Here is a 72089-nt window from a genome sequence, read left to right as displayed (position 1 = left end):
CTTGGATCTATGGGTTTATAGTTGTAATCAAATTTGGAAAACGTTTTGCTATTTCTGCAAATATTTTTTCTGACCTCCTTTTCTTCTGAGACTCCAATTACATGTACGTTAATTCGCCTGATATTTTTCCACAGCTCACTGTGGGACAGCTTTTTTCCCCATTTTTCTCATTCTGCTTCAATTTAGGTAGTTTCTATTTTCATGTCTTCAAATTCACTGATATTTTCTTCTGTAATATCTAATCTGCTGTTTGTCCCATCTAGTGAGTATTTCATTATAGATATATTTTTGATCTCTAAAAGTTCCATTTGTGTCTATTTTCTCTCTTTTACTCCTCACCATATTCAAGCTTTCAAAAATTTTATATTATTGAACATATTTAGAAGATTTATAACGGCTGTTGTCTACTAATTTCATCATCCCCTGATTTGGGGGATATGTTCTATTGATTGATTTACTTTTCCTGGCTATTGGTCATATATTTATGTTTCTTTATACCTAGTAATTTTTAATTGGATGCTAGACATTGTGACTTACATCGTTGAGTTCTGGGGTTTTTTTTTTTAATTACCATTCCTTTAAATACTGCTGAATTTTCTTTTGGTCTTTGTATTAGTTTTCTATTGGTGCTGTATCAAATCACCACAAATTTTATGGCTAAAACAATAAAATGTTATTCTTTCATGGTCCTGGAGGTCAAAGTACAAAATAAGTCTTACAAGGCTAAAGTCAAGATGTCAGCAAGCCTGGTTCCTTCTGGAGAAACCAGATGAGAGTTCGTTCCTTACCTCTTCTAGCCTCTGATGGCTGCCAGAATTCCTTGGCTTGTGGCCACATCAGTACAATCTCTACTTCATCAGTATGTTGCCTTCTCCTCTTCTACAGTAAAATATTCCTCTTAGGCATCACCCAAATAATCCAGAATAATTTTCCTATCTCACATTCCTTTACATAATCACATCTTCAAAGTCTCTTTTTTAACATAAAGTAATATTCAGTTTCCAAAGATGAGGACATGGATACATTTGGGAGCCTTTATTCAACCTACCACAGCACCCAACCTAAGTAACTTGGAGAGGAAATTTAATCATACAATGTTTGCCTTTAAGTTTTGTTATGTCAGGTCCAGACCAGCCTTTATTCTGGGGCTAACTTAACTACACTATTAAGGTATGACCTTTCTGAAGACTCTACCACATGCCCTAGAATAATAAGTTATGACTTGTGGAAATACAAATTACTCTCAACCCCATATGACTTTCAGAAATTTTTCAGCCAATCAGTTTCCAGTGGTTCATTTTTTTTTTGTCTCAGGCATTTTCCTCCCATACATGCACATATTAGTATTCAGTCAAACTAGAGGAGCCACTTTGTAGGTCTCAGGTTCTCTCTCTCTTTCTCTCTACACCCTACCCTCCCTCCCTCCTCTCCAGTACTCTGCCCCTCAAATTCTAGCTACCTCTTTAACTCTGAACAACAACCTTTGTCTCCTCAACTCAGTAAGGCCACTGATCCTGTTTCAATTTTTCCTTTTAAAGAGTAAACTGAGACAATCATAGGGCTTACCGTGTCTATTTCCCTTCTCCTATGCATCACAGTCTTGTATTGCCTATTGTCCAATGCCTGGCAATTATTAGTCCATATACTTTTCTCAGTTACATCTGGTTATGGCATGAGGGAAATTTCTGTAGCAGTTTATCCTTCATGAGGAGAAACAGAAAACTCTAGGAGTTGAGTTCTAAACAGTCAATAAGAAGAAAGGAAAATATATCAAGTGATGTAAGAGTATCAACCAGCACCTTCCAAGCTTACAACTGGCTGAAACACTGTGACCAAAGGTGGCAGGTAATCATTTACATGATTAGGTAAACACCTTTAGCCCAATATTATTTCAATTTAATACCTTAATATTTAACTCATGCCCTTTTGCCCATGATATAAAAATAAAGTACTACCAAGACTGATAACAATATTTTCTTTTGAATTAACTAATTTTGGGAAGCAGACTTTAGTACACAATCTAGAGGAATTTTTTAAATTTTAATAAATATAATCTGCATACAGAAAGGTGCACATCACATTTGTACAGCTTAATATATTTCCAAAAACTGACCACACATGTTGCCAGCACCAGGTTGAGAAACAGTACGTTATGTGCATCCCAGAAGCCCCCATTCATTAACCTTTCCCACTTTTTCATCTCCTCCCACAGCAGTATCCATAATCGTGACTTCCAATAATATAGACTAGTTTTTCCTGATTTTGCATTTTCTAAATTCATAAGGATGTATTCTTTTCTCTTTGCTGTGGGTAGTTGCAGATCCAACATCCTCATTGCTGAATAATTTTCCACGGTGAGAATGCAACACAAATTTATTTATTCATTCTACTCTTGGTGGCAATGTAGGTATTATCCAATTGAGAGTTATTACAAATAATGCTGCTATAAACATTCTTGTGTGTATCTTTTGATGTACATATATATGCATTTCTGCTGGGCATTTATCTAAGTGTGGAATTACTAGTCCTAAGTTATTCACATTTTCAGCTGTAGGAGATATCGCCACCTGATTTTACCAAGATGCTTATTGTATAGGCCACTTTTAAAACCCAGCAGTATGTTTTAAACAGCAGAGGAGCAACTTAAGGCCAGTATCCCTGGGATGTAACAGATCAGTGTCAACAAGTAAAATCAAACTTCTATTTCCAAAGCTCAAGTCCAGGTATTATTTCCTTTAGGTCATTTAAAACCCATGATGAGAATTAGTAATTATATAAGTTTAAAATTTTTTTTTAAATCTAAAACAGTACAATTTATTAAAGGTTGTTCTATCTTTCTTTGTAGTCACTAAATCGTTTTAATCTAAGTTTTTTTTTGTGCAAACCTTTTACATATAAAACCTATAAAAGCTGGGGAGCTCTGGAGACAGCAATTTTTGGAACCACAGGGCTCTGAAGAACTCAGCTTGAAAACACTGCTATGGTCTATTTTCTTCTGTTTCAAATGAGAGAACTCTGGCCCAAGGAGGAAAAAAGAAATGCCTTCATGAGGGTCACACAGTAAGATAGTGAAAAGGGAAAGGATTAGATTCCAACGTCCCCCATCCTCCTGTTCAGCAAACTTGCCTTATCCTGTTCAACTGGATCCTAATTTGGACTCAACCACTGAGATAATCAGGTTCTTGCCGAATTCAAAACAAGTATAAATAGATTTTCCGAGGCTCATTTCTACTTGACAACCTTCAATTGGCTATTTTCTCTCAAAGTTGCTTAACATACATAGAGCAATGTATTTTCCTACTAAGAAAATGAACCCACTCCACCCGTGAGAAAGAGGAATCACAAAAGCTACAACATGCCACTGCTGGTTCAAAGCAAAACTTGTTTATTAAATACTGAATAAAAATGGTTATGAACAAAATTTATGACCTCCTAACATCTACCAGAAAATAAGCAATGTGTAAATACACTCTCCCAGTGTGTCAATCTGCTGCCAACTAGCAGTAGAAGAAGATTGAACTTTTGAATCTTACTCAAATTTTTTTTTCAAAGTGTTGAGAAAATGCAGTTTGAACTTCATCCAAACAATTGACTTTAGGTCTGATTTCTGAAGACCTAGAAATCTTGCACATCAAATAACACTTTTAAAATTTTGCAAAGACTCAAATGAAGCTGAATTCAATTTTTCCCTAAAGAACATATGGACTTTCAAAAAGGCAAGGGAGGAGGTGGTTGGCAAAATATGTTTTCAGTTTTAACACTTTTTTTAAAACAAAATAAAATAAAAATCATTGCTGGATTGCCCCAGCCCCATTCCCCAAAGTTACCATTTTTCCTGTCATTGACCTACGACTGTTAAAGATATTCTGATTATTTTACATAAAATAATCATTCTTTATGCTAACAGTGCTTGAGCAGTTGCAAGGAGTTGGCAGGCAAGGCAAGTGTCAGTTTTGAACAAACCCATGAAGTCAACAGTTCCTTGTAAATCAGCTGAAATAAAGACTATCTCCAGAAACCAATGGGGATAATTGTGGGTTAAACATCGATATTTCAATTCCAAACCTCATTAGACAACGTGGATTTAATGAAAAGACAAAAATGGAAGAAGAAAGACAGAAAAAAACAAAGGAAAAGGAAGTGGAAGCAGAGAAGAAATTTTAGAACTATTACATCAAAAATCAGTGCATTATTGAGTAGAATATTGGTTCTTCAGGCTCCAGCATGAGAAAGATTCAGTTTTGTTTTTGAACAAAGTATACTGACATGTTTTACTGAGCGTATATACACACGGAACTCAAGTGACCCAATCCCTTGGGTCAAGTGAACCAGAATTTCATTTTCCAGAGTTTTTAAAATAATTCTGTCTCTGTCATAAGCTTAACACATTTAGCACAATCTCATCAGTGTTTTGGAGAAAAGAATTAGATCACTAGATCAGTATCCTACCCCCAGGTACCTAACAGGGTATTATGCACGTGACAGAAAATTGAAGGTGTCTAAGTAAGTTAGAGAAGGAGGAAGGCAAGTCCTTTTACCTCAGCTGGAATGAGGGAGGTGAGACCAAGGCTGCCTCATTATTAAGGGGGCTTATAATTTTTTTGTGACCCAGCCCCCACCTTACTCTCTAGTCCCACATTTATCCTAGCTGTACCCCTTCACTGGTCCCCACTCTACCTAACTGAAATCCAGACACACAGAACCCCTTTTGTCTCCCTAAACACGTTGTGCTCTTTTACACACCTGATTCTGGGAGATGTCATTTCCTATCCCTGTTCCTTTTTCCTAGACTGAAGATATCAACTTCTCCAGTGCTGTCCTAGACAAAATTCCTCCCTCATGACACTAATAAAAATGCTAGACAATATTTATTTATCTGTTTGTGAGACAGGGTCTCACTCTGTTATCCCAGGCTGGAGTGCAGGGGCACAAACATGGCTCACTGCAGCCTTGATCTCCCAGGCTCAAGCAATTCTCCCACCTTGGCGTCCCAAATAGCTGGGTCTTCCAGTTAGCCTAAGCATAAATTAATTTAGTAAAATATACGTATGACTTATAGAATCTCTGTGAAGCCCAAATTACCACATTTATGGTACACAATCCAGGATAGATTGAGCTAGGTAAAAAATGCACCCAGAAGATACATTCAAGTCTACCATGGAACCATCCTAGAGGAACCATCATTGCTAGTACTGCATGTGTAACACCCTGTACCAGATGCTAGCAATACCACCATGGCTGCTTTAGACACCATCCCCACTACTCTTGCTAGAAATGTCAGTATCTCCATGTCAGATACTCCTTTGTTTATCTTCACCTCCAAAGTCTTCTGATAGGCAGATCCTAGATCATGTATCTGTACCCTAGCTACAAAGCAGTTAGAGCAATGTCAGTTTTAGCCTTCCAGTCTCTATAATAAAGGAAAGCAACTTCCATGTGGATTGGAATGAGTGTTGAAGCAACAAACACACAACCCTCGATCTTGAGTAGTTATCAAATAAAGAGAGATAAAAATTTAGGATACCTGGAATAGGGGCTTGACTGGTTTCTAAGATAGGTGGAAGTGGATGCAAGGAAAAGGTCCCCAGAAAGAGGAGAGAGAGAGAGAGATTAAAGATGGTGCTATTCAAGAAAAACTAACAAGGTCATTCTCCTGGTTGCAGCCTGCCTGGGAGAAGAGGGGTTGAACTGACTTGAAGAAAAGATGGAGTGACAGCAGCTACTTCTAGGCAGTGTATCTATTCTGCTTAATTTATATTCATTTTACACTGGAGCTGCCTAGCTTGCATCTCCACAAATTATTTCAAACCGTCCATAGATAAGCTGAAGCAAAATAGAAAAATTGAATAATGCAAAGATGTAAACTGAAAGAAGAGGGAGGAAGCTGTAGACTGGATAGAAAATGCTTTGGAAACCAGAAACCCACCCAACTATTTATAATATTCATGACATTGGTGGCATGCATAACAGCTAAGGGTCACAATATTCAGAAAATTGTCATTCTAAAAACATATTGCACATTAGGTGATCTTGGAGAAACACGAAATACTATAAAACTATAGACAGTTGATTAAAACAAGTTTTTGACAAATTGATGTATCAATACTTTGGTCATTTAAACAATTGGTATTTGTCAAGTTGTTTTTAGGAAACTGCTGTTATGTGAATTGACCTAGAAGACTTAGTCCAGTGACTCTTCCTCCAAGAAGATTCCCCAGGTTGGCCACTCTGTAACAACCCCTTTCCAGTCCTCATTCACATAACCATTGAATCTACTTTATGGCCCTTATCTCTCTCTCAAATTATTTTGTGAATTTATTTGTTTGGGGCATATTGTCTAAAACATATTGTCTGTTACATTTCAACAGAAAGTAGGTTCCATAAAAATCACGACAATGTTTTATCTTGTTTCCTTATCCCCATTGCCTAGAACAATCTCTGGTACATAGTTGGTGCTCAAAGAAGGTTGTTTGTTTCCTAACAATTATAAGTAGTAATGCTTTCCTCATAGAGTTGTTAGGAAGATTAAATTTATCAGTATGTGTAAACCACTTAGAAGAGTACTTGGCCCATAATAAAATGTACTAAATGCTGTTATTATCATTTATTTTGGAACAAGGCTTATATTTTTGTATATAATGCTAGTAAGAAATATTCCTTTTAAAGACTTTCAACTAAGCTACCTGGATTCTAAATCTGGCATTTAAAAATGGAGGATCAGCGGTGGTTTCCCTACATCTCCATGTGGTCCACAGAATGGTCTTTGCAACATTAATATTTAACACAGTGTAATAATATACATTAACATCTGCTACAGATTAATAATTTACATGTGATATTTAATATGAACCAGAATTCAAATCCTTAGTGCACCTTCAAAAGTGTTGCCATCTGGCTCCCAAGTCCTGGGGAATATTTTGTGGTAAGAAACCAGAAGTGGAAGGCTTATGGTCCAAGGGGTTTCTCTGCTTCTCTTCCCCCTCCCACTAACAGAACTGGCCTTGGGAAACAAATAATTAATAAAGGTTTAAGACTCCAGGAGAATATGGAACTGACCCCCTAGATGACTTCGCAAACTTATAATTAAAGACTGTTTTGTATGTTTGTCCACAGAATGTTGCAACCCTGGGATACTGGCACTGGAAGAAACTCTAGAAATTACCTGGACGTAGTCCTTCATTTTATGGAAATGGAGGCTCAGAGAAATAAACTGAATTGGTCAAAGACACACAGACAATTTTTGGAAGAGCTGGTCCTAGAACTTGGGTTACTTCTATGATGATATGATTTCTAGTTTTCCTAAGTTTCTCCTTGGGTAGGTGTACCTGGGTTTTCAGAGACATGATGAATGAAATCATTAAAAAAATACAGCATTTTTACTCCTTGTAATCTCAGGGAATGATTATCCCATCTATGAATAACTGTCCCATCTTTGTCCATTTCTTCTACCTAGCCCTTTGCCCTCTTGTGCTTTGCTTTTTGCTTTGGGGGCAAAAAGCCCCCACCTATGAATGATTGTCCCATCTATGAATGATTGTCCCATATTTGTCCATTTCTTCAACTTAGCTCTTTGGCTGTTGTGCTGTGCTTTTTGCTTTGGGGGCTTTTGTTCATTTGGTTTTGGATTTTTTATATTTTGTTTGATCACACCATTATTCAAACCCAAAGACACGTTCAGGGAGTAGGAAAGAAAACTCAACCCACACAGTGCTGGGTCCATCACAGAGGTGTATTAAATATTTATGGACTTCAACCAAACAATATCTTTACTGGTCAGTATTTAAGAGCAAGATGAGGAATAAGGTTGAAATTATTTCCTAAGAAGAGGGGGTTTATGTTTTAGTTATCCATTCTGTTCACACATGTGAGGAAGACGGGATACTGTAGTAGTTAAAAGGGCAGCTTGCTTCAAAGCTAGCCAAAGCTGAGTCTGAATTCCTGCTCCACTGTGAGTACCAGTGGAAGTCGCTAGGAGTTTTGAGAAATGACCTGTTTCCAGACAGCAACTGGAAGCTGTGTAGGGAAAGGATCAGAGAAACAGACTGAAGACAAAGAAACAGGCAGAGACCCTGGCAAAAGGCAGGTTGAGGGATGATAATCAAGCATATTGTTCTTTCTTGTTAGCAAGAACCACCAAAAATTGGCGATAATCGCCACGCCAAATTATTTCCACCTGGTGAAGGTTACAATTGTAAATTAGTTCAAACATTGTGGAAGACAGTATGGTGATTCCTCAAGGATCTGAAACCAGAGATCCCATTTGACCCAGCAATCCCATTACTGGGTATATACCCAAAGGATTATAAATCATTCTACTATAAAGACACATGCACATGTATGTTTATTGCAGCACTATTCACAATAGCAAAGATTTGGAACCAACCCAAATGCCCATCAATGATAGACTGGATAAACAAATGTGGCACATATACACCAGGGAATACTATGCAGCCATAAAAAGAATGAGTTCATGTCCTTTGCAGGGACATGGATGAAGCTGGAAATCATCATTCTCAGCAAACTAACACAAGAACAGAAAACCAAACACTGCATGTTCTCACTCATAAGTGGGAGTTGAACAATGGGAACACATGGACACAGGGAGGGAAACATTACACACCGGGGCCTATCGGGGGTGGCGGATAGGGGAGGGATAGCATTAGGAGAAATAGCTAATGTAGGTGATGAGTTGATGGGTGCAGCAAACCACCATGGCACGTGTAAACCTATGTAATAAACCTGCATGTTCTGCACATATATCCCAGAACTTAAAGTAAGAAAACAAAACAAACAAACAAAAAAACATAGGGGAGAGAGAGGGAGAGAAGAAAAACATAGAAACGGAGAAGAACGAAGAGTCGGTATGGGAAAGGAAGAAGGGAAGGAAGGAGAAAGAATTCTTGATTTTTCCCATCACCCCAATGCGTTTTTTCCCAATGGATTTTTATAAATCAGTGGTTCTCCCTACTAGCAACATAAGCATTATCTGGGAGCTTGTTAGAAAGGCAAATTCTTGGGTCCCACCCAGGTCAATTAAATCAGAAGCTATTGGGTGGGACCCAGCCATCTGTGCTCTAACAAACTATGTAGGTAATTTTGATGCATACCCAAGTTTGAGAATTACTGTTGTCTGCAGGTGTCTGTGTGTGTGCATGCACATCCTAGAAATATGAGGCATACAGAAAGTTTTTGTTCAGTTTGAATCATAAATAAATCATGTCTGTGTAATATATAAAGCAATTTGCAAAATACAACAAAACGGTAATTATTCAAGATTTAAATAAACTATTAATATTAATGGTTTGTTTTAATATCTTTATTCTACTTTCCAGGGAATACACCCTATCCATAATAACAGCTATATCTAAAGGTATGTAAGATTATGGTAGACTTATTGAATGTTAACATTTCAATATTTCAAATCCGAGTAAATCCTCTCTCTGTCACATTTTGCAGTTTGTGTATATCATATGTGGAAGAAAATTTATTACAAATTCAAATTGCACAAGAACTTTATGGACATTCTCATATTCTGATTCATAGACAGGGAGTCCTGGAACTACTAGCAGTATCCAAGACTACTATGCCTTCTAGGACTATGAGACTGCAGCTACTTAACATACATCAGGAGCTGGACTTCAGCCCAAATAGCAGGCAGGGGACAACAATGATACTCTCCTAGAATCCACAAAAGTGAAATGAACAGAACACAAAGCATAAGCAGAAACCAACAAAATAGAATAGGCAGAGGCGGAAAAATATTTTAAGGGGGTGCTTGAAAATACTAGAGTCCAGCACAAATCAGTTGTTTTAGAAGCAAGCAAGTGAACAGTGTAAAACGTGTATACATAGGAAGTACTAGAAGGGAATTGCAAAAAGAAAAATATTATTCTATGGTGATGACTTTATGGTAATGTTTTTTCTTTAATCAAATTTTCATTTTTAAAAATGTGATTAAGAAAATGGTTTTTATATTAGTTTGCTAGGGTTGTTGTCTTAGTCCATTTTCCGTTTCTATAACTGAATATCTGAGACTGGGTAATTTATAAAGAAAAGAAATTTATTTCATTCAGTCCTGAAGGCTGGAAAGTCAAAGGTCTGGGAGTCTCATATGGTGAGGGCATTCTTGCCAGCAGGGACTCTGCAGGGTCCTGAGATGGCACAGGGCATCACATGCCAAGGGGGCTCACAAAAGGCTAGCCAATTGTTTTTTACAACAGACCCACTTTCATGATAACAAACACACTCCCTCAATAGCCCATTAATCCATTAGTCAATCAATGGATTGATCTTCTCATAAGAACAGAACCCTCATGATCCAATCACTTCTCAAAGGTCCTACCTCTCAACAGTCCTGCATTGGAGACCAAGTTTCCAACACATGCATTCTGGGGGACATATTCAAGGCAAAGTAGTTGACACGAAGAAATACCACAGGCTGGGTGGTTTATACAACAGAAATTTATTTCTCACAGTTCTGAAAGCTGTAAGTCCGAGGTCAGGTTGTCTGCAGATTTGGTTTGTCCTGAGGTCTCTCTCCTTGGCTTGCAGATGACCATCTTCTGTCTGTGTCCTCACATGGCCTTGATCTGTGCACATACATCCCTGATGTTTCACCTTATTCTTGTAAAGGAATCAGTCATATTAAATTAGGGACCCTTCTTGTGACCTCATTTAACCTTTGTTACTTCCTTTAAGGCCCTTTCTGTAAATATGGTCACATTTGGAAGTAAGATTTCAATATATAAATTTAAATTCAACATATAAATGTGTCCAAATATATGGACAATTCAGTCCAAAACAGTTTCTAAAAGTTAGAAACAAATGTATACCAAAAATTAATAACTGAGCTATGTAATATAAAGTACCATATTTCTATGATTGTGACATGGGGGAAAGTTCATGAACAGAGGAATGGGAGACTGGGGCCTCGTCTTGTCTTTGCTTTTCTCTGTGACCTTGAGCAACTCACTTTCCTCATCACTGAAGAGAAGCCTTTGTACATGAGGATTTCTCAGATTCCTTATGTTTAAAATCATGATTATTTCAAAAAAATTGTTGCTAAAAACACAGAAATGATTAGAAAGGTTGAAGTCATTAGAGTGGAAAAAATCAAAAACTGTAACAGAAATGAAGAATGTCTTTGATGAGCTCAATAATGGACTGGACACAGCCAAGGAAACAAATAAGTGAACTTGAAGACACATCAACAGAAACTTCTTATGCTAAAATACATAGAGAACAAAAAATTTAAAAAAACAAAAAAAGGAACATCTAAGAACTGTAGGAAAGTTTCAAAAGATATAACATATCCAAAACTGAAATACCAGAAGAGAGAATGGAGCGGAAAAAATATTTAATGTAATAATGGCCAAAAACTTTCCAAAATCAATGACAGATATCAAATCAGATCCAGGAACTCAGAGAACAAGCAGGATATATATATACTGCTCCCACTCTCGCCCTTCAGGTAGTCCACAGTGTCTATTTCTATCTTCTTTATGTCCATGAGTATCCAATGTTTAGCTCTCACAAATGAGAATATGCAGTATTTTGTTTTCTGCTCCTGTGTGAATTTGCTTAGAATAGTAGCCTCCAGCTCCATCCATGTTAACTGCAATGGACATGATTTTGCTCTTTTAGATAGCTGTGTAGTATTTCATGGGGCATATGTACCACATTTTTTTATCCTGTTCACCACTGATGAGCAACTAGGTTGGTTCCATGTCATTTTCTATTGTGAACAGTGCTACAAGGAGCATAAGCGTATGTATCTTTTGATAGAATAATTTATTTTCTTTTGGATATATACCCAGTAATGGGATTGCTGAGTTAAATGGTAGTTCTGTTTTAAATTCATTGAGAAATCTCTAAACTTCTTCCCACAGTGGCTGAACTAATTTACTTTCCCACCAATAGTGTGTAAGCATTTCCTTTTCTCTGCAACCTCACAAGTGTCTATTGTTTTCTGACTTTTTAATGATAGCCATTCTGACTGGTGTTAGATGCTATCTTATTGTGGTTTTGATTTGCATTTCTCTGATGACTGGTGATGATGATTTTCACATGTTTATTGACTGCTCATATGTCTACTTTTAAGGAGTGTCTGTTCATATCTTTTGCCCATTTTTTAATGGGGGTATTTGCTTTTTGCTTGTTGAATTAAGTTCCTTATGAATTCCGAATAGTAGACCTTTCTTGGATGCATAGTTTACAAATATTTTCTCTCATTCTGTAGATTGTCTTTTTACTCTGTTCATAGTTTCTTTTTCTGTGTAGAAACTTTAGTTTCATTAGGTCCCCCTTTTCAATTTTTTTTTTTTTGCAATTGCTTTTGAGGACTTAGTCATAAATTCCTTCCCAATGCCGATATTCATATGAGTATTTCCTAGGTTTTCTTCCAGAATTCTTATCGTTTGAGGTCTTACATTTAAACCTTTAATCCACATTGAGTTAATTTTTGTATATGGTGAAATGTAGTGGTCCAGTTTCATTCTTCTGCATATGGCTAGCTAGTTATCTCAGCACTATTTATTGAATAATGAATCCTTTTTCCATTGCTTATTTTTGTTGACTTTGTTGAAGATCAGATGGCTGTAAGTTTGTAGCTTTATTTCTGGGTTCTTTGTTCTGTTCCATTGGTTTATATGTCTGTTTTTGTACCAGTATCATGCTGTTTTGATTACTGTAGCTTAATTATATAGTTTGAAGATGGGTAACATGATGCCTTCAGCTATGCTCTTTTTGCCTAGGATTGCTTTGACTATTCAGGCTCTTTTGGGGTTCCATATGAATTTTAGAATTTTTTTTCTAGTTCTGTGAGAGAAATGATGTTGGTAGTTTGATAGGAACAGTGTTGAATCTGTAGATTGCTCTGGGCAGTACGGCAATTTTAATGATATTGATTTTCCAATCCATGGGCATGGAATGTTTTATCCATTTGTTTTTCTCATCTATGATTTCCTTCGCAGTGTTTTATAGCCCTCCTTGTATAAAGTTTTTACCTCCTTTGTTAGATGTATTCCTAGGTATTTTTAGTGGGGTATGGCTATTGTAAATGGAATTGCATTTTTTATTTTGCTCTACTCTTGAACATTATTCATGTATAGAAATGTTGCTGAATTGTGTACATTGATTTTGCATCCTGAAACATTACTGCAGTCATTTATCAGTTCAAGGAGCCTTTTGGCATAATCTTTAAGGTTTCTAGGTACAGAATCTTATTGTCCAAAAACAGAGGTAGTTTGAATTCTTTTTCTATTTGGATGCCTTTTATTTCTTCCTCTTGCCTGATTTCTCTGGCTAGTCTTTCCAGTGCTATGTTGAGTAGGATTGGTGAAAGTGGGCATCCCTGTTTTATTCCAGTTCTCAAGGGAAAGGCTTCCAGTCTTGCCCATACAGCATGATGTTAGGTGTGGGTGTGCCATAAATGGCTCTTATCATTTTGAGGTATGTTCCCTCAATGCCTAGTTTCTTGAGGGTTTTACCTTGAAGCGATGTTGGATTTTATTGAAAGGTTTTTCCACATCTGTTGAGATAGTCTTGTGGTTTTTAATTCTCTTTACATAGTGAATCACATTTATTGATTTGCATATGTTGAACCAACCTTACATCCAAGAAATCAAGCCTACTTTACTATGGTGAATTAACCATAGTTAATAATGTGCTGTCAGATGCAGTTTGCTACTACTTTGTTGAGGATTTTTTGCATCTATGTTCCTCAGGGATATTGGCCTGTGATTTTCTATTTTAACGGTGCCTTTGCCAAGTTTTGGTATCAGGATGATAACAGCTATATCTAAAGGTATGTAAGATTATGGTAGACTTATTGAATGATAACAGCTATATCTAAAGGTATGTAAGATTATGGCAGACTTATTGAATGTTAACATTTCAGTATTTCAAATCTGAGTAAATCCTCTGTCACATTTTGCAGTTTGTGTATATCATATGTGAAAGAAAATTTATTACAAATTCAAATTGCACAAGAACTTTATGGACATTCTCATATTCTGATTCATAGACAGGGAGTCCTGGAACTACTAGTAGTGTCCAAGACTACTATGTCTTCTAGGATTATGAGACTGCAGCTCCTTAACATACATACTTAACATACATCAGGAGCTGGACTTTAGCCCAAATGGCAGGCAGGGGACAAACGATACTCTCCTAGAATCCACAGAAGAGAAATGAACAGAACACAGAGCATATGCAGAAACCAGCTTCATAGAATGAGTTAGGTAGGATGCCCTCCTCCTCAATTTTTTAGAATAGTTTCAGTAGAATTGGTACCAGCTCTTCTTTGTATGTTAGGTGGAATCCAGCTGTGAATTCGTCAGGTCTGTGGCTTTTTTTTTTGTTGTTGTTGTTGTTGTTGTTAGGTTTTTTATTACTGTTTCCATTTCAGAACTCATTATTGGTCTCTTGCGGGTTTGATTTCTTTCTAATTCAATCTTGGGAGATTATGTGTTTCTAGGAATTTATCTATTTCTTTCAGATTTTCTAGTTTGTGTGCACAGAGATGTTCATAATAGTCTCTAGGATTATTTTTATATTTCTGTGGGATCAGTTGTAATGTCACGTTTGTCATTTCTAATTGGATCTTCTCTCTTTTTTTCATTGTTACTCTAGCTAGTAGTCTATTGATCTTGTTTATCCTTTCAAAAAAGCAGGTTTTGGTTTCTTTGATCCTTTGTATTCAGTTTGGGGGGGTCTCAATTCTGTTCAGCTTTGCTCTAATTTTAGCTATTTCTTTCCTTCTACCAGCTTTGCGGTTGGCTCATTATTTTTTAGTTTCTCTAGGTATGATGTTAGATCATTAATTCAAGATCTTTCTAAGTTTTTCAGATAGGCATTTACTGATACAAACTTTCCTCTTAACACTGCTTTTGCTGCAGCTAAGAGACTTTGGTATGTTTTGTCGCTGTCGCCTTTTATTTCAAAGAATTTGTTGATGCCTTCTTTAATTTCATTGTTTACCCAAAGTCATTGAGAAGCAAGTTGTTTAATTTCCATGTAATTGTGTGTTTTTGAGAAATCTTCTTGGTATTAATTTCTGTTTTTATTTCACTGTGGTTTAAGAGTATGGTTGGTATGATTTCAAATTTTTTTTAATTTATTGAAACTTGCTTTCTGGTAAACCATGTGATGATCTTGAAGTATGTTCCATATGCAGATGCAAAGAAAGTATGATCTGTGGTTGATGGGTGGAGGGTTCTGTAGATGCCTGTGAGATCCAACTAGTCAAGTGTCAAATTTAAGTCAAGAATTTACTTGCTAGTTTTCTGCCTGAATGATCTAATGTGTCAGTGGTGTGCTGTAGTCCCTATTATTCTGTGGTTGTCTAAGTCTTTTGTAGATAGAAAACTACTTGTTTTACGAATCTGGTTGCTCCAACATTGGGTGTGTGTATACATATATATATGTACATATATGTGTGTATACATATATATATACATATATGTGTGTATATATGTGTGCGTATATACATATATACACATATACGTATATACATATATACACACATATATACGTATATATACATATACATATATACGTATATATACACGTATGTATATACGTATATATAAGTGTATATATATGTGTATACACATATATACATATATACATATATACACATATATATGCACATATATACACACATATATACATATACACACATATATACATATACACATATATGTGTATATACGTATATATGTGTGTATATATACAGTATATATATACACATATACACATACATATATACATATATACACATACATACACATACAGATATACATATATACACATATATATACACCTATATATGTGTATATACGTATATATATATACACACCTATATAGGTGTATATATATACGCATATATACATAGAGCATATGCAGAACAGAACACAGAGCATATGCAGAAACCAGCTTCATAGAATGAGTTAGGTAGGATGCCCTCCTCCTCAATTTTTTATGTGTGTATATATATATATATATATATATATATGAGTGTGTGTATATATACATGTAGGATAGTTAAGTCTTCCTGTTGAATTGAACCTTTTATAATTATGCAATGCCCTTCTTTGCCCTTTTTTAATGTTGTTTGTTTAAAATCTGTTTTATTTGACATGAGAATAGTGACCCCTGCTCTTTATTCTTTTCTATTTGCTTGTTAGATCTTTCTCTGATCCTTTGCTTTGAGCCTATGGATGTGGTTACATGCTGATACATGAGATGGGTCTTTTAAAGACAGCAGATGGATAACTTGTTTTTTATCCAACTTGCAACTCTGTACCTTTTAAGTGAGGTGTTTAGGCCATTTACCTTCAAAATTAATATTGATATGTGAGGTTTTAATCATGTCATGAAGTTGATAGCTGTTTGCTTTGCAGTTTCTATTATGTGGTTGCTTTATAAGGTCTGTGGGCTATGTAGTGCTTAAGTATGTTTTTGTGGTAGCAAGTATAGTTCTTTCACTTCCATGCTTGGAACTCCTTCAAGGATCTCTTGTAAGGCTGGTCTAGTGGTAAAGAATTTCCTTAGTGCTTGCTTTCCTGGAAAATATTTTATTTCTCCTCCATTTATGAAGCTTAGTTTGGTGGGATATGAAATTCTTAGAATTTCTTTTCTTTATGAATGCTGAAAATAGGCCCCTAGCCTCTCCTGGCTTGTAAGGTTTCTGCTGAGAATTCTTCTGTTAGCCTGATGTACTTTCCATTGTTATGTGATCTGACCTTCTTCTCTAGCTGCCTTTAAGATATGTTTCTTTAGCAATGACCTTGGAGAGTCTGTTCTGATGGTGTTTGTTCTGTACGGTGTCTCTCTGGTGTTGTCTGGATTTCTCGTATCTGGATATCTACCTCTGTAGAAGATTAATGTTTGTTTTTTATTAGTTCCTCAAATATGTTTTTCATATTGTTTACTTTTTATCTCTCAGAAATGCCAATATCCTGTAGGTTTGGTCACTTTACATAATCCCATATTTCTCGAAGATTTTTTTTTTTTCAAATTCTTTTTTCTCTATTTTTGTCTGACTCAGTACGTTCAAAAGACTGGTCTTCGAGCTCTGAAATTCTTTCTTCTTCTTGGTCCAGTCTATGGATAAAGCTTTCAAATGTATTTTGAAATTCCTCAAGTGAGTTTTTCAGTTTTAGAAACTATGATTGATTTCTTTCTAAGATGTTCATCACTTCCTTCATTTCCTGGATTGCTTTAAAGGTTTCCTTTTCTTGACTTTCAACCTTGTCTTGGATCTCATTGAGCTTCCTTGAAATCCATTCTTTGCTTTATTTATCTGTTACTTCTGGGTTTCCATTATGTTTAGGGACCATTGCTGGAGAGCTAATGTGATCCTTTGTTGCTGTAACTACATTCAGATTTTTCATGGTGCCAGAACTCTTGTGCTGGTTCCTTCTCATGTGGAGACACTGGCACATCTAATTTTTATATTGTTTTCATGCAGGTAGAATTTTTGTTTCTTTCCCCATAATATTATTTTTTTGTTCTTCTTTCTTTTTACCTTTTCTCACCTCTCTAGGGAGTGTGACTGTAGAGAACGCTAGGTATGCTCTTTTGGCTTTGCTTCTCTAGCCCTATGCACTTCTGTCGGACAGTTTTATTATATATTGGGCTGTGCAGTTTAACCTACAAGCCAGTAGATGGCACTTATGGGTAAGAGCAGGCTGCAGCCGCGTGTGTGTGTGTGTGTGTGTGTGTGTGTGTGTGTGTGTGCGCGTGTGTGTGTGTGTGTGTGTGTGTGTGTATATATATATATATATATATATATATATATATATATATATATATATATATATGATCCTTGTTTTCTGGGAGAAGTTCTCTGTTGCTTCAGACAATGTGCTGATTCATAGAGTGCACAATGGTCCAAACTCCCTGCTTAGCCTTGGAGAGTGGGAGCCACAATGAGCAAGACAGGATCAGGCAAGTCTGCGTACCAGTCCCCTGATGGCAGACACAAGCACTAGTGCTGAAGGAGAATCCAGTGGATGGCCACCAAGCACCCAGAGGTGTGCCTAAGCATGGAGCTGGAAAACCAACTTTGTGCCAGAATTGTTGTGCTGTTTTATTCTCATCTGAAGATTTTGGCACTTCTAAGTCTTGTAATTGTTTCATGCAGGTAGAATTTGTTCTTTTTATTTCTTTATCTGGCATGAGACTGGGAAACCTCCTTGGCCCGAAGTTCTCTACATGGGGTTGGGGGTGGCCTAAACTCCTAATTCAAGAAAGTGGGTCATCCAGATGCCTGGGCATAGAGTAGAATGGGCCCTCCTGCATCAGGATCTCTGCACAGGAAGGATAGGGCAGCTCAGTCTGCTGCTCTAGGTGAGCTCGTGCTCCAAATGCCTGGGAATCTGCCTGGGGGTGGAGAGGGTCTCACTGCACCATGAGCTATGTCCAGGAACGGTGGGATGGCTCAGGCTGCTGAAACAGAAGTGTGCATGATCTGAATGCCTGGAGGTCTACCCAGGCATAAGGGAGAGAGGGCCTCCCTGTATCAGGATCTTTTTATCATCGAGACTCCATCATGGAGCCTGTTTGCCCACATTCTTCTCCCTGGAATCTAGGGTACCCTCATGACTCCAGTGGATTCCTGTTTTCTTTCTTGAATTAAAGCTCACAGAGTTTATCTTTGTGCACTATCTTGCTATTTCCAAGTGGCTGAGGCATGCTGAAAGCCTCTAATTCAGCACCTTGGGGATAAAACCTTCTAGATTATCTTAAAATGTAAATTGGAAACTCTACGGTAACCATTACAATAATTTCTTTAAAAAAGCATAATCAATTGCTGAGAAAGAAGATACAACCAAATTATATAAAATACTCAGTTAAAACAGATGAAACAGAAATGGTGGGGGAAATGGAAATGGTGTTCAAGGAACACTTAGAAACAAGAACAACCAAACATGGAATATAAAAATCCACCTAATCCATCAAACTTTTAAATAAAGGGTTTAAATATATTAATTAAAAGACAGATTGCCAAAATGGTTTTAAAAAACAATATCCACTCTAAGAGATGTACAAGGAAACCATTTTAAATAAAAAGACTCAGATAGATTAAAAAAAAGAGACAGAAAGTCATACTATGCTAACAAAAATCAGAAGAAAGCTTGAGTAGCTATATTAACTTCAGACAAAGTAGACATCAAAACAAGGAATATTATCAGAGACAAACAGAGGCCTTACATAATGATAAAAAAATCAATTATCTGAAAACAACATTACATTTCTAAAAGTGTTTGCACCTAACAGCAAAGTGTCAAAACAAAAGAGGTAAAAATTGATAGAATTGAAAAGAGAAAGAGACAAATCTAATATTATGGTTAGAAATTTCAACATCTCTCTTGTAGTAGTTGATAGATCAAGCAGGCAGAAAGTCAGCAAGAAATTAGTTAGAATGGCACTATCAATCAACTTGATCTAATTGGCATTTACATTTATAGAATGTTTCATCCAACAACAACAAAATGGATATTGTTCCCGTATATAATATTCACCAGAAGACCAAAACCTAGTCCAAAACTACACCTTAACATCTTCAAAAAAAATGGAAGTCATACCAGAAATAAAATATGCTTTTAGACAACAGAAAAATTAAAATTGAAACCTACAATAGAAAGAAAGCTGAAAAATCCCCAAATATTTAGAAATTAAACAACATGCTTCTAAATAACCCACAGGTCAAAGAATAAATCACAGTGAAATTAGAAAACATTTTCAATTGAATAAAAATAAAAATATAACAAATCAAAATTTATCAGAAACAACTAGAACAGCACTGGAAGGAATCGTTATAACATTAAACATGTATATTAGAAAAGAAGAATGATTTAAAATCAATGCCATAAATTTCTACCTTAGGAAACTAGATAAAAAAGAGCAATTAAAGCCTAAATAAAAAAGAAGAAAATAAATAATAAAAAATTGAAATACTTACATGCAAATCTAACCAAATATGGACAGAAATTTTATGTAGATATCTATAAAACAATGATCAAAGAAATAAGAGAATATCTAAATAAATGGAGAGATAATCCATGCTTGTGCATTGGAAGAATAAATGCATTTGAAATGTTAATTCTTCCCAATTTGATCTATTGATTCATAATAATCCCATCAAAAATACAAAAAGCTCTTTTTAAAAATATTGACAAGCTTATTCTAAAGTTTATAGAGAAAGGGAAAAAAATCTGGAATAGCCAACACAATACTAAAGAAGAACAGAGTTGGAGGATTCCCATTACTCTACTTCAAGACTCAATATAAGACTACAATAATCAAGACAATGTGACATGAGTAAAAGGATAAATACATATATCATTGGAAAATAATAGATACATATATTGGAAAATAACAGATACATATATCATTGGAAAAGAACCTGGGAAAGAACATAAACAAATATAATCAACTGATCTTTAACAAAGGAACACAGGTAATTTGGTAAAAAAATAAAAACAAAAAAATAAAAAAGTATAGGATAGTCTTTTCAACAAACGGTGCTTGAAAAGTTGGACATTCATATGCAAAAAGAAAGTACTAGACACAGACCTTACATGTTTCAGAAAATTTAACTCAAAATAGATTATAAACCTAAATGTAAAATTAGAATTACAAAATTTCCAGAGGAAAATCTAGGTGAACTTAGGTTTAGTGATTATGTTATAGACACAACATCAAAATCACAATTCATGAAAGAAAAAGAAATTGGACTTAATTAAAATTTAACATTTCTGATATGCAAAATATACTGTAAGAGAATAAAAAGATAAGCAACAGATTGGGGGAAAAATTGGAAAACTCATATCTGATAAAGGACATCTATCCAAAATAGACAAAGCACACTTAAAACTCAACATTAAGTAAACAACCTGATTAAATAATGGGTCACAGACCTTAACAAACATCTCATGAAAGATAAACAAATGGCAAGTAAGCTTATGAAAAGATGCTGCAAATTATATGTCATCAAGAATTGTTAATTAAACAATAATGAGATACTATTACATGCATATTAGAATGGCAAAAGTTCATAGAACTGACAATGCTAATTACTGATTAGGATGTAGAACAACAGGAACTTTCATTCATTGTTGATGGGAATGAAAAATAGTGCAGCCACTTTGGAAGACAGTTTAGCAGTTTCTTGCAAAACTGAGTTTTCTACAAAGTCTTATCATCTGTATTAGACCGTTTCACACTGCTGGTAAAGATATACTCGAGACCAGGCCATTTACAAAAGAGGTTTAATGGACTCACAGTTCCACATGGCTGGGGAGACCTCACAATCATGTGAAGGGCAAATCTCATATGGTGGCAGACAAGAGAAGAGAACTTGTGCCGGGAAGCTACCCTTTTTAAAACCATCAGATTTCATGAGACTTATTCACTATCATGAGAACAGCACAGGAAAGACCTGCCACCCTGATTCAATTACCTCCCACTAGGTCCCTCCCATGACACATGGGAATTGTAGGAGCCACAGTTCAAGATGAGATTTGGGTGGGGACACAGCCAAACCATATCACCATCCATCCAGCAATCATGCTTCTAAATATTTACCCAAATAAGTTGAAAGACTATGTCTGCACAAAAATTTGCACAAGATGTCTTTTAAAGGTGAATGAATAAACAAACTCTGGTAGACCCATACAATGGAATATTATTCAGTGATAGAAAGAAATGAGCTTTCAAGTCACAAGAAGACAAGGATGAACCTTATATGTATAATGCTAAGTAAAAAAAAGCCAATGGGGAAAGACTACATACTGTATGATTCCAACTCTATGACATGCTGGGAAAAGCAAAGCTATAGAGGTGGTAAAAAGGTCAGATTTCAGAGAGAAGATGGGAAAGGTAAGGGTTGTGTAGGTGAAGCATGAAAGATGGGATCTTTTTTAGGGCAGTGTAACTATTCTGAATGACACTGGGATGACGGATACATTATACTCTTGTGTCAAAAATCCATTGAATTTCAAAACACGGTGAACATCAATAATTGTAATTTTTAACTAAATATTTTGGAATCCAAGAATGGAATCTGGAATTTAGGAAAACATTATGACAGTACTACAAGTGTACAAAACAACTTCGCTGAAGGACACGAAAGAATAAAGGTGGTAATCTAAATAACTTTAGAAATGTGTGAAGTCTGTAGGAGCAAAGGCAAAAGAAATTATATCTAGGTATTGTAGTCTAATGAATAAAGTTGTTTACCACAGAGGTATTGACTTACAATTCTTATACAATTATAAATGTAAACAGAAATTAAACAATTAGGTAGATGGATGGAAGATAGTGGGAGCCACTTCATACTGTTGGAGTTAGAGGTTACAAATTAGCAAGAGACAGTCTAGAGTAATCTGTGTGCTTATATTTTAGGGCTGGAGACATCGGTAACAACTCTGTTTAGCTTAACACAAATAGTTCCACATAGAAATATTTATAGATATAAGAGTATAGACTGGTTCTTATGTATGAATATATCCTTAGTCTGTCAGCTGATAGGGCCTAAAGTGACAACACCCCAGTAGCAATGAACAAGCCTAGTACCTAGATCTTGGGGTTAGTATCATTCTTCAGCACTTCTTTTTGTAGAAATGCCTGATTCTAGGACTGGGAAAGGAAATACAGAAAATGAGACTGGAGCATCCTGTAGTGCCAGAAAGTAAGGAAATGCTCAAATTTTAATTAGTTAATTATCAGAATATGTCAAAAGGGCACAAAAGTCACTTGAAAGAGTTCCTAATGGCCAAAACTGGAAAAGTTTGTATAACAAAATAAATTAAGTAATAGATGAAACCTGCTATGGCTTCAATGTTTGTCATTTCCAAAAGTCATGATGAAATTTTGTTGCCATTGTAACAGTATTAAAAAATGGGATCTTTAAAAGGCGATTAACCAATGAGGGCACTACCCTCGTGGATAGGATTGATGTTGTTATGAAAGGGTGTTTGCATCCCTTTTTCCCCCTCTCTCTTGCCCTTTCTTGCTGTTCTACCATGTGATGACACAGTGAGAAGGCCCTCACCAGATGCTAGCACCTTGATATTGGACTTCCCAGCCTCCAGAATTGTGAGTCAATAAATTTCTGTTAATCATAAATTACCCAGTCCTGGGCATTCTATAATAGCAGTACAAAGCAAACTAAGACATAGCTCAAAGTATAAAATAAATATTGATAGGCCAGATGCAGTGGCTCATACCTGTAATCCCACCACTTTGGGAGGCCGAGGTGGGCAGATCATGAGGTCAGGAGTTCGAGACCAGCCTGACCAACAGCGTGAAACCCTGTCTCTCCTAAAAATACAAAAATTAGCTGGGTATGGTGGTGCACACCCGTAATCCCAGCTACTCAGGAGGCTGAGGCAGGAGAATCGCTTGAACCCAGGAGACAGAGGTTGCAGTGAGCCAAGATCGTGCCATTGCACTCCAGCCTGGGTGACAGAGTGAGACTCCATCTCAAAAAAATTAATTAATTAATTAATTAATTAAATATTGATGAATCAATACAAATACAAATAAATTTTTGAATGACTAAATAAATTTGGAGAAGACAAAATCTCCCATGTGGAATTCTGAATAATTTATGTAAATACTCTCTCCTTCAGGAAACAAAACAGTTCCCCATTCCTTCAGTGTAGGCTCCATGTGTTGATATATTTTCAAAGAACACAATATGAAAAACAGAAGGAAGAAAAGTTACTTTACAATGAAGAAACCTAACAAAAAATACTCAACCAGGTGATAAAAGTTAACATCAAAAATAGTCACATTTATAGTAAGTACTCTTGATACGATATGATAAAAATGTCCCTTTACCACTGTGGTATTCTTCCTCAAAACACACAACCCCGGTCTAACAATGAGAAAAACATCAGGCAAATTCAAATTGAGGAACATTCAACAAAATACCTAACCAGCACCCTTCAAAACTATCACAGTCATCAAAAACAAGAAAAGGCTGAGAAATTCTCAAAGCCAAGAGGAGCCTAATCACACATGACAGGTAAATGTAATGTGACATCTTAGATGGAATCCTAAAATAGAAAAAGACATTAGGCAAATCATAAGGAAATCTGAATAAATTCTAGTCTTTAGTTAAGAATAATGCATCAGTATTCATTTATTAATTGTAACAAATATACCATACCAATGTAAGCTTCTAATAATAGAGGATCCTGGGTAGGGTATATGGAAATGCACTATGTTTACAATTATTCTGTACATCTAAAGCTGTTTTAAAATTTAATATTTATTTTTGAAAAATTATCTAATTACAATAAGAGCATGAAAAATATTTTAAAGAAAACTGAAATCCAACAGTTTTAAGAAAGTAGGAGCAAGGATCATCCAAAAGGCTTTGAAACAAGAAAACACACTGGACTTGGAGTCTCTCTGCTGATTCCCCTGATGGGGTTACACGCTTATCTTTGAAACTCTGTTTAATGGGATTGAAAACAACATGGATGTGTTCTGTTCTGGTGGGATCTAGCTTGTTTCCTTGTTTTGTTCTTCTTGTTTGTTTCTTTTAAAAATTTGTATGCAGAGAATTGAAGCAAACTTCTCAGTTTATGATATATTGCTATCATTGGTGCTCGATTTGTCCTTCTATTGTATTTCATTATCTTTACTCCTGTTTATTCATAAAACACTCATTTCTCCTCTTATCTACATAAGCTACCATTCTAACATGTTTTATGAGAATTTGGCAAAAGCTTAACATACCTCACCCCAAAAAGGCTAAAAACTGATAATGTAGCATGTACCTTCTTTCCTGGTGGTAAAATCCTTATCTGAGATAAAAATCACTTAAATAGGAGCTTTGGGGTGATAAGTGTTATTGAAAGGCTGGGTTTTGTTTGAAAGCTGTGGGTTTAATAGAACATTATTAAACCATTTAATCTCTCCTGCAGAGACATTTCATGATGTCCCCTCAGGGAACTTTCCTTGCAGGAGGTCTTGGAGTCAGCTTGTGGCCAAGTTGGTGACAGTTCAAGAAGTTCATCCTACTCTAATTTCAACTGAGCAGCAAGAGAGCTCACAGCAGGAAATTCAAATTTGAAAATCTCAAGGAAAAATATATGCTGCCTTTCATTTCCCACCACCCAGGATATTAAACCCAGATGACCACAGTGAACACAAGAGAAAGACAAATTGCAGAAATAAGCACTGCTATTCTAAATCACTGGGCCATTTCAAGTGGTAGGACTATTTTATTTCTAGGAAATTCACTATCTTCCCTAAAGGAAAAAAAAAAACATGCCTTAGGAAGCTATTTTATCAACAAAATAGTAATATCTGAGGAAAGTGATCATTTTGCAGAAATTAAAGTTTAGAGTTTACATGCAATGAATCCAGCAATGGCTTTGAATCTAATATTGTTAAGTCATTTCATCAACTTGCTGCAATTAGACTCCAAGAAAACCTATGCATTGTTTCTCTTCTCTCTGGCACTCAGAAGACACCTGCCAACCTTTGTTCTAAAATCACCAAGAGGAAGCATGTAAGAGCAGAGTTTTGAAGAGAGGGATGCGAATTTAATTTCTAGCTCAACCCAACTCAGCCCTTATCTCCTGTGTGACCTTGAGAAAGCGGATTATCCTTTATGGATGTCGGTTTCAGCATTTTAGGAATAGGGAAAATAATACTAGTGGGACACACTGAATGGTTAGACTTTATTCAGACTATAAGACAAAAGTCATGTCGATCTTTTAAAAATTCTCTTAAAAACTGCTATTTTGGTTTACATATTTAATTAAGTCCAGCAGAGCCAGATTCTTCTCCAGTGTTGAAAAAGATGGCTTTTGCTCACTTGAAGACAAGATGAAGTAGTTGGCTTGCATTTGAGGGCTCTGTTGAAACAGCAACTATTTAGCTTTAAACATTAGAATTGCACTAAGTACAACCACAAAATGAGAAGCATTGGAAACAAAGGCCATTTCAGGGAATAACAGCTTTGTGTGTCTATTTTGGGTCACTCCAAGCCAAATACTAACTAGTTGAGGTCTAACCAGAATTGAGTGCATTATTTAAATATATCCTGTGAGAAAAATGGTGAAATAGGAGACCTCCACTTATATTCTCACCAGCAACAATAATTTGGCAGCTACCGAGGGACAAAGTGCCTTTGTGCGAGCTTTGGGATTCATGTTGGAGACTGCGAAAACCCAGTGGAGCCTAAGAACTAATAGGGCTGTTCTGAGAAGGCAGAACTGTACTCAGATGGGAGGCTCATTAATTGTGGTCCCAGCTCTAGATACAGAAATGACCCCATCCTCCTGTGGACTATGCCACAGACCCATTTGGCCTTGATCCTGCTTTTAGAACTGTCTGCCAAAGGACCTAGGAGGAGTTATGCCCACTTGTGCCTTTTGTAACAGGTTTGCCAATCTCAGTCTCAGATATGGAGGAGAAAACAGCCCTGAAACTTGGCTCCAGACCCTCTCTACTGCAGTCTGAGAACAATTCTGCTCACTGAGGGATATATGAAAGTCCATGCCCCCAGAAGCAGACCTGTAGACCTTAGTCTCAGCTGTGGACCCTGAAGCAGCCCTGTGACTCAGTTCCAATCCCTCTTAGCCACAGTCTAGGTTCAGTACAGCCTGCCCAAGGACACACCCAGTGACACAACCAGAGCTCCTAGGAACCCAGAGGAAACCACAACAGACCACATACCTGATAGTTGACCCACCATCTGCAAATCCTGAAGTAGAGCATTATGTTAGCACCAGCCCTAATGACCAAGGTCCTGGAGTCAACCCAGTCCGTACAGGGACCAGGCAGGTTCTGTGCCCACTTGTGGTAACAAGCCTGCCACTTGTGAACCCAGCAGCAGTCATGTGGCCCAGCTCCAACCCCACTTGACTACAATCCCAGAGGGAATCTCATGTTCCTGGGGATTCGAGAGGGGAAAGCCTTTACCAGTCAACAGCAGTCTTTAAGACTGGAAGAGATGTTTGCTCCTTCAAATACACAGACACCAACTCAAGGCTATGTGAGTGAAAAAGAACCAGACAAACATGACACCACCAAAAGAAACTAATAAAGTTCCAATAATGGACACCAAAGGAAAGAGAGATTGATAAAATGCCTGAAAAAGAATTCAAAACAATCATTTTAAAAGAGTTAAATGAGATGTGAGAAAAATGCAACTAAACAAAAATAGGAAAACAATGCATGAAAAAAATCAAAATTTAATAAAGAACTAGAAATAATTTTTAAAAACCCAATTAGAAATCCAGGAGCTAAAGAATACAATGACAGAACTGAAAAATTCAATAGATTTAACAGCACACTTAATCATGCAGAAAATAGAATTGGCAAACTTGAAAGCAGATTATTTGAAGTTAGCCAATTGTAGGAACAAAACTAAAAAGGAATTTAAAAAAACTGAATAAAGCATAAAGAGAACCATCAAGCACATGAATAGATTAATTATAGAAGTCCCAGAATAAGTGTGACAATGAAGAAAAAGTTTATTTAAAGAAATACTGGCTGAAAACCCCAATCTTGAAGGAATATGGACACCCAGATTTATAAGTTCAAAAGATTCAAAGCAGAACCCATGAAAAAAGAATACTCTGATACACTGAGATCAAACTGTCAATGCCAAAGAAAGAGGACTTTGAAAGGAACAAGAGAAAAGAAACTTCCCTCATATCTTAGGAAATATCTATAAGGTAGCTATCACCAGAAGACTGTTAACAGAAACCTCACAAGCCAAGAGAGAGGAGAATGTTGTATTCATAATGCTCAAAGAAAATACATAGTCAAATTCAGAATGTTATCATACTATAATGGTGATGGTAAATCATTTTACCTCCAGTATAAAAGTAAAAGACAAACATATTAAAAAATAACCATAGCTACAATAATTTGTTAATGCATACACAATCTAAAAAATATAGAGTATAACATCAATAGCAAAAAATAGGGGTGGGGAACAAAAGTATAAGATTTTTGCATATGATTGAGATATCAGTTTAAAATAGAAAATTATAACACATTTTATTTAAGCCCCATGGCAAGCACAAAAAAATTCTCCAGTAGATGCAAAATAATAAAAAAAAATCAAAGCATATCATTACAAAAAAATATCAAATTACAAAGGAAGGCAACAAGAGAAGAAAAAGACAAAAAAAAAAACTACCAAATAGTCAAAAGACAACTAACAACATGGCAGAAGTAAGTCTCTACCTATCAATAATTACAATAAATGTAAAGGCATTTATTGCTCCAATCAAAAGACTCAGAGAAGCTGAATGGGTAAAAGGAAAAGACAATATCCGACAATATGCTGTACACAGGAGAATAATTTTACATTAGTTATACACGTAGGCTGAAAGTGAAGAGATGGGAAAAGATATTCCAGGCAAATAGTAACAAAAGAGAACAGAGGTGGCTATATATATAGTCTTTCAAACAAAATTAGTCATAAGAGACAAGATAAAGTCTTTAGATGATGATAAAGGGGTCAATTCATCAAGAAGATATAACAATTATAAATATATATGCACCCAACATCAGAAAATCTAAATATGTAAAGCAGGTACAATTAACCACCTATATCCATGGGTTCCACATCTGTGAATTCAACAAACTGCGGATCAACAACCCATGATTGGTTGAATCCAAGGATGTGGAACCCACAAGTATAAAAGGTAGTGTCCAAAAAAATATTTTTTCCTTTAAAGATTTTCTAAACAAGACAGTCTAACAACAATTTACATAGTACTTGCATTGTATTAGGTAGTATAAGTAATCTAGAGAATATTTAAAGTATACAGCTGGATGTGCACAGATTGTATGCAAATATTGCACTATTTTATATAAAGTAATTATATATCATAAATTTTTAGTATCATAAATTTTGGTGTCTGCAAGGGCTCTAGAACCCAACCCCCCATAGATATCAAGGGACAACTATATTAACAGAACTGAAGGGAACAGACAGCAAAACAATAATAGTAGCAAACTTCAATAACCCACTTTCAATAGATCATCCAAACAGAAAATTAATAAAGAAACAGCTGACATAAATAACAATATAGACCAAATGTACCTGACAGGCATACATAGAACATTTTGTCCACAGCAGTGGAATACATATTCTTCTTCTCAAGGGCACATGTAACATTCTCCAGGATAGGTCATATGTTTGGACACAAAACAAGTCTTAACAAATTTAAGATTGAAATCATCTCAGTTAATTTTTCTGATCTCAATGGTATAAAACTAGAAATTGATAACAGGATAAATCTTGGAAAATTCACAAATATGTGAAAATTTAAAAACCCACTCCCAAACACCAATGTGGCAAAGAAGAAATCAAAAGAGAAATAAGACAGTATCTGGAGACAAATGAAATTAGGAACACAACATATCAAAACTTATAGGATGCAGCAAAAGCAGCACTAAGGAAGAAGTTTATAGCAATAAATGCCTACATTAAGAGAAAAAGAAAGATCCAAAATAAACAATATAACTTCACATCTTAAGGAACTAGAAAAAGAAGAAAAAACTAAGTCTAAAAGTAGTGGAAACAAGAAAACAATAAAAAAAATTGAGCAGAAATAAATGAAATAGAGACTAGAAATATGATAGAAAATATCGATAAAAATGAGAGTTGGTCTTTTATAAAGATAAACAAAATTGAGAAACAGCTAGACAACCAAGAAAATAAGAGCGGACTTAAATAAATGCAACTATAGAATTAGGAGGTGGAGCAAGATGGTGGAATAGAAGGCTCCACTGATTGTCCCCCTTTAAGAACACCAACTTAACAACTATCTATGCAGAAAGAACACCTTCATAAAAAACAAAAATCAAGTAAGCACTTAGAGTACCTGGTTTTAACTGCGTATCACTGAAAGAAGCAATAAAGAGATAGAAAACACGGTCTGGAATCGCCAACACCACCCCTCTCTCACACTCCAGCAGTGGCGGCATGGTGCAAAGAGCCTCTCTAGGCACTGGGGGAAGGAGGACACAGCAACTGTGAGGCATTTAACTCAGTGCTGTTCATTAGAGCAGAAAGGAAAACCAGACCAAACTCAACTGACACTCACTCACGGAGGGAGCACTTAAACCAGCCCTAACCAGAGGTGATTTACTGATCCCAGTGGTCCAAACTTCAGTTCCTTGCAAACCTTGCCACCCAAGGGCCAAAGTGTGTTCAGTTGCTAACTAAATTTGAAAGGCAGTCTAGGCCATAAGGACTTCAAGTCTTAGGCTAGTCCTAGTGCTGAACTAGGCCCAGAGACAGTGGACTGGAGGAGGGGCACATGACATACTGAGACACCAGCTGGGGAAGCCAAGGGAGTACTGGCATCACATCTCTCCTAACCCCAGGATGCACAGCTAATCTCGTGGCTCCAAAAGAGACCCCTTCCCTCCACTTAAGGAGAGGAGAGGGAAAAGTGGGGAGGACTTTGTCTTGCATCTGGGATACAAGCTCAGCCACAGCACAATAGGTCACCAGTCAAAGTTATTAGGCCCCAGTCCCAGGCTCTAGCACACAGACAATATTTCTAGACACACTCTGGGCCAGAAGGGAACCTGCTGCCTTGAAGGAAAGAATCCAGTTCTGGCAGCATTCATTACCTGTTAACTGAAGAGCTCTTTCAGTGATACCCAGGTACTATGTAGGGGGCTTTGAGTGAGCTTCTGAGACTTGCTGGCTTCAGGTGAGACTCAGCACTTTATCAGCTGTGGTGTCAATGGGGCAAAACTCCTTCTGCTTGAGAAAAGGAGGAGGAAAAGTAAAGGGTACATACTTTTATCTTGCACCTTAGGTACCAGCACAGCAACACGTGGGTAGAATAACAAGAGGGCTCTTGGGACCCCCTGATTCCAGGATTTGACACTTGGATGGCATTTCTGGACCTGCCCTGGGCTGGAGGGGAGCCCATTTCCCTGAAGATTGAGTTCCAGACCAAGCAACATTCACCACAAGCTGATTTCAGAGCCCTTGGGCCTTAAGAGAATATCAGTGGCAGTCTGGTAGTACTCTTCATGGCCTGAGGTGGTGGCGGCTATGGAGTGAAGCTTCTTTGCTTTTGGAAAGGAGAGGGAAGAGTGGCGAGACTGATTCTTGTGGTTGGAGTGCCAGCTCAGCTGCAATACAGTAGAACACCAGGTAGATTTCTAAGGGTTTTGACACTAGTCCCTAACTCTCAGATGGCACTCTGGACCCACCTGGGGCCCCCGGGACCTTGCTGCCCTGAAGAAAAGGACACAAGCATGGCTAGATTTTCCAACTGCTGATTGTGGAGCCCTGGGGTCTTGAGTATACATAGGCAGCAGCCAGAGAGTGGCTACAGTAGGCCTTGGGTGAAACCCAGTGCCATACTAGCTTCAGGTCTGACCCAACACATTCATAGTGGTGGCAGCCACAGGGGTTGTTGTGTCACTTAACCCTCCAGCTTTAGGTGTCTCAGAGCATAGAGGGACTATTTGCTTGAGAGAAAGTAAGGGAAGAGAACAAGAGTCTCTGCCTGGTAATCCAGAGAATTCTCCTGGATCATGTCCAAGACCATGAAGGTGGTACCTCCACAAGTCTGCAAGGACCACAGTGTTACTGGTCTCAGGGTGCTCCCTAAATCAGAAACAATAAATACTGAACACTTCAATGCCTAGACACTGAAGAACATCTGCCAGTGTCAACACCATCCAAGAAAACATGACCTTACTAAATGAAATAAATAAGGTACCAGTGACCAATCCTGGAGAAATGTAACCTTTCAGACAGAGAATTCAAAATAGCCACGTTGAAGAAACTCAAAGAAATTCAAGTAACACAGACAAGGAATCCAGAATTATATTAGATAAATTTAACAAAGAGATTAAAATTATTAAAAAAGAATCAAGTGAAAATCCTGGAGCTCAAAAATTCCAGGCTAAAAAAAGAAGAGAGAAGATACAAATAAATAAAATCAGAAATAAAAAAAGACACATTACAACTGAGACTACAGAAATTCAAAAGATCATTAGTAGCTACTGTGAAAAACTATATGCCAATGAATTGGAAAAATCTAGAAGTGGACAAATTCCTAGACACATACAACCTACTAAGATTGAAGTAGGAAGAAATCCAAAACCCGATTAGACTAATAACATGTAAAAGGATTGAAGCCATAATAAAAAGTCTCCCAGTAAAGAGTAGTCTGGGACCTTATGGCTTCACTGCTGCATTCTACCAAAGCATTTAAAGAAGAACTACCAATCTTTATCAAACTAATCTGAAAAACAGAGGAGGAGGGAATACTTTCAAACTCATTCTCTGAGGCCAGTATCAGCCTGATACCAAAACCAAACACACATTAAAAAAATAAAACTACAGGCCAATATCTCCAATGAATATGGATGCAAAAATCTTCAACAAAATACTAGCAAACCAAATTCAACAATACATTAGAAAAATCGTTCATCATGATCAAGTGGGATTTATCCCTGGGATGCAAGGATGGTTCAATGTATGCAAATCAATTAATGTTATATAGCATATCAAGAGAATGAAAAACAAAAACTATATGATTATTTCAATTGATGCTGAAAAAGTAATAAAATTCAACATCACTTCATGATTAAAAACCCTCAAAAAACTGGACATAGAAGGAACATATCTCAACATAATACAAGCCATATACAACAAACACATAGCTGGTATCATACTAAAGGAGGAAAAACTGAAAGCCTTTTTTCTAAGATCTGGAACATGACAGGGATGCCCACTGTCACCACTGTTATTCAACATAGTACTGAAAGTCCTAGCTAGAGCAATCTGACAAGAGAAAGATATAAAGGGCATCCAAATTAGAAAGAAAGAAGTCAAATTATCCTCTTTTTCAGATGATATGATCTTATATTTGGAAAAACCTAAAGACTCCACAAGAAAACTATTAGAATTGACAAATTCTGTAAAGTTGTAAGATACCAAAATTAACATACAAAAACCAATTGCATTTCTATATGCCAACAGTGAAAAACATGAAAAAGAAATAGAAAACGAATCATATTTACAATAGCTACATATAAAATTAAATACCTAGGAATTAATCAAGGAAGTGAAAGATCTCTATAATGACAACCATAAAACACCAATGAAAGAAATTGAAGAGAACAACAAGAAATGGAAAAATATTCCACGTTCACAGATTGGAAGCATCGATATTGTTAAAATGTTCATACTACCCATAGCAATCCACAGATTCAATGCAATTCCTATCAAAATACCAATTGCATTATTCACAAAGGAGAAAAAAAAATCCTAAAATTTATATGGAACCACAAAAGGCATAGAATACCTAGAGCTATTTTAAGCAGAAAGTACAAAACTGGAAGAATAACATCCCTTGACTTCAAATTATACTACAGAGCTATAGTAACCCAAACGGCATGTTGCTGGCATAAAAACAGACACATAGACCAATAGAACAGAATAAAAAAAACTCAGAAACAAATGCACGCACCTGTAGAAAAATCACTTTTGTTGAAGGTGCCGAGAACATACCCTGGGAAAAGACAGTCTTCCCCATAAATGGTGCCCAGAAAACTAGGTATCCATATGCAGAAAAATGAAACTAGGCCACCATCTCTTGCCATATACAAAAATCAAATCAAAATTGATTAAAGGGCTTAGATCTAAGACCTCAAAAACTACTATGAAAAAAACATTGGGGAAAATCTCCAGGGCATCGATCTGCCCATAAGTTTCTTGAGCAATACGCTACATGCACAAGCAACTAAAGCAACCATGGACAAATCACATGAAGTTAAAAAGCTACTACATAGCAAAGGATACAATCAACAAAATGAGGAGAAAACCCATATAATGGGAGAAAATATTTGCAGACTACCAATCTGACAAAGGATTAATAACCAGAATATATAAGGAGCTCAAACGATTCTATAGGAAAAAATACATAATCCAATAAAAAAATGAGCAAAAGATTTGAATAGACATTTCTCAGAAGTCTGATGTGCTTATTTTACATTGCATGTCTATATCAAAACACCTCATGTACCCCATAAATATATACACCTACTATGTACCCACAAAATTTAAAAATAAAAAATAAATGCAATTATAAATGAAAAAGGAGGCATTACAGCTGATACCACAGAAATATAAAGGATCATAAGAGATAACTATGAAAAATTATATACTAACAAATTAGATAACCTCGAAGAAACTGATAAATCCCTAGACACATAATTTACCAAGAATAAGTCATAAAGAAATAGAAAATCTGAACAGGTCGATAACAAAAATATTAAATCAGTAATCAAAAATCTCCCAACCGTAAACAAAGGTAGAATCAGATGGTTTCATGGATAAATTCTCCCAAACATTTGAAGAAGAATTAATGCCAATCTTTTTCAACCTCTTCCAAAAAAAATCAAAGTGAAGAGAACACTTCTAAACACATTTTATGAGGCCAGAATGATTATATCAAAGCCAGGTAAGGATAAGAACAGAAAATCACAGGCAACTATTCCTAATGGACATAGATGCAAAAATCCTCAAAAAAACTGCAAGCAAATGAAATTTAAAAATCACATGAAAAGAATCATACACCATTATTAATTGAGACTTTTGCCTGGGATACAAGGATGTTTCAACATGCACAAATCAAATCAATTAATGTGATATACCATATTAACCCAACGAAGAACAAAAATCATATGATCAGCTCAACTGATGCAGGTAAAGTGTTTGACAAAATTCAATATCCTTTCATGATAAAACCTCAACAAATTAGGTATAGAAAAAATGTATCTCAACATAATAAAGGCCATATATGACAAGCCCACAGGGAATATCATACTCAATGGTGAAAAGATGAAATCTTTCCTTTAAGATCAGGAAAAAGACAGATGCTGCCCACTCTCACCACTTCTATTCAACATAGTACTGAAATTCCTAGCCAGAGCAATTAAGCAAGAGAAAGAAATAAAAGGCAACCAAATTGGAAAGGAAGAAGTAAATTATCTCTGTAGATCACATGATTTTACGTATAGAAAACCCTAAAGACTCTGCCAAAAAATCTATTAAAACTAATAAACATCCACATTGACTGAATATAGGGAAAAAACCCTAATAAACAAATTCAGAAAAGTTACAGAATACAAAATAAACATACAAAAATCAGTTGCATTTCTATATACTAACAGTGAACTATCCATAAAAGAAATTTTAAAAATAACCCCATTTACAATAGCATCAAAAAGAATAAAATACCGAGGAGGTAAAAGATCTGTACATTGAAAATTACAAAACACTCATGAAAGAAATTGATGATGCAAATAAATGGAAAGCTTTGCCATGTTTATGAATTGGAAGAATAAATGTCCATGTTCATGGATTGGAATTAATACTGTTAAAATATCCATACTACTCAAAACAATCTACAGATTCAATGAAATCACTATCAAAATTCCAACGGCATTTTACACAGAAATAGAAAAAGCAATCCTAAAATTCATATGAAACCAAAAAAGAACTAAGATAGTCTAAGCAATTTTGAGAACTAAAACAATGTTAGAGACATCACATACCCTGATTTCAAACTATATTACAATTATGGTAATGTAAGCAATAGAGTACTGACATAAAAACAGACGCATAAACCAATGGTACAGAATAGAGAGCTCAGAAATAAACCCATGCATATCTGATCAACCAATCTTTGACAAAGACATCAAGAATACACAATGGGGAAATAAGAGTTACAATAAAGAAGTTAGTAGGGAAAACTGAATATCCACGTACAAACGAGTGAAGTTGGATGTTTTTCTTATACCATACACAAAAAATAATTAAAATGGATTAAAGACTTAAATGTAAGATCTGAAACCATAAAACTCATGGGAGAAAACATAGGGAAAAAAAGTTAACATTTAATTTTGGCAATGACTTTTTGGATATGAACCCAAAAGCACAGGCGATTAAAGCAAAAATAGACAAATGGGATTACAACAAACTAAAAAGCTTCTGCACAACAAACTAAAAAGCTTCTGCACAGCAAAGGAAACAATCAACAAAATGAAAAGGCAACCCATAGAATAGGCGAAAATATTTCAAGCCATATACTTTATAAGGGGTTAATAGCCAAAATATGTAAGAAACTCACACAACTAAATAGCAATCAATCAATAACAATTAAAAGTGTGCAAAGAACCTGAATAGACATTGTTCCAAAGAAGACATGCAAATGGCTAACATGTATATGAAACAGTGCTCAACAACACTAATCATCAGAGAAATGCAAATCAAAACCGTTACAAGATATCACCTCACACCTGTTAGAATGGCTACTATTGGAAGGACAAGAAATAACAAGCATTCCAAGGTTTAGAAGAAAAGGGAATCTTTGCACACTGTTGATGAAAATGTAAATTGGTACAGCCATTATAGAAAACCGTATGGTGTACAATGAGCAAGGATTTATTGTGTATATACCTGAAAGTTGAATTGCTGGACTGTGGTGTAGACATGTATTACACTGTTAACACTGTTCATGTTTTACCCAAGTCTTTTTCACCATTTATTATGTTATCCCTCAATCCCAGATGTCAGAAATGAAATCTTATACAGAGCATCTGAATCTTTTCTCTGCCTGTAGGCAGACCCTGAAATATGAAGCATTTGCTCATCCATCTCATCTGCTCTTGACCGGTAACTGGGGGGCAGGTGGAAGGAAAGAAAGATCAACTCCCCTGCTTCTATTCTGAACAATTTTGAGGAGTAATTTTCACTGCAGAGCTCCCATCTGGGATCAGGGTGAAGACAACTCTACAGGACTTTGCCTGAGATTTCAGTGTTAGTTGTCTTAGTTCCCTTCCCTGTCCTGCTTTCTTGCACTTTTACTAGCCTCCCCTGAGATCACTTAATAAAGCACAGATTCTCATTTCAGAATCAGTCTCTAGGGAACCTGGACAAAGATAAGGCATATTTCAAATACACCAAACACTGCTACATAGCTTTCCAAATAAATTGAACTGGTGGATATACCTCCTACTTCCATCGTTAACAACATTATGGGAGTTAAACCAAGCCTCCACACCAACTCCGGCATTTTGGAGTTATGTTTTTTTTTTTCCTCCAAATCTGATAACTCTGAAAGGGTATTTCATTACTGTTTTATTTTGCATTTCCCTGATTGCTAGTGAGCTTGACCTCTTTTTCTTAAGTCTCTTGGCCACATTTCCTGTTCTGTGGACGACTATTTATTTTCTTTATCCATTATCCTATTGAAGTGTTTGTCTTTTCTTACAGGTATGTAGGAGTTCTTTATAAATTCTGGAGGTTAAACCTTTGTAATATATATGTCTTAAATATCTTCACCTAGTCTGTAGCTTGTCTTTTAAATTTATGCTAGCTTAGATTAAAATTTTTTCACTTTAATATACTCAAATTTACTCACCTTTTCCTTTATACTTTGTGCTTTTTTGTTTTCCTTTCTTTCTATTTTTTATTTATTATTTATTTATTTATTTATTTTTGAGATGGAGTTTTGCTCTTGTTGCCCAGGCTGGAGTGCAGTGGCGCCATCTTAGCTCACCGCAACCTCAGCCTCCCAGCTTCAAGCAATTCTCCTGCCTCAGCCACCTGAGTAGCTGGGATTTCAGGTGCCCGCCAGCATGCTCAGCTAATTTTTGTATTTTTTTAGTAGAGACAGGGTTTCACTATATTGGCCAGGCTGGTCTCGAACTCCTGACCTTGAGTTGATCCACCCACCTCGGCCTCCCAATGTGCTGGGATTACAGGCGTAAGACGCCACGCCTGGCCGTTTTTTGGTTTTTCTATGAAATATTCTCCTAACCCAAAGTTATAAAGATTTGCTCCTAAATTTTCTTCTTTTTTAAATTTTTTTTATTTTAAGTTCTGGGGTACATATGTAGGATGTGTAGGTTTGTTACATAGGTAAATGTGTGCCATTATGGTTTGCTGCACCTATCAACCCATCACCGAGGTATTCAGCCCAGCATGCATTAGCTATTTATCCTAATGCTCCCCCTCCTCCCATTCACCCCCAACAGGTCCCAGTGTGTGTGTTGTTCCCCTCCCTGTGTCCATGTGTTCTCATTGTTTAGTTCTCACTTATAAGTGAGAATATGCAGTGTTCAGTTTTCTGTTCCTGCATTAGTTTTCTGAGGATGATGTCTTCCAGCTCCATCCATGTACCTGCAAAGCACATGATCTCATTCCTTTTTATGGCTGCATAGTATTCCATGGAGTATATGTACCACATTTTCTTTATCCAGTTTATCATTGATATGCATTTGGGTTGGTTCCATTTCTTTGCTGTTGTGAATAGTGCTGCAATGAACATACGTGTGCATATATCTTTGTAATAGAATGATTTATATTTTCTCCTAAACATTTAAACATTTTGCTTATCACATTTTTTCTTTAATCATCTTATGTATTGTGTGTGGTAGGGATTTGACTGTGATTATTTTTTCTGATAGCTTTTTTTTTCAAATAAATTTTTGCCACCACTTTTTAATGTCACTTGTGCCACATATCAACTTTCCACAAATGCATAGACCTCTTTTGTTCTATTGATTCATTTGTCTATCTCTTAACCAATGCTTTATTTCTTATTTATTATGGTTTTATAGTCATTCTTGATGTCTATAAAACAATCTGCTGGCCGGGCGCAGTGGTTCACGCCTGTAATCCCAGCACTTTGGGAGGCCGAGGCGGGCGGATCATGAGGTCAGGACATCGAGACCATCCTGGCTAACATGGTGAAACCCCGTCTCTACTAAAAATACAAAAAATTAGCCAGGCGTGGTGGCGGGCGCCTGTAGTCCCAGCTACTCAGGAGGCTGAGGCAGGAGAATGGCTTGAACCCGGGAGGCGGAGCTTGCAGTGAGCCGAGATTGCGCCACTGCACTCCAGCCTAGGAGACAGCGAGACTCCATCTCAAAAAAAAAAAAAAAAAAAAAAAAAAAATAGAAAAAGAAAACAATCTGCCATCTTCTTTTTCTAAAATTTTGTTTTAACAATGCTTATCCCTTTGTTTTTCCATATGGGTTTTAGGAGAAGCTTATCAAATTCCATGAAAAATTATAATTTTAAGTAGAATTTCATTGAATGTTTAGAATAACTTATAGAGCACTGATAACTTGATGTAATTTTTCTAGCCATGAACATAATATAGTTAGCCCTTCCTATCCATGGCTACCCCAGCTGCAGATTCAACCAAATGCAGATTGGAAATATTTGGAAAAATATAACAACACAACAATAAAAAATGAAAATTTTAAGAAGTACAGTATAACTATTTACATTGCATTTATATTGTATTAAATTATAAGTAATCTAGAGATCATTTTACAGGAGAATGTGTATAGATTATTTGCAAATACTACACAATTTTACTAGAGGGACTGTTGATTTTGGTATTCAAGGCAGGTCCAGTAACCATTCCCCTGCAGGTATCAGGGAGTGACTGTATATCTCTCAATTTCTTCCTGTTTTTGTGACCTTCAAAAATATTTGCAATCTTCTCCATAAAGATATTAAATATCTTTTGTTAAATGTACCCCTCGGTACATTACAATATGTTACATATTACATATTATTACATATTTTACTTTGTGTTTTCTGGTGTTCAGGATGGTGTTAATGTTTGCACATTGCTCCCCTATCTATCTGACAACTTTGTTAAATTCTAGTGTCTCTAATAGTTTATAGATTCTTTTGGATTTACTTTAGAGACAATCATGTTTTCTGTGATTAAGAATATTTGTTCTACTCCCTTCAAATCTCTCTCTTATTTTTGGCTTATTGCATCAGATATAACTTCTAATATAATGATAACAGGAACAACTAAAATTTGCCTTATTTTTTTCTGATATTAGTAAGAATGATTGTAAAGTGTTACCATTAAGCATAATATTTGTTATACATTTTTAATGCAAATAAACAATTTAGGGACATTTCCATTGATTTTCAGTTTGCTGTCTTTAATGTATTATGATAATATTGTAATAGTTATTATTTGATTTATAATATTTTAAATATAATATTTAAATAAATAGTATAATTTAATATATAACTGTGACTGTGTATCCATCAGTTAAGATGATCATATGGTATTTCCTTTTAATCTGTTAATATGATGAATTACATTATTTAATTTTCCCATATAGATACATTACTGGAATAATCACTTGACATTTATAGACATAAAAGTATATATGTGGCCCTTTCCATTTGTTTATAATTTATCTAGATTCTCTGCATTTGTACTCTTAAGTGAAACTGATCTATAATTTTATTTTATTTTACTTTCTTGGTCTAGTTTGAATATCAGAATTACAATATTGTCACAAAATGAGTTGAAGAGCTCTCAACCTTAATTCTTTGAAATGGTTGTTTTTTTTTTTAAGATGGAGATAGTCTGTTCTTCAAATGACTGGTAAAATGTCCTTGTTAAAACAATCTGGGCCAAAAGACAGGTGACTGTGATCCTTGTGTGGTGGGGGTAATGGGAACTTGGGTTAATAGGGGAAGAGGGGAAGAATTTTAATTATTGGTCTCAGTTTTGGATAACTATCCTTTGATTTACGTTTTCCACATCTTCTTGACTCAGATTGGTGTTTTAAATATATTTTTCTAGAAAATTGTTTAAGTGTTGAAATTTACTTTTGTAGCAAAAATATGCTTATATGATTTCTGTTGTTTTTAAATTCCTATTTTACACATAATTACATACCCTTGTTTATTCTTTTATACCTTTTTGTTCTTCTTCAGTCTTGTTAGGGGTTTATCTACTTTATTAGTTTTTGTCAAAGAATGGTATTTGGATTTTCCTCGCTCTTTCTATACTTCCTTTATTTTATGTTTAAAGTTCTTGTTTGTTTTTTATTGCATTATTTTCTTGTACCTACATTAAGTTCACCTATTTTTTTTTTTTTTTTTAGCTTTTGGTTCAAATAATTCATTTATGTTTAATCATTTATTTACTAAGAAATGAGTTTAGGCCTGGAGCAGTGGCTCAAGTCTGTAATCCCAGCACTCTGGGAGGCCAAAATGGGTGGATTGCTTGAGCCCAGGTATTCAAGACCAGCCTGGGCAACACGGTGAAACACCATCTCTACAAAATAAACAAAAATTAGCTGGGTGTGGTGGTGCATGGCCGCGTTCCTAGCTACTTGAGAGATTGAGGCAGGAGAATCGCTTGAGCCCAGGAAGCAGATGCTTCAGTGAGCTGAGATCATGCCACTGAACCCTAGACTGAACAACAGAGTAAAACTCTGTTTCAAAAAATAAAAATAAGTTAAAAATGTGGGGAGCAGGGCCAAAATGGCCAACTAGAAACAGCAGCGTTCAGAGGCTCCCATTGAAGAAAACCATAATAAGCATGTGAATCCTTTACAGGCAACCAAGGTATCCAGGTTCTCTCATCGGAACTGACTAGGAGACTGGTGTGACCTATGGAGAGAAGGAAGAACAGTGTGGTGCGGCGGCCCACCTGAGAGTGAGTGGTGGTGAGTGAGCATGCTACCCAGCTAGGGAAACCATGTTTTTTCCACAGAACTGTGCAATCCACGGGTTGGACGATCTCACTGGCAAACCCATGCCACTGGGGCCTAGCAGGGGAATGCGCAGACTCTTAGCCTCTCAGCTGGAATCTGTTTAAGCCTACCAAACTCCCATGGGGAGGGACAACCAGCTCCTCCACTGCAGCTGCCTGCTGTCTAAGCCATTTGAGCTCCTTGGGGGAGGGGGCAGCAGCCAGTACTGGGACTCTCAAGTGCCTAACATGCTAAGCTCCCTGGGCAGGGGAAGAGCGGCATCCATCTCTGTGGCTCCAGGCTGTGCTTTTCCCCCGCTGGAGCCAGGGAGCTGGACGGTTTGGTGTCAAGATTTGTCCCCACAGCCCAACACACCGGCTGTGGCAGTCAGCAGCCAGAGGGCCTCTTTAGGCCTGACCCTGACCCATCCTTCCTCATTGGGTGGGGCTTCCCTGCAGGAACTCCAGTAACTCCAGCCAGAGGCTCAGAGACAGAACCTGGATCTCCCTGGGCCTGAGCCCCTAGGAGAGGGGGCGGCCACAGTCTTTGCCGACCAGCAGACTTAGACTTTCCTCCTGGTAGTTCTGAGGAATCCAGGCAGCCCAGATGAGTGGGTTTCCCCCCATCAAGGCACACCCCCTCCACCAACGGACTAAGTGCTTTGTTAAATGGGTCCTGTTCCCCGTGCCAGCCAACTGGGTGAGACCCTCCAACAGGTGTTGTCAGACATCCTATACAGGAGCAATCCTATTGGCATCAGGTTGGTGCCCCTCGAGGTCAGAGATCACAGAAGAAGGAGCAGGCACCTGTCTATGCTGTTATCCGGGCTTCTTAAGTGACATCTCCAGGCATGCGAGTGAATCAGATGAATAGGGCCTGAAGTGAACCCCCAGCAAACTTCAGCAGCCCTACACAAGAGGGACCTGACCATTGAAAGAAAAACAAACAAGCAGAAAGCAACAACAACAGCATCAAGAACAACAAAAAGCCCCCAGAAAAACCCCATCCAAGGGTCAGCAGCCTCAAAGACCGAAACTAGACAAATGTACAAAGATGAGAAAGAATCAATGAAAAAATGTTGAAAACCCAAAAGACCAGAGTGCCTCTTCTCCTCCAAATGATCGCAACGTCAGAAGTAGGCTTCAGAAGATGGGTAATGAAAAACTATGCTGAGCTAAAGGATCATGTCCTAACCCAACACAAAGAAGCTAAGAACCTTGACAAAAGGTTAGAGGAATTGCTAAGTAGAATAGTCAGTTTAGAGAGGAACATAAAAGACCTGATGGAGCTGAAAAACACAGCATGGGGACTTCATGAAGCATACACAAGTATCAATAGCTGAATCGACCAAGCAGAAAAAAAGATATCAGAGTTTGAAGACCACCTTGCCGAAATAAAGCATGCAGACAAGATTACAGAAAAAAGAATTAAAAGAAATGAACAAAGCCTCCAAGAAATATGGGACTTCATAAAAAAAAACTGAACCTACAATTTATTGGAATACCAGAAAAAGATGGGGAGAATGGAAATGAGCCAGAAAACACACTTCAGGATATTATCCAGGAGAACTTCCCCAATGTAGTAAGACAGGCCAACATGCAAATTCAGAAAATACAGAGAACACCATTAAGATACTCCATGAGAAGATCAACCCCAAGACAAATAATCATCAGATTCTCCAAGATTGAAATGGAGGAAAAACTGCTAAGGGCAGCCAGAGAGAAAGGCCAGGTCACCTACAAAGGGAAGCCCATCAGACTAACAGTGGACCTCTCAGCAGACACTACAAGCCAGAAGAGATTGGGGGCCAATATTTGATATTCTTAAAGAAAAGAATTTTCAATCTAGAATTTCATATCTAGCCAAACTAGGCTTCATAAGTTAAGGAGAAATAAAATTCTTTCCAGACAAGCAAATGATGAGGGATTTTGTTATTACTAGGCCTGCCCGGCAAGAGTTCCTGAAAGAAGCACTAATTATAGAAAGGAAAAGCTGTTACCAGCCACTGCAAAAACACACCAAAATATAAAGACCAATGACATTATGAAGAAACCGTATCAACTAGTGTGCAAAATAACCAAATAGCAGCATGATGACAGGATCAAACCCACACATAACAATATTACCCTTAAATGTAAATGTGCTAAATGCCCCAATTAAAAGACACAGACTGGCAAATTGGATAGAGTCAAGACCCATTGGTGTGTTGTATTCAGGAGACCCATCTCACGTGCAAAGACACTCATGGCTCAAAATAAAGGGATGGAGGAAAATTTACCAAACAAATGGAAAAAAAAAAGCAGGATCTGCAATCTTAGACTCTGACAAAACAGGCTTTAAACCAACAAAGATTAAAAAAAAAAAAGAGACAAAGAAGGTCATTACATAATGATAAAGGGAACAATTCAACAAGAAGAGCTAACTATTCTAAATATATATGTGCCACATACAGAAGCACCCAGATTCATAAAACAAGTTCTTAGAGACATACAAAGAGACTTAGACTCCCACACAATAATAATGGGAGATTTTAACACCCCACTTTCAGTATAAGACAAATCTATGAGACAGAAAATTAAAAGGATATTCAGGACTTGAAGTCAGCTCTGGATCAAGTGGACACAGTAGATGTCTACAGAACACTCTACCTCAAATTAACAGAATATACATTATTCTCAGCACCACATGGCACTTATTCTAAAATTGACCACGTAATTGGAAGTAAAACACTCCTCAGCAAATGCAAAAGAACTGAAATCATAACAGTCTCTCAGACCATGGTGCAATCAAATTAGAACTCAGGATTAAGAATCTCACTCAAAACCACACGATTACATGGAAATTGAACAACCTGCTCCTGGATGACTATTGGGTAAATAACAAAATTAAGGCAGAAACAAATAAGTTATTTGAAACCAGTGAGAACAAAGAGACAATATAGCAGAATCTCTGGGACACAGCTAAAACAGTGTTAACAGGAAAACTTATAGCACTAAATGCCCACATGAGAAAGCTTGAAACTTCTCAAACTGACACCCCAACATCACAATTAGAAATGTTAGAGAGGCAAGAACACACCAATCCAAAAGCTATCAGAAGACAAGAAATAACTAAGATCAGAGAAGAACTGAAGGAGACAGAGACACAAAAAAACCCTCCAGAAAATCAATGAATCCAGGAGCTGGTTTTTTGAAAAAAATTAACAAAATAGATAGGTCGCTAGCTAGACTAATAAAGAAGGGAAGAGAGAAGAATCATATAGACACGATAAAAAATGATAAAGGAGATATCACCACTGACCCCACAGAAATACAAACTACTATCAGAGAACACTATAAACACCTCTATGCAAATAAACTAGAAAATCTAGAAGAAATGGCTACATTTTTGGACACACATGCACCCTCCCAAGACTAAACCAGGAAGATGTCAAATCCCTGAATAGACCAATAACAACTTCTAAAATTGAGGCAGTAATTAATAGCATACCAACCAAAAAAAGCCCAGGACCAGACGGATTCACAGCTGAATTCTGTTAGAAATACAAAGAGGAGCTGGTACCATTCCTTCTGAAGCTATTCCAAACAATTCCAAAGGAGGGACTCCTCCCTATCTCATTTATGAAGCCAGCATCATCCTGATACCAAAACAGAGAAGAGAAACAACAAAAAAAGATAACTTCAGACCAATATCCCTGATGAACATCGATGCAAAAATCCTCAATAAGATACTGGCAAAACAAATCCAGCAGCACATCAAAATATTTATCCAACATGATCAAGTTGGCTTCATACCCGGGATGCAAGTCTGGTTCAACATATGAAAATCAATAAACATAATCAGTCACATAAACAGAACCTATGACAAAAACCGCGTGATTATCTCAATAGATGCATAAAAGGACTTTGAAAAATCTCAGCATCCCTTCATGTTAAAAACTCTCAATAAAATAGGCATTGATGGAACATATCTCAAAATAATAAGAGTTACTTATGATAAACCCACAGCCAATATTATATTGAATAGACAAAAGCTGAAAGCATTCCCTTTGAAAACCAGTACAAGACAAGGATGCCCTCTCACCACTCCTATTCAACACAGAATTGGAGGTTCTGGCCAGGGCAATAAGGCAAGAGAAAGAAATAAAGCATACTCAAATAGGAAGAGAGGAATTCAAACTGTCTCTGTTTGCAGATGACATGATTTTATATTTAGAAAACCCCATCATCTTAGACCAAAAACTCTTTAAACGGATAAGCAACTTCAGCAAAGTCTTGGGATACAAAATCAATGTGCAAAAATGACAAGCATTCCTTTACACCAACAACAGACAAGCAGAGAGCCAAATCATGAATGAACTCCCATTCACAGTTGCTACAAATATAATAGAATACCTAGAAACACGACTTACAAGGGATGTGAAGGATGTCTTCAAGGAGAACTACAAACCACTGCTCAAGGAAATAAGGGAGGAAACAAATGGAAAAACATTCCAGCCTCATGGACAGGAAGAATCAATATCATGAAAATGGCCATACCCCCCAAAGTAATTTATAAATTCAATGCTATTCCCATGAAACTACTACTGACATTCTTCACAGAATTAGAAAAAAACTATTCTAAATTTCACATGGAATCAAAGGAGAACCGATATAGCCAAGACAATCCTAAGCAAAAAGAGCAAAGCTGGAGGCATCACAACACCTGACTTCAAACTATACTACAAGGCTACAGTAACCAAAACAGCATGGTACTGGTACCAAAACAGATATATAGAAAAATGGAACAGAACACAGGCCTCAGAAATAACACCACACATCTACAACCATCTGATCTTTGACAAACCTGACAAAAACAAGCAATGGGGAAAGGATCTCCTATTCAGTAAATGGTGTTGGGAAAACTGGCTAGCCATATGCAGAAAACTGAAACTGGATCCCTTCCTTACACCTTGTACAAAAATTAACTCAGGATGGATCAAAGACATAAATGTAAAATTCAAAACCATAAAAACCCTATTAGAAAACCTAGGCAATACTATTCAGGACACAGGCATGGGAAAAGACTTTATGACAAAAACGCCAAAAGCAACAAGAGTCAAAACTGATGCACGGGATCTAATTAAACTAAAGAGCTTCTGCACAGCAAAAGACACTATCCTCTGAATGAACAGGCGACCTACGGAATGGGAGAAAATTTTTGCAATCTACCCATCTGACCAAGGTCTAATATCCAGAATTTATAAGGAACTTAAACTAATTTACAAGAAAAAAAAACTCCATCAAAAAGTGGGCAAAGGATATGAACAGACACTTCTCAAAAGAAGACATTTATGCATCAACAAACGTATGAAAAAAAGCTCAACATCACTGATCATCAGAGAAATGCAAATCAAAACCACAATGAGGTATCATCTCAGGCCAGCCAGAACAATGATTATTAAAAAGTCAGAAAACAATAGAAGCTGGCGAGGCTGTGGAGAAATAGGAATGCTTTTACACTGTTGGTGGTAGTGTAAATTAGTTCAACAATTGTGGAAGACAGTATGACAATTCCTGAAGGATCTAGAACCAGAAATAGCATTTGACCCAGCAATCCCATTACTGGGTATATACACGAAGGATTATAGAATCATTAAAGACACATGCACATGTATGTTTACTGCATCACTATTTACAATAGCAAAGACATGGAACCAACCCAAATGCCCATCAATGATAGACTGGATTAAAAAAATGTGGTACATATACACCATGGAATACTATGCAACCATAAAAAGGAATTAGATCATGTCCTTTGCAGGGACAAGGATGAAGCTGGAAGCCATCATACTCAGCAAACTAATACAGGAACAGAAACCAAATACCGCATGTTCTCACTCATAAGTGGGAGTTGAACAATGAGAACACACACATAGAGAGGAGAACAACACACACCAGGGCCTGTTGGGGAGTGGGGGATGAGGGGAGGGATCTTAGAGGATGGGTCAATAGGTGCAGCAAACCACCATGGTACGCGTATACCTGTGTAACAAAGCTCCATGTTCTACACATGTATCCTGGGATGTTTTAAGAATAAATAAAAAAAAATTTTAATTACTTTAAAAATAAAATGAACTGAGAGAATTATTGTTTGGACATCTTTCCAATATTTTGTAATTCTTATTGGCTTTTACTCTTTAGTTCATTAAGTATTTAAGGTATAATTTTATTTTTCTACAACTATGGGGACTGTTTTTTAAATATCTTATTATAGATTTCTAGTTTAGTTGTCTTTTGGTTAAAGAACATAGAATTTATTATACTGAACTTTAAAATTTATTGTGACTTCCCTTCTGTCCCAATGTGATCATTGTGTAAATAATCCACGTGTACTTGAATGGCATTTAATATTCTCTATTTGTTTGACTGAGTTCTATGCTTTCCATTAGAGTTAGCTTTTTACATTGTGCTGCTTAAATCTTCTCTATTATTACAAACATCTCTTAAATCTTCTCTATTATTACAAACACCTCTTCAGCTTATTCTGTAAATATCTGATAGCTACGTGTTAAATCTCCAGTTAAAATTGTTGATTTTCCCACCTCTCCTTAAAATTTTGTTTATTTTTACTTTTCATTTTTCAGGGATATGCCATTATATACAACTGGATTGTGATTCTTACTTCTTAGAGGATTGTTTTTTGCACAGTTCTTTTCTTTTTCTATTAATACTTTAAATCTATTTTGTATGACATTAATATTGCTAAATTACTTAGCATATTTTCCATTCTTTTTTGTTTTTAACCTCTCTGTGTGATTTGTTTTGTGATGTCCTTCATCAGCAGCATATGACTGGATTTAGGTTTTGTATCCATCTAGTAATCTCTGTATTTTGAAGGCTTAGTCTACTTACACATACCATAATACCTGATATATTTGGAATTATTTCTGCCTCTTACTTGTATTTGGAGTTTACCAACTGTTTTCTTCACTTCTTTATATATATTTTTTCCTTTTCTTACCTTGCCTCTCTTAGGTGAATAAACATTTTTGCATGACCCTTGTGTTCTACCCGCGGATTTTACTTCTATACTTTTAGTTAACTTTTTAGTATATAGAATTAACTACACATTTTTGAATGCTCTAAAGATCACAATATTTTATCTGTCTTTCCCAGACACAAGGATTTTAGCATGTTATCAAATACCTTTCCCACTTAGTTTTACCTGTAAGAAAAACACAATATTGGGTATTTTATTTTATTTATTTTATGTCAACTCAGTGAAATTTTTCAACACAGTTTATTAATTTTGGTGCTTTCCATTGTATGCTATCAACAATATTGGGTTCTTTATTTTATTTATTTTACGTCAATTCAATGAAAATTGTCAACAGTTTATTACTTTCAATGTCTTCCATTGTACCTTGTGTCCCAGAGCTTCCAACTGTACTTACTTTTCTACTTTCTATAACATATTTTAAAAATTCTCATATTGACAATCTCTGTGTAGTAAACTCTTGTACTTTTATATCTCTAAAAGCATATTTATTTGCCCTCATTACTGGATAATAATTTGGCTGTGTGATTAATCTTGACTGACATTTTGCAATTGTACTTAATAGTTTTCTGGTTTCTGCTTTTGCTAATTGAAAAGTCTATTGTGAGTCCAGTTGCTGTTTTCTTATAGGTAGTCTGCATTTTCTTTGTCATAGCTTTAATATTTTCCTTTCTTTGTGGTATTTTGCAGTTTCCTCACAATAATAAAACAGTATTGCACACAAAGTGAATTTCTCAATACTATCTTTAATTCATTAATTTTCACATGGTACCCGGTCTAGAGATAACTTTGTTAGGAAGTAACATTTGTCCCCACCTCCTCAGATATCTACATGAAAGGATGTCTGCTAAAAAATAACATCCTTTCTTTTTTGTTATTGTTGTTCTTTTATTGTCACATAATATTTGTACATATTTATGGGGTACATGTGTATTGTGATACATGCATACAGTGTGTAATGATCAAAACAGAGTATTTAGTATATCCATAACCTCAAGCATTTGTTTGTGTTGGAAAGATTTCAAATATTCTAGCTATTTTGAAATATATGATGTATTATTGTTAACTATAGTCACTCTAATATGCTATCAAACACTAGAACTTATCTCTTATACCTAACTGTATATTTGTACCCACTAATCAACCTTTATTCATCCCAACTGATATAATTTGGATATTTATCCTGCCCAAATCTCATGCTTAAATGTCATCCCCAGTATGTCATGAGCCTGGTGCATGATACCATTTTTCCATCCTAGGCCTCCAGGCCTGTGATGGGATGAGCTGCCACAAAGTTCTCTGAAATGCCTTGGAGGCATTTTCCTCATTGTCTTGTTTATTAACATTCAGCTCCTCTTTACCTATGCAAATTTCTGCAGCCAGCTTGAATTTCTTCCCAGAAAGTGGGTTTTTCTTTTCTACCAAATGGTTGGGTATGCAAATTTTCCAAACTTCTATGCTCTGTTTCCCTTTTAAATATAAGTTCCAGTTTCAGATAACTTTTTTGTTTATGCAGATGAGCATAGGCTTTTAGAAGAAGCCAGGCTACAACTTGAATGATTTGCTGCTTAGGATGTCTTCTGCCAGATACCCTAAATCATCTCCTTCAAATTCAAAGATTCACAGATTTCTAGAGCAGAGGCACAATGCCACTAGTCTTTTTGCTAAAGCATAACAAGAGTGACCTTTACTCCAGTTCCCAATAAGTTTCTCATCTCCCTCTGAGACCTTCAGCCTGGACTTCACAGTCCATATTACTATCAGCATTTTGGACACAGCAATTAAACTTTCCTTCATCTTTCTGTCTTCTTCTGAGCTCTCCAAAGTCTTCCAATCTCTGCCCATTACCCAGTTCCAAAGTTGCTTCCACATTTTCAGGTATCTTTATAGCAATGCCCCACTCCTAATACCAATTTTCTGTTTTAATCCATTTTCACTCTGCTATAAAGAACTACCTGAGATTGGGTATTTATGAATAAAAGAGTCTTAATTGACTTACAATTTTGTAGGCTGTACTGAAGGCATGGCTGGGGAGGCCTCAGGAAACTTACAGTCATGGCAGAAGGCGAAGGAGAAGCAAACATGTCTTCCCATGACCAGAAGGAGAGAGAGAAAGAGACAGAGAGAGAGAGAGAGAGAGAGAGAGAGAGAGAGAGTGCAAAGCAAGGGTTGAGGGGAGCTACACACTTTCAAACAACCAGATCTCATGAGAACTCTATCATGAGACAGCACTAGGGGGATGGTGCTAAACCATCAGAAACCACCTCCATGATCCAATCACCTCCCACCAGGCTCCGTCTCCAGTATTAGGATTCACAATTCAACATGAGACTTGGGTTGGGGCACAGGACAAAAACCATATCACTCAGCATCCCTGTTACTCCAGCTCCAGCCTCAGTTAAAAGGGGCCCAGGTATAGCTCAAGCCACTGCTCTGGAGGGTGCAGGCATTGGTGGCTTTCGTGTGATGTTAAGCCTGTGGGTGCATAGAGTGCAAGAGTGATAGAGACTTGGCAGTCTCTGCCAAGATTTCAGAGACTATATGAGAAATCCTGGTGTCCAGGAAGAAGCATGTTGCAGGGGCAGGGCCCTCACAAGAACTTCTATTATGGTAGTGTGAAGGGAAAATATGGTTTGCAGGCCACACAGAGTTCCCACTGGGGTACTGCCTAGTGGAGCTGTGCGAAGAAAGCCACCATCCTCCAGACCTCAGAATGGTAGCTCCACTGGCAGTTTGCACCCTGCATCTGGAAAAGTTGCAGGCATTCAACTCCAATCCATGAGAGCAGCTATGGGGGCTGCACCCTGAAGAGACATAGAGGTGGAGCTGCCAAAGGCCTTGGGAGTTCCTGCCTCTCAGGGCTGTGCCCTGGATGTGGGACATGGAGTCAAAGCTGATTTTGGTGTTTTAAGATGTAATGACTGCTCTGCTGGGTTCCTGACTTGCATGGGAACTGTAGCCCCTTTCTTTTGGCCAATTTCTCCCTTTTGGAATGGGAATGTTCACCCAAAGCCTGTACCCCATTGTATCTTGGAAGTAAATAAGCTGTTTTGATTTTATAGGCTCATAGGTGGAAGAAATTCATTTCCAGATGAGACTTTGGACTTTGGACTTTTGAGTGATGCTGAAATGAGTTAAGACTTTTGGAGGACTATTGAGAATAGATTATTGTATTTTGGAATGTGAGAAAAACATGAGATTTGAGGGACCAGGAGTGGGAAGATATAGTTTGGATATTTGTCCCACCCGAATCTCATGTTAAAATGTACTCTCCAAAGTTGGAGGTGGGGCCTGGTGGGAGAGGTTTGGGTTATGGCAGCAAAACCCTCATGGCTTGGTGCTGTTCTCATAATAGTGAGATCTTCTGAGACCTGATTGTTTAAAAGTGTGTGGCACCTCCCCCTATCTCTCTGGCTCTTGCTCTTACCATGTGATGTGCCTACTCCTTCACCTTCTGCCATGAGTAAAAAAAAAAGTTCCTTGATGCCTCCCTAGAAGCTGAGCAGATGCCAGTGCCACATTTGTACAGCCTACAGAACTGTGAGCCAATTAAATTTCTTTTCTTCATAAATTACCCTGTTTCATAGATTCCATTATAGCAACACAAGAACGGCCTAATACACCATCCCTATACATAAACAACCTTTCCATCTATTGGTAACTATCATTCTACTTTCTTCATGAGATCAAATTTTTTTAGCTCCCACATATGACTGAGAACATGCAATAGTTGTCTTTCTGTGCCTGGCTTATTTCACTTAACATAATGACTTCCAATTCTATACATGTTACAAATGACATAATTTCATTCTTTATTATTGATGGATAGTATTCCATTCTGTATATGTAACACACTGAGTATTTATCCAAAGGAAAGGAAATTAGTATATCGAAGGGAAACCTGCACCCCCATGTTTATTGCAGCACTATTCACAATAGCAAAGATATGGAATCGACCTAAGTGTTCATCAACAGATCAGTGGATAAACACATACTTTCTTTTTGCTCCACCCCTTACTTACTCCTCTGACCCGATAGGTGGATGATGACCTGAACTTTATATTACATTCTTTGGATGGAGCTAATCCACTAAAAATACTGTAAGTGCTAGGGATTCAATCTCTTTCTCTATCCACATTCTGAACTGGTGTGAGGCAGCAATTCTAAATGTGTCTATCACCCTAAATTTTTTCTTGGGTAGGGATAAGCTAGAGATAGGGCAGGCAGGGAACATCAGCAAACTCGTTTGTCGTGAGTTTGGCCTTGTCCTCCAACGGTTTTTGTATCAGTGACAAAACTCCTTTTTTACTCTTTTTAAAATTGAGATATAACTCATAAACCACAATATTCACCCCTTCAAAGTACACAATTAATTTGTTCATTGTGGCATATCCAAAAAATAGTGCAACCATCTTCACTATCTACTTCTCGAACATTTTCAGTACCCCCAAATCAAACCTCCTATCCATTAGCAATCACACCTCACCCCTAGCCCCCTGGAAACCACTAAAATATTTCTGTCTCTGTGGATTTGTCCATTCTGGTCATTTCATACAAAGGGAATAATAAAATTTGTGGCCTTCTTCCACCTAATGAAATTCACTCTTAATCTCAGTCTATTTGGCTTCTGAATCCACCTCAAAATTTGTTTCAAACACAGTGGTGTAGAGAGGGGTGTTATTTATGGAACTCATAAAACCCCACATAATTTTCTACTTTTTAGTCAGTTTAATGACTATACTTTTAATTCCTAAGATTTACTTATGAAGTCACTTGTTCTTTCTAGTTTCTGCCTAGTTTTTTCATTATTTCTTTTCATTAGTTCTTACACTATTTCTTTTCTTTTTTAAATATTTTTTAATCAACAACAACTTTTTATAAAGATGGGGACTCACTATGTTTCCCAGGCTGGTCTCAAACTACTGGATTCAAGCAATCCGCCTGCCTTGGCCTCCCACAGTGCTGGGATTACAGGGATGTGCAACCGCACCTGGCTCTTTTCCCATTTTAAAATATTTTTTGTATTATAACATACATTCAGAAAAGAGCATAAATCATAAGTATATATAAGTCAATAAATTATAACAACCTAATCCACAAATAAAATATCATTACCATCCCAAAATTGCCTCAAACGTCTCCTTATGCCAACTCACACTCATGCTCTTTCTCATTCTATAAAATATCCACTATCCTTATTTTGACTTCTAAAACCACATGAGAGTTGCTTGATTTTAAACTTTATAAAAACAATCATATGGTAGGTTTTTTTGCATGTATTTCTTTAGCTCATTTGTTCATTTTTAATAGATGGTGTACATTCTGTTTCTTTTTTTTACTTGGAATGTCTTAAATACACTATCCAAAAGTCTTTGTCAGACTAGTTTACAAAATAATTTCATTGGGAGTAAATTTGTGTTCTGATTTTAAAATTTTGATCATTGTCCTTTTCAGCATTTTTTCCATCTGTTTTAAAATTCTGTTTACACACTTATTTGGAGTGAATAGATGTTTTAAAATGTGTTTATTTTACTGCTATGTGTGTATGTGGTTTTGTAGCTGCTTACACTCATATACTTCTTGTCTATGTTTGTCATTGCGGTACAAACCCAGATGGCAGCTGGAACCCAGTTCTTAGTCATAAGGCTTTCTGTGTCTGTCCATCCTGAACCTCTACTCCCACCTCCACTTCCTAAACTCTTCCCTACCTCACAGCCCACAGATTTTTTAAGCCAATTGCCAATCCTACATTATGAGCATTTTTTTATTCCTGTCTCCTTTGGCAAGTCGTGGAGACTGTGAAACCTTCATCGGTGGCCATAGCACTGCTCTCTCCCACACAAGAAGCATATTTTCAGAAACCAAGGTCCCAGATCCACCTCCTGCTTTAGAATAGAAAGTCCAGAAGCTTCAGCTACAACTGTCATCAACATTGTGTGTTTTTACTGACCTTGTGTTTAGAACCTCTCACTAAGTCTTTTCTTACTTTTTAGAAATCTATTATTATATCCCTGGGGAAAAAAAGCATGAGCTCATTGCCCCATCTTGAACAGATATCTCAACTATTTCCTTAAGACCTTACAATCAGATTTATAGCAATAACACTTTCCAAAAAGGGTTCTCTGAAATGACCATATAGCTACTTTATCTAACAGTTAACTGGATTTCTCCCCAACTTTAGCTTTGTTGATCTTCCTGGAACAATTCAGACTGAGCACAAGCCCTGGTTCATGAAGCTCTCACCTCACTTGTGTTTCATTACCCTATATATTATATTCCTGATTATCTTCCTTCCTCTGTAACTGTGCCTTGTCTATGTGATAGTCACTCTTCTTGGAGCTCCCACTTCCTCCTAAATGTATGAGTTTCTTCAACCAAATCTGGCTTTGTCCCTCTTTTCTTCCTTTCTATACTCTACACTTCTTGGGTGACCTCTTGTCCTTTTATGGCTTTGAATGCCATTTCTACATGAGTGATTTCGAAGTCTTTGCTTATACCGCTGATACTTTTACCTAATTTCATTCGTATATCTTCCATTGTTTCCTGGACATCTTCATCTTGATATGCTTCCAGATTCTCATGCATACTATATTAACTTCCACCATTACCTCCACCAAACTTTTTATTCCTCCTCAGCATAACCACTTTCCCATGTACTTGGATAAAAACTGCTAAGGTAACTTCTGTCTCTTGCTTTCCCTTGACCTCCACAATTACTCAGTCATTAAATCCCACATGTTGAACACCTATCCCCTTCTTACGGTTACTCTAGCTACTTTTCTAGTTTCATCTCTAATTACCCCTTACCTGAACCATGTAATAGACTCTAGCTTGTTCCCTGACTCTAGTCTCCTTGCTCACCAATCCACCTGACATTTAGTACCCTCCCTGGACCCCAGCCATCTTCCTCTAACACAATTTGGTCATGCCATTTCCTTGCTTGAAAATAGGCAGAGGCTCCTCTGCTCCTGCAGACTAGCATACAACATATTTTGGCTGCCTTTCAAATGACTCAATGACCTGGTAGAAAACCACCTCTCTATATGTAACCTCCTAACCATGATTCCAACAAGTTACCCTTCTAATCATGTTTGATGATGCAACCACACCTAACTTCTTTATTTTCACACATGATCCCTCCATGTGGAATTTTCTTCTCTCCCATCCCTGTAAGTTCAAACCTTACTCCACTTCTTTGAGCCTCAGCTGAAAAGCCACTTCCTCTATACTTTTTAATTTTATCAGCCAAAATTATTCTCTCCCACCCTGAAAACTCCTTTAGCATTCCATCTATTTCTAGTTCTACTATGCTATCCATCCCTGTTCATCTGCTAATATACTTACAAATGTGAAGCATAATTGCTATGAGACTATAATCCCTACTTATCAGAGCTTATCTTACTTTAGGGTCTCTGGCAAAACTTGGCACAATCCCCCACTCATCCTAAACACTAAATAAGTATTTCCCAACTAGATGAAAGCATAAAAGACATGGCAGAAGAGTTTCTGCCTCAGGTTGAAGCCTTGAATAAATGAGCTAAAAATTCTTCTCCTCCCAGACTCAGTGATCCTCTGAATCTCAAGGTTATGATAAATTAAAATATATTATCATAAAACTTGTGGAACTTCTCCTTTTTGAAAAAATTAATAACATAACCAACAACCTTTTGGGATTATTTAAGCATAGTTATTCTTGGACCAGGGGAAGAGTTTAGAATATGTCTCAAGATTATATCTAATCCAACACATTGCCAGTAGACTTCCATAATCTGAAGACTGGAGAAGATACAGGAACTTTTTCAGGAGGGAAGTCAGGTAAAATTTGAAATTTTAATATAAAATTTTGTCTAGTATCATGGGATGGGTAGAATGGCAGGGACTACTTCTTATATTCTAATGTGTGGGAAAACCAGACTAGGAATTTTAACAGCCCCCCCTTCAAAAATAATTGATTTACAATTAACGTCTTGGCACTGTTTTCAGAGCATAGTGGCATATTTTCAGGGAATTCTGAGCAAGAATTGTAAATTGGCCTCCAGGCATGTAAATGTTATTGCATAATTAACTGAGACAGAGATTAATGTGACCAATTTCACAAAAACAATCCTAATTAGGGTGCTGTATCTTGAGAGGTTTAGTTTTAACCCAAGCACCCACAGAATGTACTGGTTCAGCTCTGTTTTGACACCCAAGTTTCCAAATCCAGTGACGTCTAAAGACTTCAAGAAGTCACGGGCTTGAATGGAGAAGGCACTTGAGACATCCTAAAGAATGTCTAAGGAGAGTGCAGCCATCATTGAAGACCATTTGGAAACTGTGCTCCCAGGGAGATGCTCGCTTATGTCTGGGGAAGATGTTTTCCTCTATCAAATCTCTGATCACTCTGATAGTATTTATAGTAAAAGTAACTGCACATGTTCAGAAATCACGACTTCCCTATGAAGTGTCATGAAGTTAATGTATAGTTTTTCTTACCACTGTATCATTTCTCTAAACCTCCCAGGCCTAGATAATCTCCTTTATACTAAGTGAGAGGCATTTCCACTTTTTATTATGTTTTGCCTTTATATTCTCTAAAATATGAATCCCACATATTATTCTACATCTTCTCATTCTCCCTTCATAGCTTAGTTTTAAGAGCTATTAAGTTATATTTAGCAAAAGACAAATATACCTATTTAGTTGTATACATCACACATGACATCTCAGAAAGTGCTGTTTGAGAAATTATTTTTCATTTTCTCATCAAATTGGTACTTATCCCAGACACATAATGCAGCACCTACTGAATCTTTTCTTCCAGACCTGTTCTCTTGGTTTCCCTTATGGGAGAATAAAAATCTATGGAACTGTTCACACAATGGAAAATTTTCTAACAAGAGTCATGAAGAGATGATGGACTGGAGAGAACATATGAGGGACCAGTGCCTAATAAGATAAAAAGTCTCATTTTATACTTATCATTCCACTAGTCCAAATACCAACTCTCTTACTACAGTTCTTAAACCCTTTGAAAAAAATTGTAGTCCAAGGAAAATTCTTTGGAATCCAAAAATTTACTTCTTTTGCCTTGTTTCTTTCTTTTTCTTTTTCTTTTTCCTTTCTTTCTTTCTTTTTTTTTTTTTTTTTTTGACAGAGTCTCACTCTCTTGCCCAGGCTGAAGGGCACTAGTGCAATCTCAGCTCACTGTAACCTCCACCTCCCGGGCTCAAGCAATTCTCCTGCTTCAGCCTCCTGAGTAGCTGGGATTACAGGCAAGCACCACCATGCATGGCTAATATATTTTGTATTTTTAGTAGAGACGGGGTTTCACCATGTTGGTCAGGCTGGTCTGGAACTCCTGACCTCATGATCCGCCCACCTCAGCCCCCCAAAATTCTGAGATTACAGGCATGAGCCACCGCGCCCAGCCTTTTTGCCTTCTTTCTAAAGGAATTGATGGATAATCAAGTTTTAGTTCTACTAATACTGTTATTACTACTTATAGTTGTAGTCTTTTTGGTTGGGTGCTATTGAAACAAAGCCAGCTCAAATTAGCATGAGCAAACTAAAAGGGAATTGACTGGCTCCTAGGGCTCAGGAGAATATTTTATTAACTCACAGGATTCCAAGAAGAGTTTTAAGACTGTGGGTGGGCTGAGTGCTTCCTGGACTCTCCCAATCTCCTTTACTTCTGCTTGCCTTTGCTTTTTGGCCTCATTCTCTGCCATTATAGATGCAGTTCCACCATCTTGTCATCTTCAGGCCTACACCAGACCCGCTGAGCAATACAAGTGAGTAAGGATAGCCTACTTTCCCCATGGTCCACATACAGATTCCTAGAAAGAACATGATGAGCTCTACTGAAGTCAAATATTTACCATTAGATAGGGGACTAAGATAGGCCAGACACTGGTCAAGGGGAAAGGCATGTTAGCAAAAGCAAGGAGATAGCAAGCTCGCAGGAAAGCTAAAAACAATAGCTTTCAACTTTCATTACAAATAATGAGAATTGGTATCTGTATAACTCAAAGGTCATTCAAGGAGACCCACAAATGAGCAAATGTGTTTTGCTTGGTGTTTTAAGAGTTAAACTAGTTCTGTCATCACTTTAAAATCCTGACATTCCCTCCCATCCCCCAAAAATCTATTTTTTAAGTATTCTTCAAAAATAGAGACATCTGATTTCACTCCCAAACATTAACAAATACAGTAAGTTGAGGATTCCCATTTACATTGGACACACAATTCCCATTCATCCTGGTCTATTTCATTTACTTATGTCACTGGGTTAACCCCTGCAGGTATTTGAGAGTATGACCCTTGACTGGGGTAGCCCTTCACATTTACAAGCATTATTTCTTTTGCAACTGGAGCAGTATAGGAAAGGGGACATGGATAAATCCCGTTTTTGATTCTTCTTCCACAATGCAGAGAAAACCCTAGGAAGAAGGTGTAGGGGTACCAGGTTGACAGCAAACAACCCAAACAAGGGCACTTAGGGGACAATAAATTTGTGCAAAGAAAGGAATGTTTTCCTCATCTAGATGGGCATCAACTAAAGCATGCCTGTTCAAGTATGTTTGAGGTTCGCATTCAGCTTGCCCAGTAGTTTCTGGTTCTTCTCCCTCTTATTGAGCTGAAGTATTAAAAGATTAAGAAGGATGGAATCTGACCAACAATTGTCAAATTTGGACAATCAGATGAGCATCTATCAAGGCATACAATGTAAATAATATATAAATTGAAATTCACATTAAATACAAGAAGTAAACTACATAGTGATAGGACTTGGTAGGATGGAACTCTTGACAAAATGCACTAATGGAATCATAAAGTTTCTTTAAAAAAGCATCAAAATGAAGTCTGGAGTCATATACTACAGCAGAGGCTGTCAGTTTTCTACTCTCATAAGTCTCATAGTAGAGGCTGCCAGTTTCTTATTCTTTCTTGCTATTTAAAACAAAATAAAACAAATCGAAATCTTAAATTTTAGCTGGGAACACTGTCACTTAGAATAAAAATATATATTTCCCACCTCCATTGCAGCACTGTAACTGAGTATTTGCCAATGATTATAAGTAAATGGATTATCTAGAACTCATAGAAAGCATGCATTATTTTCTTCTTCCTCCGTCCTAGAGCTTGGAATGAAGATGTGATGGTAGGAAGCTAGGAGCCATTTTGTACCAGATAATCTTGAGAATAAATGCTGTAGGCCAAAGATAGAAACCTTAGTCCCTGATAAAATGGTAAAATCATTAAACCTACCTCCAAGCATATATTGGAGAGAAATAAGCTTCTATTTTACTCTAGTCACTATTCAGAGAAATGTCTTTGTAGTAAACAGCAAAATGCAATTCTTAATTGACAGACATTTGAGCTATCAGGAGATAATACTTGCTTGGAATGCAGGCCTAGGAAAGGAATTGAAAATGCAAATGTCTTCAAATGATAGGTAGATAATTAGAACAAATAAGTGACATAAATAAAGAAGAGGAATTGGGCAGGCCAAAATGTGATCAGAAAACAGAGAGAACACTAATTGGCTCAACATAGACAATTAGAGCTCGATGATTAAGTGTGTCTTTTCATATCAGACCCTCATTCTCAATAAACTGGTTCTTCTAAGTCACAAAAGTGATCATATCATATCCCTGCTTACTGCCAACTCCACTGCTCAGATTAAAGGTCAATGTCCTCACCATGGCCTATAAGGCCAGTCTCCTTAAGGCCCTGCCTGTCCCTCTCATTCCTGCCTTCTTTCCCCACATCCCCCACACTTTAGCTCTCTGTAGATGTGTAAGCCCACCTTGGTCACTCTGAAATGTCCTCCCTGTCTTTTGTCTTCAACCCTGTCTTCCCAATAGAAATCCCTGATCATCACTTTCCCAGAGAAATCCCAAGTCATCACCTTCAGTGTGAAGTCTCTTCTGAACACTATGGATGTTCACATAATGGAGATGTTGTTTTCAGGTGCAGAAATCAGAAAATGTTAGTTGCAGAGGTGCCATTTTAGATGAGCTTAAGTGATAAGTAACCATTTGAAAGTCTTAGGTAGAGGAAGGAAAAAAGTGTAAAAGACACATCATGAGCAAAGGCAGAGATGTGAGAAATGTGTTGTTCATTCAAGGGGCAGCAAATGGTCCAGCTTGGTTATCACGCAGCATACATACTTAAGGCCATCTTGCTAGGGAGAGCTCTACATGCTTGACTAATGATGTAAAGTTTAAAACATTTAGTAAGCTAAATGTTGCAGGGCCTTGTGCTAAATACAGTAGTGACAAAGTCAAAGGCATAAACTCTACCCTTAAGGAATTCAAGTCTACTAGGACAAACAGACATGTGATATGTCATTTCAATATGACTTTGGTAAATATTATGGTATTGATATGCACAGTATGCTCTAGGAGCTCAAGAGAATGGTACTGCTCTCAGTTACTAAATGTCTGCTACCCTAGGGACTCTAATGGACATTATTTCATTTAAGACTCAGACCAGCCCTTGAAGGAAGATATTTTTATCTCCAACTTAAATAATGAGAAAACTGAGATTCAGATAATTTAAGCAACATAGTCCAAGGTTGCACAGATAAATTAGTAGCATTCTTTCTACTACATCATGCTAAAAGGAGGTTACTTAACTTGGTGGGCAGTGAGGTATCATGGGAGGGTTTGAGCAGAAAAATGGCATCCTCTGAGCTATGCCTTAGGAGGATTAATATGGTAGCAATGTGAAGGAATAAAGGATGGCAGAGGCACCAATCAGAAGACTATTGTACATTCAAACTTGAGGTGATGATGCTCTGAGAATTAGCTATTTTTTTTTAAAGTTTTAATTAGGCTTGCTGTGTGTGGCAGTCATTAGTGCTGTTCACCAAATAAATTCTCCAAATATTCTGTTTCTTCCTCTCTTGGGCATAGGGTAGGATTGCACCTCCTTGCCTCCTTAGATTTAGGTGTGGTCATGTTACTTCATCTGGCTAATGAAATGTCAGTAGGAATGACAGGTTTCACCACACTGCCTGTTTTCCCTTCTGCCATGGCAACAAAGAATGATCTAGAGAGTATTGGTCCATTAGTCTGGGACCCAGAGTGAGAATGATGTAGAATAGATCTCCTTCTGAGCCATGATAGACAAGAAGCATTTGTGAAAAATAAAACTTGTTTATTTTAAGTCACCAGGATTTTGGACTTGTCTGTTACCATGGTATAACCTAGGTAACCCCAACAGATGTCATGTGTTCTCCTGAGACCTCGTCATTTCAAGCACTGTTGCTCAAACTTTAATGCACACCCTTATACTTAGAGTTCTTGTTAAAATGTAGACTCTAGTTAAGAAGGTATGGGGTGAGACACAAGACACTATATTTTTAACAACTTCCCAAACCCAGGTGGTACAGATGCTACTGATTCACACTTTTGTATTGCAAGAGTCTAAAACTGCACTGTCTAGAATGATAGCAAACAGCCACATGTGGCTGTTTAAATTTAAATTCACTAAAATTGAATAAAATGAAAAATCCAGTTCCTCAGTTATACCAGCTCCAATTCATAAGCTCAAAAGCCACATGAGGCCAGTGGCTACTGTATTCAACAACAGAGACATAACACATTTTCATCATCACAAAAAGTTTTATTGAACAGTGCTACCATAGAGCAACATGCAGAAGCACAAAGTGACGATTGGTCCCAGCAGCTTGGGAGCTGAGAATGGTTGAGATTCAGGAAAGCAGAGCTGCTACTATCAAACAGAAACCCAATAGAGAGAGAGTTGAGTCCCAGGACACAAAGCTGAGACGGAATGAAATGTGACATTTGATCTGTGTACAAGACAAATTCTTGCCCTGCCTAATCATTTTTATCCCCTGTGGATCATTTCAAGAGATCCCATTTCAGGGCAGGCACTTCGAGGGAGCCTCCTCTCTTTTCGCCCTGATGTTGTCTGTCCATTTTGGCTAATCTATTTACTTCCCCTAGAAAACACACGACACCAAGTATAACGCTTGTTTTTGATCTCCTTTCCCCAAGAAATCAATAGCACTCAGAGAGAGCGTGTCTGTAAGCACAGCCAAAAGAGCTATAGAATTACACAGTGCAGTAGGCACGTGGCTGTGATTGGGTGATGGCTGTTGCCTGCTGCTAGTGATGTTCTATACCCTGGCACCCACTTGCTCCTCTCTCCTCCCCTTCACTGGCAGCTCAAACAGGAGAAAACCTCCCGGTTCATTTTATCCTTTCTTCCTCACCTCCCCTCACTCTGAAAATAGTAGACCCCCTTTTTTAGATTTTTGACTTGGACAGAGGTTAATAACCTGAGAATTCCATGGGCACAGGAGAACTGTATGCAAAAGTTTGATGTATGTTGCATGACCCCCAATGGGCCGCAAGACTAACAGAGAAGTGGGGAACAACTATAGCTTGCTCCATCCAGATTCTAGTAGCCCAGTGCATGAGTTGAGGAACAAAGACAACTAAAAAGGAACAAGGATATTAGCAGAAAGAGAGAAGAATAGACAGGAGTAAGGAACTGCTTAGGAGTGACTTGCTGAAAAAAACACTGACAACCACATGGAGTGGAAGACAATGCCAGCAAAGATAACAACTCAGACCATATGCCTCATTAAGCATGAACTCACTTTTCACCTTTCCCCATGTTACTAAGGCTTTAGTCACACTGTCAGGGAATAACCTAAAACTGGTTGAAATTAAGTTCCCCCGCTCAGCAGTAAAGAAGATTATAACAAACATTAAGTTAAAGTTGCATCATTCTACACCATGGTAGACAGTGCAACTTCTTGAAGAGTCTATAACTTTTAGCAGATTCTCAAAGGACTCCTTGGAGGCTCTCTGACAAAGCACATGGTGCATCTGTGAGTATAGACTAGAGTTGGCCTTGTCCTTTCAAGGATCTTTCTCTTCCACTTTCTTGCTTCCTGCATAGACCAAGAGGCTTGACCTAACTGCCAAAACCCCACTGGTAATAGTGCTATGTTCAGGACTTGCAGAAATGTAGTACTTTAGTCCTTTTCCAACAATTTCACCTGAAGACCTCCAACTGCAGGAGAGAATGAATTTGAACCTACCCCCTTCTCTCCACTCCAGGGATCTGAGGCAGAGCTCAAAATGGTCATGATCTTTGAAGCACATCAAGTTCTTTGAAGTCTGTGCTACATTTTTAAGCATTCTGAGTTTTTACTCTATGATCCAGTCATGCTGTTCAGATATAAAAATTATGATTTTTATTATAGATCTTCAAGCATAGCTTGAGTATCCTTTATCCGAAATGCTTACAACTAGAAATGTTTTAGATTTCAATTTTTCCCCAGATTTCAGAATTTTCAATTTATACTTACCCAGTTAAGCATCCCAAATCTGAATATTCCAAGTCCAAAATGCCCTAAACAGCATTTCCTTTGATCGCCATGTTGGCACTCAAAATATTTCAAGTTTTGGAACATTTTGGATTTGGGATGCTCAACCTGTACAATCAATACCCAGAAAGCCACATCATGCTTAATCTGTGAATTAATAATGTAGGTTCTTCTTATCACACATCACCCTGGAACCCCCAAAATTTGTAACTCTATGTGAGAAGCATGGTAGACTTTGTTGGTTCTTTGGACATTTTGTGTGTGTCTACCATGCGCCTTGCCTTTGCCAGGTACTGATAATACAGAGATATAAAAAACCTGCCCTCAAGGAACTCACTGTCTAGAAGATACAGAGAAGTAAAGAGTCATAATTCTGTGTGTGGGTGTGCAATGGCAAAGGGAAGGACAGGCTGATAGAGAACAGTGTACAACAACAAGACCTATTGAAGGTGCACTCAGATAATGTAGACAAAGGTCTTTGCTTAATTATTCTTCTGAGAGGTGTGAGTCCCTTTAAGGAAGCAGAGTCCCTTTAAGGAAGCAGAGTCCCTTTAAGGAAGCAGAGTCCCTTTAAGGAAGGAGAAAAGAACTTGGGTTTTCTTGAATATCTAAGGGCCCGCATTAAAGATGGCCCCACTACACTCATAGGCAGCAGATTTGCACATGGCCCTACCTTCTCTGCTGGATCGTGATGTGGTCCCAGCCAGTCAGTCATTTCCTTTGGGCTGTGATTATCACACACACACACCCATAATATAAAGTAGGGTGGAGAAGGAAAGCCCAGGAGCAAGCAGAGACGTCTACAGCCACACATCTTTCCTCAGAGGGTGAATACAAATTCAATCTATTGGAAACACAAGATGGGCCCTTGAACAAGTCTCTGGTAAATTTAGGCTGAGCCAGTTAAAAAATCCATATCCCTCTAGTGCAGAGGTCAGCAAACTTTTTTCTGTAAAGGGCAAGACAATCAATAGCATAGGATTTGCCAGCCATACTGTCTCTGTTCCAAATATTCAACCATGCAAGAAAGCGACCATAAGCAATACCCCCAACAAATGGGCATGATTGTGTTCCCACAAAACTTTATGAATAGGCATTGAAATTTGATTTCAACTAACTTTCACTCATGAAGAAATACCATTTTTCTTTTGATATTTTTCTGCAGCCATTTAAGTGTAATAACTGTTCTTGCCACACAAAAACAGACAGAGGTTTGTCCGCCCTGTTGTCTTAGCAAGGCTGCAGCTATTCAATCGCGTGATGCCACATTCTGTAGAAGTCTACAAGGCCACGTGGCCATGATGACTGGAAACTCATTGAAAATAGGAAGATTCGTTGCACGTGCAAAATACTCCTTTTCATTCTGAACAATCTTTTCAATTTGTCGGATAGATGCTGCAGGAAGTCTAGTGGTTGCCAGGACGTAAAGTTTTTAGTATTTTTATTGTTTGAGTCCAACAAATAAGAGAAGGAATTGAAGGATTTCAGCATAGCGGGGACAGGGCAAGAGCAGCGACCCCTCGCGATAACAATCGGGACAAAGTGCTGGGGCAGGCAGGGCCCCGCTCCCGCTCCCCCAGCTGCGTGAGCCGCCAACGGAGAGCGCAGAACTCCCTGGGCGCAGCCTCCCGCCTCGCCTTCCAGGATGAGCTCGATACTAAAGCAGCGCTGCGCTGCACGGGCTTTTGTATTCCTGTGAATAAGGCAAGCTTGCTGAGCCGCACACGCTGCAGATAACGCATCAATTCCAGGAAATGTTATCGCCAAACACTGCCTGCGTCATGAGCCATCCGTAAGGCCAGCTGCTCCGGAGTGGAATTTTCCAGCTGTTGGAGTGCCCAGTGCTGCTCAGCTCTTTGGAGACCCAAATTGGATTTCTCTTTTTTTCCCCCAACTTTAGGGATCAACTTGGGTAGTAATTTAGGCATTTTCTTCAAGGACTTAGGAAGTGAACTGATTGTTGATGTAATTTCTGTACATTCTCTTCCCTGCCTCCTCCCCACATGCCTATTATCTCACACACATAACAGGCCTGAGCCACTTCAGTTCAGTTCACTTAATATTTACTGAGAGTCCCTTCTATGTGTTCTGTGCTGAGCTAGTTCCTAGTTGCTGGGGACAGGGCATTAACCCAGAGAAAGCTGGTTTGGACTAGTTGTCCAGCAGGAAAAATTGACATTTAATTAGTAATGCAAGTATGATAAACATTACAGTGAAAGATAGATCAAATGCTATGAATAAAACTAGAAGAGGAATTTAACTTACTCCTAGATGTAGAGAAGTCCTTCCTAGGGAAGGGACCCAAAGTTGGTAGCTATGTGAAGAGGAAGAGTAGATTTCCAGAAGAGGGAATAAAGTGTGTGAAGAACCCTGAGATAAGAGTGTGATTGGCCTGGCACAGTGGCTCATGCCTGTCATCCCAATATTTGGGAGGCCGAGGTGGGAAGACTGTTTAAAACCAGCAGTTAGAGACTACCCTGGACAACACAGCAAGACCCCATCTCTACAAAAATATTTTTAAAATTAGTCGGGAGTGGTGGCACTACCTGTAGTCCCAGCTACTCGGGAGGCTGGGGTGGGAGGATCACTTTAGCCCAGGACTTCAAGGCTGCAGTGAGCTATGACCCTGCCACTGCAGTCCAGCCTGGGCAACAGAGCAAGACTCTGTCTCCAAAAAATAAAATAAAATAAGAGTGTGGGGATTCACAGAAGGGAACTACCATGCTCCAAAAAGTTGGAAGGAAGACAGCAAGGGCTGGAACTCTCCTTGTTCACCTCAGCTCCTAGCACAGGGCCTGACACAAGTGTTCAGTGACTCTGAGGAGGAATAGCCAGAGGTGACCTTTCCCTTTTTTCTACCTTCTGTATACAACTACCTTCTATAAGCAACTTACTGCAGGACCCCTTACATGGGGCTCCATTATTTGTCTGTAGTCTATTTCCCTCTCCAAATCAGAAGGCTGATCCTATTTGTTTTGTATTCCTGGTGCCCAACAAATTTGAAAGGTTCAGTAGTCAAAGAAGATAAAAGACATCAAGAATGATAAAAGGAAAGATAAGAGGAAGGGGAGAAAGGAAGAAGGAAGTCAAAACAAACTAGAAGGAAAGGACTTCGATAAATTAACACAATCATTATTGTGGTAGATTAATTTCGTCCCTTTGCAACCAGAAAGTTTACAAATATATGATCATCTGGACATGGAAAGAAGAGAAGCCAATCTATTCTCCACCCTGTGATTTTTATGTTTGTTGGTTGGTTGGTTGGTTGGTTGGTTTTATTTTTTTAAGTACCAGATTGTATTGCTGCACTAATGCTGCATGACAAACCACCTCCAAATTATTAATCTTTATTTCTTGCTCACAGGTCTTCTGTCCACTGCAACACAGCTGGGCTCAGCTGAACTCTGGGACCCAGGCTTCAGTCTGAGGGTTGCATTCAGATTTTCTCCACATTTCCACATTCTCCTCGCATCAAGCCAGTGCCCAACACCTCCTTTGCTCATGGGAGCTCACAAGAGTGTAAGAGCCAAGCCAAATTGAGCAGATACATTTAAGGCCTGTTTTCACACACATTCTATTGGCTGACCAAATCAGTGAGACAAGAAAGTATCCTCTACTCCCATGGTTTCCAAAGTGTGGGCCCTGTGGCCAAAATTTTTCTCATAATTGTATTAAAGTGTATATTTTCTTACCCTCAGTCTCCCATGAGTATACAGTGGCATTTTGGTGTAGTATCAAAGAAGGATTTAAAATACTCTCTTTTTTTTTTCCATCTACTTATCAGTGTGAGATCAGGTTTTCTTCATAAACTTAAGCAGAAAATAATATATCACAACAGACTGAATGTAGAGAGAGATCTTAGAATTCAGTTAATTTCTGTTAAGCTAAACACTAAGGAGATTTGAAAATATAAAACAGTGTTATTATCATTATTTTTTATTTTGAAAAATATTTTTATTTTTCTAAAAAAATTTACATTAACATGTAATTATTATTTCTCAATGAATCTCAGTGAATGCATACTTTTAAATTTTTTCAGTTTTAATTTATATTACATTTAGATTTGTATATAATACATTAATACACACACATATATATAATATATTGTATATATATATATAATTTTTTAAAGAGTAAAAGACATCCTAAGGCCAAAATATTTGAGAACTGCTGCTGTGCCTTAGAGAAGGGGATTGAAGAGCAAATAGTTGCTAGATAATAACTCAATCAATAATAAAGATACAGTGCCAAGAGCTTTACATATCTAATGATATGGGAACAACCTTATTCACTAAATATTTATGGAAGCTGGAAAAGCAAATCAGTCTTGTGGAGGTATTCAGAAGTTGAAGCTACTGTGTTTTGGGTGTGGTTTGTTACATAACAAAGCCAAATTGACCAGGGATCAGGGCCAGCAAAATCATAGACAGCCACTGCTCTGAGATCAGATCTACTTCCTTAACCTTACAATCCTTAATAAAACTGCGAAGATCGAAATATGCTCAGCCAGTTCACATTGACCTCCTTGGTCACTCACTAGATGCTATTCAGGGGGCCAGAAAGTTCTTGACTGGTACTTCAGTAACCAAGCTTCAAACTAGTAGGGTCTGGGAGATTTTTAAAGCGGAGTCTTCCTCTTAGAGTGTTTGTGGTTCCTCTGCTGGGCCCCCCTTATGGCCACTCCTATGAAGTAGGTAATTCCTTCCTTCCTCCTGTGGCTGCTGCCCCACAAACCCCTGGTTTTCAGGAGTCCACTCCACTCTGACTCTGCCTTTCGGAATCCTATCTTGGCCTGGCCAGGTGGTCCTCTTTGGTAGCAGTCAAAGGAGCTCCAGGATCATTCTCCTGTATGGCTTTATGTCTGAAACACTTATGTATAGGTATGCTTAAAAACTCTGGAAATAGAAACTGATACGAGTACAACAAGAGATCCCCTTCTCTCAGCCTTTCTTACCCTCTAGATCCGTAATGTTTAATAGAAACAGAATGCAAGCCACAAATACAAGCAACGAATGCAAGCCACAAATGTGAGCTACATGGTTAGTTTTACATTTTCTAGTACCCACATTAAAAAAGTAAAAAACAAACAAGTAAAATTAGTTTTAATGATGCATTTTTTAACCCAAGATATCTAAAATTTATCATTTAAATGTGTAACCAATATAAAAATTAATATGAGATATTTTACATTCTTTTTGATGCTTAAAATTGACCCCACCACCACCCCACACCAGGTCAACTACAGAAAGCACATATTGAATTCGTGAAGAAATCTGGTGGAAGTCCTCCCCATTTCCACTGGTACCATCTTTGTACCTTGGTTGCAGTCACATAACTCATTCTAGGTCTGTCTCACAGTTCATGCTGACATTTCAAATCTGTCTGCTTGCCTCAGTTAAAACTTCTAATCTATCATCCTGCAGAAACAGAAATATAGAAGTGATACTGAGAACCAATGTTGATTTTTGAGGGTGGAAAATAGTGCATCTTATTTATGCTGAAGGGAAATAGCCAATAGAGAGGAGGGGTTGATGAGTCAGGCCAGAAGTTTATTAATGGATGGAGCATGAGCCTGTAAAAGGCAAGAGAGGAGAGGACCAAGGGTACAGGTGAAGGGGCTGGCCTTCAGCAGGAGAAAATGGAAGAGGTGGGATGTGACTTCCTTCCTCACAAAAGGGAGAGATTGAGGATGAGGTTTTCTAGGAAGATGAGGTGTACATTCATAAAGCTCCATTCTCTCTGTGATATTTATTATCAGAGAGAGAGGGAGAAGGTGGGTAAGAAGAGGACTTCAGGAAAGAAGTGTCAAGCTGAAAGAGCTGCCCTGGGAACAGGAGCAAACACTGATGAGAGACTAAAAAAAAAAAAAAAAACATGCAGTGTGTGCCAAGCAGAGCCGAGTTCCCGGCTGAAGATGGAGACCAGGAGTGTGTTGGAGTCCCCATCTGTATCATGATGTGGCTTTTCTCCAAAGGGCTCTGCTGCCAGAATATAAGAGCAGAAAAAGCTGATGATTTGTTGAATGCCTGCAGAGCAAGTCAAGGAGTCAAAAGAGTAGCAGGTGCTAACAGACAGGGATCAAATTGATGACTCCTGGAATGTAGTGAAGTAGAGAGGGAGGTGGGATATGTAGAGCAGTACAAGGCAAGTCGAATCTTTCAGGAATATGAGCCAAGTCTCAGAGCCACTTCATCTCTTATTTACAGAAATCAATAAATCCACACATTATATGTTAGTTTGTTTGTTACAGAGAATACAAATAACATTGTTTTTGACCCATCAAGGAGCTTACAGCCTAGCTGGGGAAACAAGATTAATGCATAAATCAATGCATGTTGCACAAAAACGTAGTTACATTTTATGGCAAAATTTTCAAGTATTTTAGAAACAAAATGTGAGCTAGGGCTTGGTAACTTGGAAAGTAGATACTTCTACCCTAATGCAGCATCCAGGACTGGCTGCCTGACTTCCTTCTCTGAAGAAAGAACTCTTACCCAGAACGATCACCAGATAGCAAGATCCTCACTGGCGGATAGGATAGGGTATTTGCCATTCTATCTTCAGTGTCTGGCATAGACATGTAAGGAATTGTGTCTAAAGGTCTGAATGAGTTAATAAATGAATGAATCTCTAAGAACTGTGAAACCAAGAGAAGGAATCATGAGAGATTAGCTCAAAAGAGGAAGGGTTGCATGGGCAAGCTAAGTTGAGCCTGAGTAAACACCTGAGACTGCAGCTGTTTCACCACCTGCTTCCCAGTAGGAATGGGTAGGTTGGCTCCATTTAGAGGGCCAGGAATGGAAAAGACAACAGAGTGGTTCCATGAAAAAATGTGGTTGAAGAGTAAGAAAACACAAACATGGGTGGGGCACGGTGGCTCCTGTCTGTAATCCCAGCTATTTGGGAGGCCAAGGTGAGGAGAGATGCTTAAGCCCAGGAGTTCAGGACCACCCTGTGCACTATGGTGAAAACCCCTCTCTGCAAAAAGTACAAAAATTAGCCAGGCATAGTGGTGCATGCCTATGATTCCAGCTACTCAGGAGGCTGAGGTGGGAGAATCGCTTGAGCCCTGGAGGTTGAGGCTGCAGTGAGCCATGATAGCACCACTGCACCAGCCTGGTGACAGAATGAGACTGTCTCAAAGAAAAAAAAAGAAAAAGAAAAAGAATGAATGTAGACCCCACTGTGTGCTTAGCTCTGTACTGAGTACTTGAGTACTCTGGCGATATACAGAAAACAAAAAGGTAGTTTCCAATTGTTTAGTTTATGATCTAGTTCAACAGATATGAGGTGCATAAACCTGTAAGGCTAGCAGAGAATATGCAAAATGGGACATGGTATGCTAGAGCTGACTATGTCTATCACAGTTAGAATTACGTGACAATTAAACTCTGTGCATGTGTGTGTGTGTGTGTGTGTGTGTGCACTTAAACATTAGCTAAAGAAGATAATGGTTTGTTCTGAAGCTGATCTTGGCTGTATCTGCACAGTATATATCATTCGATCAATATAATCATTTTCATCATCAAAATCTCCTGAAGAGCTTTTTCAAAATCACAAGCAGGGACCCTCCATGGATTCTGATTCAGTAAGTCTGGTATAAGACAAAATAACCTCTTTGTTTTCATAATCTCCAAGGGTGATTCAGATGTTCACGTAATGGGGAGAACCAGTTATTTAAACTATTTGGATATGGGGAGATTAGCAATGAATAAGGAGAAAATGACTCTTTTATAGCCAGATGAACTGTTTCAATAGAGCCAGCGATCATGCAAATTATGAAATGAAACATCGAACAAAAAAAGTAAGCCTTGCTTTATGAAAATATACCCCTGAATGAAAATAGAGCTTTAAGGATTGTGTACATTGACAATCACTATGTAAAAGTAAAACGCATTGATAGAGCTCCTAGAAAAATATTTAACTACTTTTTTATTTTATATTTTTTGTCTACAAAAATATTAAGTCTACATCTAAGATTTTAAATATTGATATGGTTTGGCTGTGTTCCCACCCAAATCTCTTCTCGAATTGTAGCTTCCATAATCCCCATGTGTCCTGGGAGGGATATGCAAATTACCTGGTGGGAGGTAATTGAATCATGCGGGCAGGTTTTCCCATGCTGTTCTCA

This window comes from Gorilla gorilla, chromosome 3 (genome assembly GCF_029281585.2).
Source record: "Gorilla gorilla gorilla isolate KB3781 chromosome 3, NHGRI_mGorGor1-v2.1_pri, whole genome shotgun sequence".
NCBI classification, from domain to species: Eukaryota; Metazoa; Chordata; class Mammalia; order Primates; family Hominidae; genus Gorilla; species Gorilla gorilla.
Note: the sequence above shows the minus strand (reverse complement) of the source record.